This window comes from Hippopotamus amphibius, chromosome 4 (assembly GCF_030028045.1).
Source record: "Hippopotamus amphibius kiboko isolate mHipAmp2 chromosome 4, mHipAmp2.hap2, whole genome shotgun sequence".
NCBI lineage: Eukaryota > Metazoa > Chordata > Mammalia > Artiodactyla > Hippopotamidae > Hippopotamus > Hippopotamus amphibius.
The window spans coordinates 25,257,925-25,330,013 of record NC_080189.1 but is presented as its reverse complement, the minus strand read 5'-3'; the positions used below and the strand labels follow the sequence as shown (position 1 = coordinate 25,330,013).

At 37.8% G+C, this 72,089-nt stretch overlaps 1 protein-coding gene across 9 annotated transcripts; it reads right to left on the bottom strand.

The window, feature by feature from the left end:
* Positions 1-20,113: 20,113 nt before the first annotated feature.
* Positions 20,114-65,895, bottom strand: ZNF800 (zinc finger protein 800). 9 transcript variants are annotated; one of them, XR_009053052.1, is made up of 8 exons: positions 65,233-65,895; positions 64,636-64,754; positions 59,503-59,598; positions 49,871-50,014; positions 45,619-47,311; positions 41,687-44,386; positions 37,324-37,401; positions 20,318-20,444 (listed from the first exon to the last, which is right to left on the bottom strand). XR_009053052.1 is itself a non-coding variant. In XM_057730387.1 (6 exons), the coding sequence occupies exons 2-6, from the start codon at positions 64,694-64,696 to the stop codon at positions 20,258-20,260; spliced, it is 2,181 nt and encodes a 726-aa protein (XP_057586370.1). In that variant the 5' UTR covers positions 64,697-64,754; positions 65,233-65,895; the 3' UTR covers positions 20,114-20,257. The 9 variants fall into 9 exon arrangements, 4 of the variants coding, with proteins under 4 accessions (XP_057586370.1, XP_057586371.1, XP_057586373.1 ...); XR_009053055.1 differs by having other exon boundaries at positions 44,297-44,386; XR_009053051.1 differs by having other exon boundaries at positions 20,304-37,401.
* Positions 65,896-72,089: the final 6,194 nt, after the last annotated feature.

The window sequence follows — 72,089 nt, the reverse complement described above, 5'->3', positions numbered from 1 at the left end:
ACTCTATCTTGAATCTTTTATAAAAGAAAAAAACTCATATTTGTTACTTTTATAAATCTATATAAGTTATACGTATGTCAGCCTCCTCAGAAAACATGCTTGTGTTTCCAATCTGATGACCTAGCAATAGTAGTAACATACCAGGTAACATACTGGGCCCTTTTTAGCCTTATAACACTGACTGAAGAATGCTTCCTCAGACTGATCGTCAGAGAAGTTGTTCCGTTTCTTCTAGGCTCTTCTTGGGGTCCCTTTTAGAATACCGCCACCATTGCTCTCAAGTTCCCGGGGAGCCGCAAAAATTTTAAAAAAAGGCAAAGAGTTTGCTGGAGTGGAATTGCCCCTGCTTCACTTTCTCTGTTACGCCTTTCCAAGCAGATTCACTGAGGCTTCACCTGTAAGCTCAGGAAGTGTGCAGAACTGTGTTAATAATAGTGTTAGTGGCAACCTTTCTCCCTCACTGGGCCATGGGGTTAGGTCTCACTCAGGATCCAGCAGCCTAGCTACAGCTACAGGGCTCTTGGGTACCATCTTTATCTCCACACCCTACCCCATGTTTCCTTTACTCCCAATTGGATCTAGTGAGCTGGGGAAAACTTGGGGTCTGGGTATCTCCCAAGTTGAAATGCAACCTCCCTCCTAGCCAGGGAACTTCTATGCAAGCCCGACAAGGCCTAGTGAGGGGCCCAGGGGCTGGCTTGCTCTAACCAGCCTTCCCTTGCTATTTTGGTGAGGCCTGAGACTTAGAAATGAGCTTAAGAGAAGTAGTCTTTCAGCCTGCTTGGTACTAGATGCACAGCTGCCTCTTGTGGCAGACAAAGGAATCCTGCACTCCAAGGTTTTACATTAGAGTTTGGCATCAAAGTTGCTACAAGTATACATTTGCAGACTTCTGTCTTCTGTGCCGGTATTTCCCACAAGTTCCTTGAAGAGAGAGCAGATTGCTTCAAGACAAAGATTATATATCATGGACCTCTGATTAAATATTACTATCTGATTTTCACTCATTATTCTAGGTCCCTAGCTTTCTGGAAAAATTATTATTTATGTTATAAATATAACTCATCTTTTGGGTTAAGTGTACTCTCTGGCTTCTAAAAGTTCTAGTTACATGTTTCTAATTAGTATAGAATATTGGATAGCTAAAAGCAGTTTAAGCCTTATGCTAGAATTATTTTTTAATTGCATTTATCTAACTAGATTAATATTCTCACTTGTTATTGTTTTCTAAGAGTGAAAAGTAAAAGGCAGAGAGATCCCAAGAGCTGAGGCTATCGGCACTTGCCTGTGTTTCTGTGGATCGATTCCGGTGGGAACAGATGTTCAGCAGCACAGCCTGGGGTGATGGTTTAGTTTACAGTGAGGCGCTCACGACATCTGATATCTCCGATGGTCCCATTGATCTGCTCACGCCATCCTCAGACGATTCTTTACTTCTTAATAATAGCTCTTTTTCTCTTTTCTTAGGAAGAATCGATTTTTCCATTTAGTCTTTATGATTCGGAGAAGAAAGAATATGAAGATTTTTGCCTTTAGAAGAGAAAAGATCAGGAAGAGAATGTAGAATTAAAACGGATCCTTATTTTTGATAAGATACTCTTTCTGAAAAGTCAAATGACTAAAAAATAAAAGGGCACACCCCCTAAAGTTACTGCAAATATACCCAGAAAATTTAAATCAGAGAGAAAATATTTAAGCTAACTTTGTTGAAAAAAATAATAAAATTCTAAGAGAGAAAAACATGAAGACTTTTTGGAGGACTTTTACAGCTAAATATATTTGTGGTAACTTTCCAGTCCACGCCAGTGGTAGAGGAGGAGGAGGGGCGGTAGAGGAAGTAACAGTCGTAGTGACAGTGGTAGCAGCTGACATTGGACTGCTTGCTGTGTGCTGACACCTGTGCAAGGTCTCTATATGCTTTACTTAACTTACTCCTTAAGGAAGTCTCTAAGAGATACATAACTGTTGTTATTATTATTCCCATTTTGCAGATAAGAAAACTAAAGTTTCAAAAAATATAAGTAACTTGCCTAAGGTTACATAATTAATAAGTGGCAAGGCAGGATTTGAGCCCAGTCATTGATCTAAATACATGGACTCGGAATTTTAGCACTGAAGCAATCTTTACACTCTGTCTAATCCAATCCCTCATTTTCTGAATTAAGGGGCTGAGGCTGAGAGTGGTTCATTTAGAGTTGTATGGGCAGAGGTAGAGGAAGGAAAAGCAGGGCAAGAAGTCAGGTCACCTCCCTTCCAGATCAGTGTTCTTTATACTATACAAAGCCAATATAGCAGCCCAGCCCCTACCCCTTGTCAGCTAGATCTCATATTCTAATTCCTAGAGTAAAAAGAGAGATGCTACCATGTATAATAGCATCAAGCACTCACTTTCCCATATTCATTTAGAAGGGCATTGACTATACTAAGCAACCAGGGAGTACTGGGTTCTCCCCTCTCCCTGCCCTTTTAGGTGATGTCTGTGGGCAGTGGAGGCAGAGCCATCCATGCAGGGCATCTCTGGGAGAAGCCAGGAGACTCAAGGAAACACAGGTGAGATCAACTGAGGGCAGGAATTTAAGTGACTCAAAGAGCTGCTATCAGTTCCTGAGAAGCCAAGAGGCCAAACCATCCAGAGCCTTCCAGTGCTGTAGAGTGCTTAGGAAATACTGGAAAAAAAACCCTGAAGGCAGAGAACCGGGAGTAGAATAGAACTTCGCGGGAAGAAGGAAAATGGGAGGGTTTGCAGGCCTAACTGGAAGATGAATGCCCTGATCTCTCAACTCCAGGGAGAGGAACAACCTTAAATATGCCATAGTTTCCTATCATTTTATTACAAAACTTTTCAAACATACAGAAAAGAATAATTGTACAATATACACCTGTATACTCCCACCTAAATTTGACAATTAATGTTTTACTACATTTGCATTATAACATATCAATCCACCTCTCCATCCTTCTATCCATCCATCAGTCTGTCTTATTTTTGATGCATTTCAAAGTACGTTGCAGATATCAGTACACTTCATTCACTCCTAAACACATCGGTATGTATACCATCAACTAGAGTTCAATACTTACAGTTCTTTCCTCTTTTTGACATAAAGTTGACATTCAGTGAAATGCACAAATTATAATTCATTTATTGTATGTTGACAAATGCACACACCTGTCTAACCCAAACCCCTATCAGGGTACAGAACACTACCATCATCCCAGAACGTTCCCTCAAGCTACCCACCAGTCAAAACCCATCCCCCACACCAGAGACAACCACTATTCTGATTTTTTTCACCGTAGATCAGTTCTGCTTGTTCTTAAACTTTTAAAAAATGGAATCATACTTTATGTATTCTTTCACTTAAGCCTTCTTCTTTTACTCAGTGTAGTGTTTCTGAGGTTCGTGCCTGTTTTTGTGAGTACCAGAAGTTCAGTCCTTTATATTGTGGAGTAATATCCCATCATATGTTATATATCACAGTTCATCCACTCTCCTCTTAAAGAACACTTCAGATGTTTCCAGTATTTAGCTATTATGCATAAAGCTATTATGAAAATACTTGCAATATATCTATCCAATGATATATGTTGTTGGATAGATATATTAATTTCCCTTAGGTAAATACCTAGGAATGAAATTTCTGGGTCATTGGGTAGATGTATGTTTAATTTTTATAAGAAACTGACAGATTTTTTTTTCCAAAGTAATTGAACCACTTTATACTCCCATCAACAATGAACATAAGAGAGTTCTGGTTGCTCCGTATACTTGCCGACTTTTGGTCTTGCCAGTTTAGCCATTCTGGTGACTAAAATTTATTTACATCATTTTCCATTCTGGTGACTAAAATTTATTCACATCATTTTCCATCCATTTTCCCCTCCTATAATTTAGAGGGGGAAACAGTTATTCTGTCTTTATGTTAATGCTCATAATAGTATTATTCACTGGACACTTATTCTGTGCCAGCTGCTGTGCTAAGCACATGACCCCACTGTATAGGAACTCCTTTATTATCATCATTTTATAGATGAAGCTACTGAGTCTTAGACGGTAACTCCATCAAGGCCACACACCAAGTCATCATACTTGCTTGACTTTATGCCTATGGTTTTAAGCTTTCTGCTGTACCACATCCCAAGGCGGGTGTTAGGACAGAAAAAGATTTCACATTTGGAGCTACTGCCTCTCCTTTCTTCTGCATAACTAAGTCTCCTCCTATGAGACACACAAGTCGTCTTAGGTTAGTATGTGAAATAATTAGAGCAAATTCAAACCTTAATAGGCATCCATAGAGGCACAGGGAACCCACTTGTGTGCCCATGAGCAATGCGTCCAGTTCCAGGGGTCACTGCACCATTCATTCTCCCAGCCAGTCAATAGCCTCTTACTGGGCACCCCTGGGTGCCTGATAGTGTACTAGACTCAGGATTCCAGAAAAACAAGCACATTTCACAAAACCTATGATGCCACTCTTTTATATATTACTAAAAAATAAATAACACTGATTTCTTATCTTTTTGGAATTTTTATCTTATTTAAAGAATTATTTGTATACTTAGAGGCAGGTGTCAAATAAGCTGTGGTCACTGGATCTTGATATTTTATAGCACCTTTGCACTGACAGTGTAATTTTGAGATGGGTCAAAGAACACCTGGATTTTATTAGCATTGCACTTTGACTAAACTCATAGTTTGATTTTCTCCCTCAACAAAAATCACGTTGCTGGAAGTTGAGTTTCTATTCAAAGGTAGCTAGAAGTTTCTGATAAATTTATTTTTGATGCCTTAATGATAGGCCTGCACCAGGCATGATTGACCCCACCAGCTTTTCTCATTGTTTTAAAATTCTATCATTCATCTAAGGGATGTGATTCTTCTGCCTCCAGTGGTTTTGCTTGGCCTGCAATACAGTCCTTCTGCACATATCTGAGGAAGAAACATACCATAGCTTTGTCTGTTTGTGGGAACTTCCTCTCTTAGGTACCAAAGAGCACTTGGTTTTGCTTTGTAAGAAAGTATGCAATTGCAGTTATTTCTCCAACAATGAATACCTGATTCATTAATATCAGATGTATGTCCTATTGCTCTGTTTCGGTGCCTTTCTTTGAACTTAGTGACTTTTCAATGCTGAATTGGAGAGTAACATTTTTTTTTCTTGATCAGTAAATGTATTGTCTTAACCAAAAAAAATTTCACGGAGAATCAAGAGTGTATTGTTCAGTTTAGGCCTATTCCTGAGCCCCGAGGAAGCTGGCCACCTTCTGAGCAACCTCATCTTTCTTCCAGATAAGACAGATTTTAGGACAATCCTACCTTTTCTTTCAAACTCTGTCAAATTTCTTTCTGGATTCTCTTTGTAGTAGCATGAGCTTTCCAATATATCTCTTCTATAGGGCCTGGAGTTATATTTTTCTTTATTAAAACAGTTACTTCTTATAAGCATCCAACCCATACGGTGTTGATCATGTACTTCCACATGAATTGCTTTCTGAATCATAACCAGGGAATCCTTTGGTACCTGGAGGGATAGAACACCCCACCCCCTCAGCTCCCTCGGAGCTGCATAAACTTTGTTCCCAAAGGAGTCTGGAGAGGCCCACACATGAAGGCGACAGGCTGACCACCAGTGCTTTCCACATTCCATTCCTCTCCACTCACCTGCACCTCACTGGGCCTTCACAGAACTTGTCCCCATCAGTGAACTCAGCCACAATGTTGCTTGGAAACCAACCTTCCCGAGCATGGGAGTTCATCAGCAGAAGCTGCATAGACGAACATATCCTCCTTTACTCAGGTATGAGCGATCTGGCAGAGCAAGCCTCTGATGGAGACACAAATGCCTTTGGGTGAGGTGTACTTGTTTTTAGCCTGGACTACCAAGTGCTCCAAGCATGGAAATCATACCTTTCCCTTCCTCTTCCTTCCAAATTTCATGTTGTATCTCTTCACAACTGTAATAAGCCTATCCATCCATATTCATGGCTTGATACAGACTGGAAGGCTTTGCAATGCTACAAAGGACAAGGTTTTTGAAGATAATTTTGACTGTCTTTTGTTTAAACTCAACATGTATTGCCAACCATGTACATCACATGATTGATGAGGGGACTATATGAAAAGCAGTGATCACGTGTGTGCTTCAAAGCCAAGGACACTACATCACCACTGCCACCAATGTCAGGGTGTAAAATGTAAAATAAACTAACAAAAATGGAACAACTCATCTAGAAATGAATGAACTATGGAAGGAACAGCCTTCATTTCAGGAAATACCAGGGCTCATCTCCTCTGGGTCTATATACTCTCTGAAAAGAGCAGATCCAGCTGTCATTTCAGGCGTCATTTTTACAAATAAGTGAAAATTATCTTTAAAATTTTCTCTTTCCTATTATACAGCTAAAATGGGAATAAATTTAATGTGTAGGTTGAAGTTTAAAAACTAATACCAATGTACATTGCTGGAAATAACAGTGGGCCTTAATTAGAGTTATGTTGATTCTTCTAATGAAAAAAAGGATTTTTTTTTTAATTTAAGAGATAACTTAAAATATGGTTTCTGGTGGCAGCCTAGAAATGTATTAATGACTTGCATTTCTGCAATGAAATGATGTGCAATACACGGTTTCCCTGGTGGCACAGTGGTTAAGAATCCACCTGCCAATGCAGGGGTCATGGGTTTGAGCCCTGGTCCAGAAAGATCCCACATGCTGCAGAGCAACTAAGCCCATGTGCCACAACTACTGAGCCTGTGCTCTAGAGCCCGCGAACCACAACTATTGAGTCCATGTGCCACAACTACTGAAGCCCGCATGCCTAGAGCCTGTGCTCCACAACAAGAGAAGCCACTGTGCTGAGAAGCCCATTCACCACAACGAAGAGTAGCTTCCACTGTCCACAACTAGAGAAAGTCTGCGCACAGCAACGAAGACCCAACGCAGCCAATAAATAAATAAATAAATTAATTAATTTTTTAAAAAAGATGTGAAATACAAATATTTGGATATGTTACCAATTACTCCAAGTTTCCAAGTAACTAAAGGAAAAATCTTACCTAAATCAAATGAAAGATTAGTCTTGAAAATAGGAGTATAAACAGTACCCTAACTGATGAATTCAAGGTTTCATTTTGTTTTCCCAATTGTCAACATTAGCCTTCTTCAACCATAATACATATTGTAGTTGGACTTTCTATGCCTCATTATGTTATGAGTGTTTCACTTTTATTTACTTATTCCAAGAACAATGAGTTAAATAAGTTCCACGGATTCCACTTTATTTATAATCAAGAAGTCAGCATTAAAAGATAAAATTAGTGTCAGTGGCCAAAAACTATTAGGTATCCAATCCATGTCCCCAGTCTTTTGCTTATCCTATTAAACCACACTCTCTTTCCATTTGTACTTCAATTCAGTTCTTTTCATTCATTTCTGTTAACTTATTCAATCAAAATGAGCTGAGTTTCTTTGATGGGGGCCCCAGAACAGTGACAGCTCAAAAGCAAACCATTTCTCTTCTTTGAGTTCCTTTATTATCTTTTCAACTTACATGAGAACCCAGAGGACTAAATGAAAAAATTTTAAAGAAAGCGTGACATTTTTATTAAGTTTGACTATTCTAAACCACTTGCTTCAGCCAGAAAATCAGTCCTTTCATCATGGGTTTTCTCAGGTTACATATCTCTCATTCTTCCTTTGTTTTCTTTGATTTTATGATTTTATGTGTATGATATGGTGCTGATGTGGACAACTACTGGGAATAGTTATATTCAAGGGGATGATTACCCAATTACTTAGAGATAGTTCCTGGGCAATTAATCAAGAGAAATAATTGCTGGTATTCCATGGAATTCAATGTGCCGTCTTACATTTTAAGTAGTGAGCAAATATCTACCTTATAAAGGATGAATAGGAACATCTGAGGGCTGTGAACTTTGTCTTGCCCTCACTGTCCTTTCTTTCTGAACCTTCTTCATTAAATAACAGAGCTTCTACTGACAAAAAAAAAAAAAAAAAAAAAAACAGGACCATACAATAGATGAAGTAGTTTCAGAAGATTAACATTAGGCCATGGTGTCTGATTTATTATTCACAATGATACACAAGCATATGCCACAGGATAAAGTCAGGTAAGTAAAACAATAGCAAACTGCTCTTACGTGTTGTTTTATCTTAAGAAACTTGGGTTTGCATATATCATTTTCAGATTTCTGCTAACATTACAAGCAAAAGCCTCCAAAGAAGGACTAATTATATACTATTTGTATGAAGTCTAATTTCTACAAAGCACTTTACAGTATTTGGATGAAAGAAAAGTGTCAGAGAAAATTATCGAAGCAATTAAATAAATTAAATTGCTAATTGCACATCCCTTTTAGTTAGAAATAATTCACTCTGTTAAAGAATGGCATAGAAGTAAAATTACAAAATTTAAGGTTTGTAATCTTTCATTCAGCTCAAAATTGATAAACTGGTCACTAAGCCCTGCTGTTAAAGTTGAGGCTTTAGTCCTTCCCCTGCCCCCTAAACAAGCAATGAAGCTGCTTAAAAAGGGGGAGTTATGCCAAGCACCATGCTGTTTAAAAAGTGAAACTGAAATCTGACTTATGACACGTCAAAGTAGAGGGACTTTAAAGAGAGCACGCGGTGATTATGTGTCTCCAAGTTTCTGGCTACTGTGAGCTGGGGTCTGACTCTTGCTTGTATTAGTTTGCAGTGCTGCTGTAACAAATCATCACAAATATAGTGGCTTAAAACAGCACAAATTTATAACCTTACCCTTCTGGAGGTAAGACGTCTCCGTAGGCTAAAATCAAGGTGTCAGCAGGACTGTGTTCCTTCTGGAGACCCTAAAGGAGAACCAACTTCCTTGCCTGCTGCAGCTTCTAGAGGATTCCCATGTTCTTCGGTGCTTCACTCCAACCTCCGGCTCTGTCATCACACCTTCTCTGGCTCTCCTGTCTCCTCTTTTATTTATAAGGACCCCTCTGATTACATTGGGCCCACCCAGAGAATGCAAGAGACCCTCTCCATGTGAAGATCCTTAACTTAATCGCTTCCCTTCCTCACAGTCCTGTTTGCCATTAACACAATTATATTCATAAATTCCGGGGATTAGGCATGGATATGTTGCAGGGGGTTGGGGATGGAGGGCTCTTAATTCTGTCAGTCCCACCTGGGGAGTACCTGCGGGCTAGTGGCTGGGAGGTGAGGCAGAAGAGGCAGCCCCACTGGGCAACCTGTGCTCCAAGACCAAGTCAGAGCAAAGGATGCCTAGATGCTGTGGGCAATGCGAGTGAGAGAGAAAGGATGTCCAGGCAGTGTAAGGGGAGACAGATCTCAGAAGAAAGAAGCCAAATATCACCATCTCCCAGGCATTAAGAGAAGGAGCAAGTGATGAGCTAGACCGGTGCTCTTCTGTCTGAGGACTGGTGTTAGTGCACAGACTGTGACCAGTCTACAATGTTGAAAAAGGACAGAAATTGAAAGGAAGCCTTAGGAAAATTTTACAGCAGTTTGACAGAGCAATTTTCTGTTGTTGAATGTGATTATTTAAAATGCAGTTTATATTTGTATGTCCTTTTTTTTTTCATTTCACTTTACTAGCAATTCATTTTTATTGTATATTTTCGAAACTATTGGTCCACGCCAGATTGGAAATAATTGCAGACTATTGTTCCTGTCCTCTTTGTTTTTCTTTCACACCCACACACAAATCCTGGTTCTTCACCACAGATGATTTTTCAAGAAGCCCTGAGCTAGAGAAAAGTGCACGACTTACAGAAGGGAATTCCAGGTGAGAGGTCCCCTGGAAATCGCCAAGGAACTAGAATCAGCTGTAAACACTTGCCAGGCACTCCAGTGAGTTCCACACCAACTCACAACACTATCAGTTCACTAAGAATCGTCCCAGCCCTGTTCGCCTTTCTCCACCCCATGCTCCCACCCCAAGGTTGGACAAGCTAGGAGGGATGTAGGACCATGACCAGGAAGAGGGACAGAAGCTTGCCACTCCCTCATCCTCTTAAATTAAGCTTGGAGTTTTGATTATTTCAAGGGACTAGACATTTTAAATTACTGAATTGAGAATGTACTCTGTGGTTTGAAACGAATGAAGGACGTTTTTCATTGTATAACAGCAACCAGAAAATTCACAAGATCGGCCCAAGTTTTTATCCAAGGCCAGGGTCAGAACAAGCCCCACACCAATTTTAAAGGAAAAGTTGACAAGAATAGAAGTCACTTTATGGTTTCATCCCTCAGGTCACGATTGTTCAATCTAATAATTATGTAACTCAGAGATAGGGCAAGTCTTAATATAGAGCCACTCCTGTCATGGTTTAAGGCAGGGCTTCTCAACCCTAGCAATATTGCCTATTGAGCTGGATAATCTTTTGTTTTAGGGGAGAGGTGGGAAACTGTCCTGTGCATTATAGGATGTTTAGCAGCATCTACACCTCATCTCTAACCCCTAGCACTCCCACCCCAAGTTGTGATAAGCAAAAATGTCTCCAGACACAGCCAAATGTCTGCTGAGAGGGCAAAACTGCCCCTAGTTGAGAACCACTGATGTAAGAGAAGCAATGAGATTCTTTTTTCTTTTCCCACCCAGTAAATACCTCCCTACCAAGATCCAAAGCATCAAAGTTCCATCATTCCACATTCATTGCCCATTCCCGGCATGTTCTCTTTTTTTTTTTATTGGAGTATGATTGATTTACAATGTTGTGTTAGTTTCAGGTGTACAGCAAAGTGATTCAGTTATACATACACATATATTCATTATTCACTCTTTTTCAGACTTTTTTTTTTTTTTTTTTTTTTTTTTGCCACTCTGAGAGGCTTGTGGGATCTCAGTTCCCCAACCAGGGATTGAACCCGGCCTTGGCAATGAAAGCACCAGATCCTAACCACTAGACCACCAGGGAACTCGCAGACATATCATTTTAAACTCAAAGTCCTCTGAGAAAGGACATCTAGCTGTTACCAGTCATTGATACATTACTATAATTGGGTCATTAGCTTCCTTTCTTTCACAGATTGGCCCTTTTTTTAATGTACTGGTTGTCTGAAGCCAAGGTGAGAGTAAGGCACAAAGATCTGGGAAAACCAGTTGGTTCCTTCCTTTCCAAAACATCCCTTGATCTTCTCCCCACCCCTACTACAATTCTCTCTTTCAGGAACTCCACTTTTCATCTGTATTATGGCAATAAATTTTTACCATGTCCTTCTGCACCAGTTTCATGTCCCTCAAACTCATCCTCCACGTTGTCCTTGGACTAATCTTTCCAATCATGCCGTGTCCTAACTCATAAGTCTCTAAAGACTTGCCATCGTCCAGAGGAAAACATCCAAGCTCTTAACAAGGCATGCACCCTAATTCCACCCATATGATTGATTTCTAACCCCCATGTCTTTGCCCTTGCTGTTCCCTTTCTTTCACATTTCTTTGTTTACTGGAAAACTCCCACGCGAACTTTCAGTTTCAACTTAAGCACTCAAGTCCTTGAAAAATCCTTCTCTGATTCACTCCGCAATAATTAAGCTGCTTCTTTTCCCAGGATCCCAGATAACAGTGAGCATATCTTTAGTGTAGCACTTACTTCTTTGTGTTTAATTATTGTTTTACTAGACTTTTTTCTCCACTAGACCCTGAGTTCATTGAGGGTAAAAACCATGGTCTGTTGTTTTCCTGAAGTTCACGACATGGTTTACAGAGCCCTTGTGTGATCAGGACTCTGCATTGCTCTCCCGTCTTATCTGACCACACTGACCATTTTTTCTTTCAACTCCCACACCACACAGACCTTTATCAGTTCTGATTCATCATGTTCTCCCCTACTTGCAGCCTCCCCATACAGTCTTCCCTCCTGTTTGCAATGCCCTTTTCTCCCTCCCTTGGATGCTATCCCTGAAACTTCTGCTCATCGTCCACCTCTCAGCTAAATGTTGCTTCTTCCAAGAACTTAATCTGAACTTCCAGACCAAGGGAGGTCCCTCTGTTTTACTCTTCCAAGACACTCTGTGCTTCTTTCTGCACCATTTTGCACTTATTACAATAGTGTGACTCATACCACCACACTCAGGTATAAGAGATATGCTATTACTTCAACTTTCTAAGTAAAATTAAATCTGATTCTGAACTTCCCATTCGCCAGCGTGTGGGGGAAAAAATATCAAAGTCAGTCATGTTTTTGCAAGGCTGTTAAGAGTATAAAATTCTGGAGGCTTCTGGAAGGCCTAGGACTTGGAGTAAGGGACTCTAGCCTTCAACCCACTGTGACCCATGGTCACTGCTGAGATACTCATCATCCAGTTTGTGGTTCATTTAAATACAGAAGGCTCTGGTGCCCCATGCCAAGCTTTAGGGCTCTGTGAGGCTCTAGGGTTCATTCTATCTATTATCTATCTATCTATATCTATCTATCTATCTCATGCCACCCAGGGCTCTATCACCCAAGTGGGCCCCTGCAGCCAGTTTCCTCTAAGGCGTCAAGACTTTCCAATGTGCCACTGCCCCCAGGATTGTAACTTTTGCTTCTAGCCCTCTGAGCACCAATCTCAGCCCTAATATTTACAGGGGCCAGAATAAGAGAAAAGTAGAGGCTTATGCATCATACATCCAAATATTTTCAAAATTACAAACCAAGCCAACAAACTATTAAATGAGTTCTATTGTTCTACGCTAACATATACACCTTCAAAATTTCCTGGAAGGCCACATTCAAGTTAAGAATACTTGGATTCCTCAATGTCCCATACTGGAACATGGTGGCCCAATCATAATTGGTCCTTATCCCATACCGCCAGCTGCATCCCACACTGTGAGGGGCCTCATGCACCTGTGTGGACTCCCCAGCCTGCAAAACCAAGCTGTCACCATAGCCATCTTTGGCCACACTTCAGGTCTAAGAGTACTCAACTGGCACAATAGGATGGACCAGAAGAAGCTCCAGAAGATAAGGCTCTTTGGATTGAGAATTCTGGGTCCCAGGCGCCCAGCATGCAGTCTAAAGGAGACTGCTCAGGGTCCAGGTGGGCATATTCCACAGACTCTTCAAGAGTGACCGAAAGAGGGCCAGAGCAGGATCCTATAAAGCGTGGGGGCCAAAGCAAGGTCTCTCTTACCTGGGTCTGAGGGCAATCCTGAGATAGATCCTTAGGCCTTGCTGGGACTAACTTCTCAGTACACAAGAAGAGGCACCAGAAAATAAACTTATTCGATATGCTAAATCAACTGACAGTTATATTATCAGTATTAATTCAACTAATATTGATGCATGGAAACCAAGAGAAAGGGCCATCAAGCTGTTGCTAAGCTAATAAACAAAATCAGTGTTTCCTGAAGTTTTATTAAAAAAATATTACCAGTTCTGGGGTCTTCCCTGGTGGTCCAGTGGCTAAGATTCCATGCTCCCGATGCAGGGGACCAAGGTTTGAATCCTGGTCAGGGAATTAGATCCCACTTGCCACAACTAAGAGTTTTCATGACACAACTAAAGATCCCACATGCTGCAATTGAAAAAAAAACAATCCCACATGCCACAACAAAGATCCCGCATGAGGCAACGAATATTCCACATTCCACAGCTAAGACCCAGTGCAGCCAAATAAGTAAATAAATAAATAATTTTAAAATATATTACCACTTCTACTAGAAAAAAAGTACAGTATTCTGTAATGAAATGTTTGAAATACATATTTTTAAAGCAAATTTTTTATTTAATGCAGAACTTCTTAGAGCCTTTAATATAAGAATGTGGTCTGTGACTCTCCTAATAGATAAAGTAGGTAATATTTTCCAGACTTGTACAGGTGTGTGTGTGCTCACACACACACCTGTACACACATGCATAATATATCTCTTGACACTAGAATTCTGAAAATGCTATGAATCAAATAAAACAAAATCACTATATCAGAGTTCTTGAGTGCAAGTGACAGAAATAGAAGAATTAAATCGAAGATTATCAGGAGAGTCTCCAAGAACCAGGCTTGGAAAGCAAGTAGTCTGGGTAGTAGAAACCACAGCAGGAAGAGCCCAATCCTTATGCTACTAATACTGAAATAAATTAATTCCCAACCATCTCCAATTCTGTATGTCACAGGGAAATGCTCACAAATAATAAGTGAAAAACAAAACCAGGATGCAAAAGAATACAAGGCCAATTCTATTTAAAAAAAAAAAAAAAAAAAAAGGAAAGAAAGAGAGAATGAATGAGCAAACAGAAAGAGTCCTAGAAGGAAATACAACAAAATGTTAACAGTGCTTTTTTACTGGGTAATAGGGTTATAGGTAATTTTTATTTTATTTATGTAGATGAATTACATTTTTAAGTATAAAAACAAATATTTTTAAAGTTCATCTTTCCAAATCTAAAAGAAAAATTGTTCCAATGACAAAATTTTGTGGCAAAATCCCTGTTCACAATTTTTTCAAATCCTTCCTGATTTCACAAACTTTGATAATGAGTTTTTCTAATTAGTAGATGATCATTTAAGTCCCATATTACCTGAGGATTTTTGAAGCAATAAACATTTTTAAAGCTATTTTTGGCCTTTTTACTAGAATACAATATAGAAATCACAATTCCAGGAAATTATTGATACTAATGGTATGCCAAATCCCTGTTGTCAGTAACTAGTATAGTCACTACTAGTCAGTGCTATTGGTAGGATCTCATAATGAGGAACTCTAGAAAATGCTTGCATATAACTTCAGATAATTCAACTTCACAGATAATTTCACTTTTTCCAAACAAAATTACCTCTTTATTTAAAATAGCAATGTAAATATTAATACATTTATTCTTTATTAAAAAGAAATCAAGATTAACAATAACAAAAACCTCACAACACTATCCTAAATAAAACTAGTCAAAAACAGCAATTATAATCCATAATTTTTAAGACACAACAATTAAGAGACTACATACCAAAACATTTGAGATGCAGTCAAAGCTGTGCTCAGAGGTAAATGTATGTATCCTATTATTAAATAAGAAAGAAATAAAAATCAATGAACTAAGTCATTAATCACAAAGAAACATTCAGAAAACAACAAAATAAACAAGAAAAGAATAAAGAAGGAATTTTAAAAGATTAAAAGTTACATTAATGATGTAGAAAATAGAAAAAATAGTTAAATGTTGGTTCCTGTAAAAGACTGGCAAGTCTAATAAAAGAAAGAAAAATGCAACTAAAAAAATTAGGAATGAGAAAAGAGCTATACCTATAAATATAGAGAAAAATATTTTTAATTGTAAGATTACACGTAGAAGACTGCTAACAAATTTTAAATTCTATGAAAATGCATAATGTTCTTTAAAAATGTTATTTTTTAATTGATACTCGAGAAATAGTAGTTAACCTAAGCCAAAACCATAGAAGAAAATTTTAATTTTTTCAGAGAATTATCTTCTACTCACCCTGAAAAATGCTTAGGGCTGAAACAGTGCTATCTATGGGTGAGTTCCTCCAAACCTTCAAAAGAATAGGCAATTTCTATACTCTATACTAATCTAGAGCATGGAACAAGATCTTTTTGAAGCTGTTTAAGATAGAACTAAAAAAATGTAAAACTGTAGTCCAATTTTATTCATGAATATAAATGCAATTAGCATAAATAAAATGGAAGGAGCTGAATTCAACATTATTATACTGAAAGAGGAATAAAAAACCCCACCATGATGAAATAAGATACATCTCATGCAGAAATAATCCAAAATTGAGAACTCTATTAATAAAATTTATTATAACAATAGGCCACATGATCATATCTAGTTGCCCAGAATATGTAAAATATAATTCAACAACAACTTCCAGTAAAATGCTTAGTATACTTGAACCAGGAAACCACTTCTTTAGCCTGGTAAAGACCTCTATTTCAATCAAACAGTTAACATTAAAAGCTGGTGAAATATTACTGGTATTCCTAAAAAGTCAGCAATAATAGAGAAATTAATACCATCATATATTTAATATATGAGGTATTAATATTGTAAAGGAAGAGAGAAAATTACTATTAATTATACTTCATATGATTGTCTACTTAGAAGAGAATCAACTAGAAGAATTAATGAAAGAGTTCAGAAAAGTTACCAAATACAGAAATTGATAGCTTGACCCAACAAGAAGCAACTAGTTATAAAACATAACAAGAAAATGATCCCAATAAAGATATAAAATATCTAATAATATAATTAACAAAAAATGTGCAGGACCTACAAAATTACTGAAAAATACACAGGAAGTCTTCAATAACCTTGACATTAGACAAGTTTCTGAATGGGAAAATTATTATTACAAAGATGGCAATTTTCCCCCAATTAATCTATAATGTTAAAGCAACTCTAAACAAAATGCCAATTTCTTTTGGAAACTGACCACACTATAACTAAAATTTATCTGAAAGAATAAATGCACAAATATAGCTGAAAATATCTTGAAAAAAAGAATATTTATCCCATTAAATAGTTAATCACACAATAAAGCGAATTATAAAATGACAATAATTAAAAAAGCATGGTTCGGGAATAGAGAAGAATACCAAAAAAAAAAAAAAAATACAAAAACCCCACAAATAAATAAATAATAAATCCAGAAACCACTCCAAGTATATGTAAGAATTTAATTTTTGATAAATGTGAAATTTTCAAAACAGTGGAAGAGGGAGTTTTCAGTAAGTGATGATTCAACAACTAAATAAATATTTAGAGCTTTAATCACATCTATATCAAAAACAAGTTCCATTTGGATTAAAGATTTAAATCTAAAACATTAAAAGAAAAAAAATAGACAAATATTTATATAACATTGAGCTGGAAGGAGACTTTTTCAAACACATCACCAAAAGCAGAAATCATGAAAGAAAAGATAGATTTATCTAAATAAAAAGTGTAATATTTCTGTAAATCAAAGACATCATGAATTAAATTGGTACATATATGACGAGAGGCAAAATATCTGCAGCATGTGGAATAAACAAATGGTTAGTGGTTTTAATATACAAAAAGCTCTTACAAATCAATAAAAAGTGAACACCCAACAGAAAAATTAGCAAATGTGTTCATTTATTCCTTCAACAGATGTTTATTGTTTACCTATTATGTGTCAGGTATTGTGCTAGGGGCTAGGAATACAATGTTGAAGAATCTAGACACCCAGACACAGTCTCTTCTTTCATTCATTCCAGTATGGGAAACACAGACACAAAAAAGCAAATAAACAAATAAATAACTTTTCAAATTGAGATAAGGAATTCAAAGAAACAAAGTGAGATAGTAAATGGGAGGAGAGAGGCGAGGACTATTTGCAAACAATGCTCTGGGCAGGCCTTTTTTTAAGATGCTCTATTTAAGCAGTTATCTAAAGGGTTGTGGTTGGGGAGAGGATAGCCAAGGAAAGCAGCTTAAGCAGAGATAACAGTATTTACTAAGCCCCTGAGGTGCAGAAAAGATCTTGGCGTGTTGGAGGAACCAGTGTGGCTACATCATGGTGGGCAATAAAGAGAGGAGCATAGGAATGGTTGGAGTCATAGGCAGGGGTCAGAATGTGCAGGACTCTGTGAGTCAGGGCAAAGGGCTTAGATTTTATCCTACAATTAACTCAATTTAGGAGGTCATTGTTGCCACTCTATGAAGCATGTATTGAAGTGGGTCCATGCATGGATCAAGAGTGGAAGCAGAGAGAACAGTAGTCTGGCTGTCACAACAATCAGGTGAGAAAAAGCGGTGACCAGAATTAAGCAATGGCATTGAAAATGGAAAGAGGCAGACAGATTAAAGATATATTGGGGGGATAAAATGGATATATTTTGCCAGTCTATTTGATGTAGGGGAGAGGTGAAAAGAATCAAGGCTGATGCACAGGTTTCTGGCTTGAGCAATTGGTTGTATGGTGGTGCTCTTTACTGTAGTAGGGAAGATGGAGGAAACAGGTTTGGGGTGAGGATGAGAATTACATTTTGGGCATATTAAATATGAAAGATCTGAGTCATCCAAAGGAAGATATTAAGCAAGCAATTAGACATGTGAGTCTAAAACTTAAAAGAAAGGTCAAAGTGGGAAACATAAATTTGTAATTTATTAGCACAGAGCCAGTGCTTAAATCCACGGAACTTGAAAAGATCCTCCTGGGAAAGAACATAGAAAGAAAAGAGGGACGCGGTGGAGGTGAAAAGTCTCAACTTTTCAAAGTTAGGCAGGAGATAGAACATAACGCTAGGAGTGAACAGGGAAGCTGGAAGAAAACCAGGACAGAATAGTGCCTTGGATATGAAGAGAGAAACTTTAAAGAAGCAGGGAGTGACCAAGGTGAAGACAAGAGAGTATCCCTTTGAATAGGGTAACACTGAAGTGACTGGTGACTTTAAAAATGGCACTTTCAGGAATGGTGATGGAGAAGTCACATTGTGAATTGAAAAGTGACTAAAAGATTAGAAAATGAAAATCTATAAGGATAACTCCGTAAAGAAGTTTAGTTATGAAGGACAGCTGAGAATTGGCTAATAGATGGCAAAGACGTGCACAAGGGAAGGTTTGGTTAAGATGGAGGACACTGGAGCACGTCCGCAAGCTGATGAGAATGATCCATTCAAGGCAGAGATTAATAATGCATAAGAAAAGGGAAAACCTAGGGAGAAAAGTCCCTGAAAAGGTAGGAAGGGTTGAGGTCCAGAGCACAAGAGGAGGGGCTGGCCTTTGAAACTTTCACAGAAAGGAACTTGGTGGTTACCAAGGTAACTGGGTTGGGGGTGGAGGGGTCTTGTGCCGGGAAGATGAAGTTTGTATTTAACATCTATTTTCCGAGGGAAATTTAAAGTAAACAAAGAGGAGGGGACCAGAAATCTTGAGGAGAAATGAAAAGGTATAAACAAACATTTTAGAAGTGGGAAACTGAGACGACAGTAGGAACAAGAGCAGCGATTTGAGGTCTGAGATAATGGATTCAAAGTAAAACTACTTGGCTGTGTTGTGTGATTTTCTTAAAGAACATGACTGATTGTCCCAGTCAGGCCAATGGAAGGCAAATGGTAAGGTTCATCCGGAGTGTGGATGTTACCAGGTAAGTAAACTGAAAGAAAGTGAATTTCAAGACTGCTGAGAGCACTGTATTTCAAGGAGGATGATAATAGCGATGGATCATGGGATCTAGGCTAGACAAGGAAGGAAGTGAATCCAAAAAGTGGGCTGATAAATAGTGGGAAAATTAGGTTAATGAATTAGCTGTCAGTGAACAAGGGATCCAGGAGGATAGGAAGATGGTGATCAGAGTGGAGTGTCTGATAATGTGTTAGCTCAGGTCCTCCTAGAAGCAGACACCAAGTCAGGGTTCAACTTAAAGGAGTTTTATTGAGGGAACATCTGTGAAGGATAAAGGGAAGGAATCAGGAGCAGGGCGGGGTCTTCATACCATAATGCAAGTCTGACACCTAGAAAAGGAGAGGGAGATTGGGCAAGAAGAGCCTTAGACTGCATGCAGCACGATTCTAAGAAAGTCTCAGCCAGGCTGCTGCGGAGTCCCCACGCCAGTCGCTCGTTAGAGGAGTCCGGCGTCTCACTAGTACCCCGACTGTGCTCCGTCACGGATTAAGGGTAGCGGAGGAGACGCCCCGGCCTCAGTGCAAACCCAGTAGAGGATGCCCTGCGACGGCAGTCTAGAACGTGAGAGCAGGGGCTGATTCTGAAGGGGAGAAATGGTCACTGGGGATGAAGTTACAAGGAGGGGACTGGAGGTTGGAGTTCAAGTTTAACCACAGTTACGCATCACACGACTCCAGATAGTGCGGGTCACCAGCTTGTTGATGATGGGACTTGAGGCGAAGAAGAGTCAGGTGGGAGCTAGTCTTTGAGGAACTAATCCTGAAAGAAAATGACTAGGAACTTGACAAATGACGAGGGGAAGGGAAAGAGGATGGTATTGTCCGGTGGCCAGATTCTCAAAGCAGCCGGGATTGCGGCAGACAGACGGGTTGAGGAAGCACTGCTCTGCGAGCAGCAACGACTCGCAGGGAGGCCTTCCCCCCCACCCGCCGGCCCTAAGGCACACGGGCCTCCTGCGGGGCTGCATGGGACAGAGTCCGGGAAAGCGCGGGGTGGCGGCGGGTCTGCGATAGCTGACGGCCCCGCAGCGGGGCCGCCGCGCGGCTGGACTTGGAGAGCTCCGGCGGGTGCGGCGGGTCCGGCGGGGAGGAGGCGCGACGGGCGAGGCCTGAGGTACTGGGCGGTGCCGGGCGCGGCGGCGGCGGCGGCGGCGCTCACGGGGCCGCGGGCTTCCCGAGGCCGCGGGCGGCGTGCTGGCGCTCCCGAGCGGCGCCGCCGCGGAGCTTGGCGCGGCAGCTGGCGGCGGCCTGGCGCGTGGTGACGGCGCCCGCGGGCGGGCCGCGGCTCCCCGCGGCGGCCGGGCGCAGGGCGGCGGCGCTGCGGGGCGACGGCTTCCCGAGGCTTCGGCCCGCACGGGCGGCAGCGGTCCCCAGGGAGAGAGACAAAGACACGGCGGTTAGAAACGGGCCGAACGCGCCCGCGCCTCCCAGCTAATCAGGGAGCCGCCAACCCAAACTCAGCGCGATGCCATTTCCGCCCAACAGGTTGTCTGTCACGTGGACACAGGAGATAAACCTGTGTTGATCACAGGCAAACAGCATCCAATTGAAGTGTCATTAAACATGTTTTTAGCAATTTAGGAAAATGTATCAAAATTTTTCAATACTCTCTGACCCAGAAATTCTAGTTTTAGAGTTTTCCCTTAAGGAATAATTATAAATACATGCAAAAATTTCATACGGGGTATTCAGTGCAGTATCTAGAACAGCAAAAAAAACAAGCAAAGAAAATGAAAAAAAATTTTTCAAGAAAAACTGGGACTATCCTATACCCAACAATAAGATTAGTCTTTCTCTTACAGTTGATACTAACCTGCTATTAAAATAATGCTGCGATATAATATCTATTCATGTGGAAAGGTATACTAGATAGAATGAAAAAAATTAGTTTCCTCCCCATGTGTAGTGTGTGGGAATGTGTGTATACTTACATGCATACATGTGTATACACACACAACACACCACACATGTATAAAATAATGAAACAGTCCAAAATGTTAAGTGGTTATCTTCAGGTGATGAGGCTGCAGGTAACCTTTATTTATGTTTCCCAAATTGTATACAATAGCATATCTTTATAATTAAAAATTCAAGTAACTTAACAAGGCATTTTAGTCCATTCTCATGAACCCATTCTAACTTCCTATCAATTCAAAATTATATTTCATATTGTGTAGCAAGGTGGATATGAAAAGATTTTAAGAATGAATGAATGGTCCACAAAAGTTATCTTCCTCAAAAGTTCTGAGTAAACCACAGTATTTCAGAGCAGTTGATGCCTTAAACATTATAGTTAATCAAAACCACTGTCTTCTGTGAAAGTTATACCCTGTTTTATTCTATTAAACATTTCTACTTCAGGGGGAAAAAAAAAACTTTCTGGGCTTCTAACGAACCTAATTTGATTTGTAACTTCCACAGACTTGGGAACAGAGTTTGCCAAAAAAAATTACCATACTTTTGAACAAATGTTTTAGATAATACCAGTGTTTTAACAGTGTGTTCAATAATTTGCTCTTAAACTTGAAAGAACTTAGTGGGAGCAAAGCTAAAATATTAAAATAAACTAGAGTCTAAACTTTATATCTTGGTCTTTCAGTCATAACAAATTTAAATTTTTAGCACTATTAATACCGAGGAAATCTGTTTTGCTAAACCTTGTTCCAGAAAAAATGTGTAAGGATGGCAATAAAATTATACTAATATAACATAGGGATGGGATTCCAGGGCTTTGTTATTAAACTGATAGAAGACCCATTTAATACATAAGTTCCAATGATATTTTAAGCCAAAGTGACCTCAGAGTTGTCAGACTGATTTTCCTTAATTTTGAGTAAATCCAAGCTTAGATGTTTATTGGAATGTTGCTTAAATAGATGATGACCCAAATCAACCACACCATCCTGCAAGTTTCCTTCCCTCTGTACGTACTGGATAAAATGATCATGTCTAGAGACATACCTTTAGTAACAAAATTATCATAAATAAAATATACAAAAAGAACAAACCCCAAGAGGCCAAAGTTTCTGTTAACCAACTGCTCAAACAAAAATGGTGTATGAGCTTTTTATAAAGCATTGTCTCTCCAAAACCCTTATTTTACACCAAGTGATTTAACATAACAGGATTAAATGCAGATAAGACAGAAGAGCATTTATTTTTGGTGTGCTATCATCCAACTTTCATTTGGTGTATCATGTCCATACAGAAATTTCAATTTAACTCAATATTTTGGAATGCCTATTATGTCTCGGGCACTGTGCTCAGACACTAGAAACCAAAAACAGATAACATGAGATTCTTTCCTTTGAGAAGCTCTATCTAAAAACTACCTTCAGATTATTCAGATAACTCCAACCCTAAGGCTAACCTGAATCCCTAAATCACCCTGCAGTCCTGCCAAAGCTTTCCTCCTCATATTCTTCAGATGAGATTTCTAATTTCCTGTCATTCCTTTGTTCAGATTCATCCAGAGCATCCCATTGTCTCCACACTAGCAACTTTATTAGTTCTTAACCTTTTAAGGGAATGACTAGTCTGAGATTCTGATTAGACATGGACTTTGTCCTCCAGAAGCATGCACATAAACGTATACACCATATACTCTGTTTCACTGCACTAGAAACTAATTTCCTGAACATAAACAATATACAGAAAACAATATTTACAAAGAAAGTAATCCCTCCCTCATAGTGTTATTTTTCATGAAAGAAAAACAGTGACTTCCTGAAATTTTTAAATTCTAACTGCTCAGTAATAAATCTCAGTGAGATTTGACTTGAGTTGAAATTGTAATATGGTTTTTGACATAGCAACACATACATAATCTTTGATAATCATTTGTAACTTTTTTCTCCATGGCAACAAGTGTTGAAATCCTTGACTCCAAAGGTACACAGAACCAAAGCAGAATTCCATAGAATGCTTTCTCAGTTTAAGGTAGCCTGTGTACCAGAACACTAAATTCCTCCAAGACTTTCAAGTCCAAGTCAAGTCACATTATTTCCTCTGCCTTCAATTTCAATTAAGACCTCTGGAAAGGCAGCAAATTTCTGTCTAGTAGAGAAAAACATCATATTCTGTTCCTATTTCTTGGCAATACCTCTTGGAAAGGTGGTGACAGCTGCTGACATGGAAAGTAATGAGGCACAGTAACATGTGGTTATACCTTCCTCATCAGCGCAGGAAAACCATGATGTATGCCTGACATCACAGGTGCACATCTAACCTCAGAGTGCTATCATTTTTTTCCTGCCATTTGAATAATTATCAGAGAGAGAGGGAGCGAGATTATTTTAAAGATATTGACAGCCTTTCCAGTTTCCAAAGAGTCCTAAAATGAAATTCTCTGTTGATGACATTAGAGAGCACATGAAAACGTGAAGCTTGATGCACTGAGAGGCATCAATAGTTTTATCCAGTTGCATGATAAATGGAAATGGCATGGTGCCCATTTTTTTCCAACTCTAGAATGAATGATATCATGTGACAAGCACTGCCTGAATTCTCTTTCATGGACCATATTTAAGAAACTTTGCACCAAACTACTTGACTCTCCACTCCCCTAACATACACTATTATTTCCCACCTCTATGCTTTTGTTCTTGGCATTTCATCCATCAAAAAATGTCTTCTCCCTCCTCTTGTATTCAAATGCTGCCCATCCCTCAAGATGCTCAGCCATTCTAATAAGCTTTCCCTGATTACTGCAGTCTGAAATAATCTATCCATTTTCATGAACTCCCACAATGTTTACTATCTATGACTGGCCTCAAAGCGTGGTTATGAGACCACCAGTTTCAAAAATGCACCATAATCTGTATTTTTTACAAACATCAGAAAGAGCTGTGGCAATTTCTCCACTGTTTTCCTAAAGCTATTTTGTCATTCTTAAAAGAATAACTTCTCTCCAGATGGATGAAGAGAAGAAGGCTGACAACAATGTTTATTGTTGCCAGAGTGACAGATCGACTCAATTTTTCCTTTCTGTACTCATTTTCACACACAAAGTTTGATTTGTCGCGAGTGTATTTGCCAGATCGGTAACGTTACTGCTTACTGCTGTGACATTACCCTCATCATACCTCTACCCCTGGACTGTTCAATCACTGCCTCCCAATTCCATGGTCATCCTACTAGTCTAAGGATTCAGACCATTTTCAAAATAACTTTACACTATGTGAAAGAATTTAAGCAGATCTGAAATGAAGGTAAACTGATTAGATGGAAAGGCCTACAACTGACATCATCTACTCAAATAAGATATAAAATTATCTATATCCTAGAGCTGAGCAGTAACTTGAAGATTATCTCTTCCAACAGATTCACATTACAGATGGAGGAAATGTGGGGAATGGGGTATTTTGGCACAAGAAATTTAAAATTTTAAAAATACCAAAAATCTCAGCAACAAAATGTTAACAAAATCATGCATAGGCAAAAGGGGTTGTCCTAATTAGCTCATGAATTCAACATCAATGATAAATGCAATTGAGTTAAAAGAATAAGGAATTAAACAATGAAAATAACTCAAAATGTGAAAGATGAGATTGATAAGTCATCTAAAGAAATGACCCCAAAGATTGTCTTTGACATTACAAGTACCAAGGTAACCTGAACTTAACACCAGTTCAACTTATTAATATTAGTTATCATTTATTTAGTGTTTGCCAGGTATTAGGCTAAGTGTTTTACATACATTAGTGCAATTTTATTAAACTCTAATGGGAAGAAAAATGTGTTAAAGGAGATAATCTACAGTACCTGTAAGAAATCAAGAAAGCAAAAGCTGGCTATCTGTCTGCATCCTGGTCTACTAGAAAGGATGCTCTGAAAATTGATAAATACCTCACCTGAGTGGCCAGTATATTCCTGTGGGAAAGATGACTGTATTGTACTACCAGAGTTTGCTGATACTGGTCGCTAAGAGCTGATTCAACGCTCATCAAGAAACCTTCTGATTATACTTTAGTATATTTGCCTACTGGGAGAAAATATACTAAACCATAAACATGAGAAGCCAGTGTCCCTGAAACATCTCATGACAAATTTAAAACTTAGTACTGTGTTATTTATACACCAGTATCTATGAGGCTGGTTAGAGTAACACAGTCCTCAAGCACCTAGCCACCTTGCTAGATGAACCATAATGGACCTAGATGAACCAAAAGGACCAGCCTTAGAAAGTAGTGACCATGTCAAAGTGAGGCCTAGCAGGGAGGCTAGCCTGCCCTGTCTTGCTGTTCACCATCTTCAAACTACAAAACCATGTAATTTCAAACACATGCACGCAAGGAAGAACCATTTAATTCGAAATGGGAATACTGGAAAAAGGAGGAACAAAATATAGCATTGTTTCTCCATGTTCCAGAGCACTACCTTGTGTATTCAGAGCTTAGTCTCTACAGCAGAGAAGGCTGAAGCTTTGGGGTTTTTTGTTTGTTTGTTTGTTTCTGGCACCAATAAGTAATTGTTTCATTTATTAAAAAGAATTAGTCACCTAAGCAAAAAGGAAAAAGTTGGACATAAGAACTTTTACCAAAGAATAAATATTAAAACATTTCTCATCTCCACAAATATATACAATACACAGTTACTTAGGGGTTTTGTTTCTGTTTGGGGTGTTTTGTTTGTCAGTTTTTCTGATGACATCTCTATAAGGAGAGAGATCTATATAAATACAGTAAGGTCCTAACATGACTTGTCACAATTCTTGATAAGACTTGAGTTCATGATGTCACATCAAGAATTCCAAAGTCAGAATGCAGTAAGAACCACTAAGACCCTGTCTTCAGTGTCAAGAATAACACACATAAAAGTTGCAATGATGCTATGAACCTCAAGGATACAATTTTACTTGTTCTACTACTGAATTTTAACTATTGTGATATTATTATGAAAATATACTTTGTCTGATTAACTTTTTTCCAATCAATAATGGAGTTATAATTAATACTATTTTCAAACAGAATTACTCGGTAAATGATGCATGGAGAAGCACTGCCATCTTTAGGGAGAATGCAGGATTACTAATTATCTAAAGTAAAATTCAAATGTAAGTACTTGGCCTCTATGAATTCTATCATGGACGTTTGGTATGGTACACATTTTTTTTTTTTTAACGGATTTGTCTTTTGTGATACAGTTTGGTTCAAAATATTTAAAATCAAGCAGTTGTAATAGGCCCCATTAATCTCTGAAAAATAAAGCAATAATTTCATTGACAGATAAGCTATCCAAAATAAAGCCTGAATGATCAAAATTAAGGGTATATTTTTATACAGATGACCATGAGTCATCTCAAGAAGATTAAAACATATAAACTGTTTTGAAAAACAAATGAAAAATTATTTCTGTGAACTGTATATGAGGTTGGAGATTTTTAAATTTAGAAAATAAACATTTGCGGTTTTATATTTATAACATCACTGCTTATCACTGGCACTAAGATATTAAATGGTTTTGCACATACCATACAGGTTTCTACACAAGTTTAAAAGTAAATGATTTCCCTGAAAATTTCACCTGCAATTTCTTTCTCATATATTAAAGAAAATATCCTAATCAGCTATTTTGGTAACCAGCAGTAATAATTATTATGTACATTTCACTTATTTTTTTAACTTTAACATTTATCATAAAATAAATCAATGACCATGATCTCTCTCTTTCTGAAAGAAATTTGAAATACTACATTATGCTGCACAAGGTACTCAATATGATTATGCTAGAAGCAAAGAATAATTTAACACTTTGTTCACATTAACAAAAACTGGTTGTCTAAATGATAGACAATATAGTAAAGTTCATGGATGGACCAAGGGACAAAAATGCCTGGGTTCTACAATTTTCAGACATATTAAAAACTGAAAAAAACCAAGGTACAGAAAAGTGTGTATAGTATGCTATCATTTGCATGAATGGGAATATATACATTTATATGATTATATATACATAAAACAGATCTCAAAAGCCCAAGAAACTGGAAACTAACTTCTTAACTCTGGGGACGGGAATGAGAGAACCAAGAGATAGGGCAGAAAGAAAACTTACCTTTCTTAGTACATCTTTTTGTACTGTTTAATTTTGTAAACACGTACACGTTATTACCTCCTAAAATAATCTTTAAGAGATAGCTGGTCTCTATTCCTATCTTCTTCATTGACCTTGTGCAATCACTTACCTCAATTTTCTCCATTTTAAAATGAGGTTATACTACATCTCTAGAGTTCCCATCTACAATTTGACAGAATTTTGGCTCAAAAGAAGGTATCTACAAAATGCATATAACACATGGCTAAAGAAAATAACTATAAGCCTTACTTTGCAGTGACTTACATACATGATGATATAATTATTTACACTCTGCCTGCTCTGTTCCCATCAGGCTACAAAAGCAGCATAGTAAGCAAAAGAGTCTGGGAAGAAAATTCATATTTGTGAACTTGATAATGTTTCTCTACTTTCTTTTTATTCTGTATCAAAAGTAAAAATCTGGTTAGTCCTGGGTGTTCCCTGATAGCCTAGTGATTAGGATTCCAGGCTTTCACTGCTGAGGCCCGGGTTCAATCTCTGGTTGGGGAATTGAGATTTCACAAGCCACACCCAATAAGTAAAAAAAATAAATAATCTGGCTAGTCCTACTTTTACATACACACACACACACACTATTGCTTCTAAGATACAGACTCTCAAGACATATTTTGATACATGAGTAAATATGAAAAATAATTATAAAGAGGTAGAATCTTCATGGTAGAGTTTAAAAACAGATCCTGAGACAGGAAAAAGCTGAAAAATCACCTCTGTATTCCCCTAAAATTAGCCCAAGAACTTCCTAAAAATCATCTATAATCTTCATAAACACAAAATACTCAGACCCAGGGTAGCCAACTGTAGAGCAACAGAAAGTTTAGACCAGTAAAATAGGACATGAAGAGGACAATGACATCTGGAGAACAGAAAATGGGGACGGGCCTGATGACCCATTCACTCAAGGCCTTACATGCTCTAGAGCAAAACTGTTAGTCCTGAGTGTCAGAGGGCTTACCATCTAATCACGGGACACTGTAATTAAATAACAATGCACTAATAACACAAAGGATGACAGTGGGAAAAAAAATGGTAAGTGTTGTGAGTTCAAAAGAGGAAGAAGTCACCATGGGTTGGAGCTGCCAAGAACAGATCCATAGAAGAAATGAGACTTTAACTCTGTGTGATAAGCAAAACGATGATGGACAAAATAAAGTAAGCAAGGGGAGTCAGTGCTGGTGATAGGATGATAGACTTAGTTTTAGTCACAGTTTGATTTTAAATAGTAACTTGGCCAAAGAAATGTTAGAAATTATTTTTCAAATATTGGGTTGCCAAATTTTCTTGATAGACTACTTCACTGGAGTGATGACATGCTAGAGATGTATCAAAAGTGACTGAACAGGCTCAATTATAAGATTAATATGCATCTAGATACAACTTTTAATAGGACAGGGCTCTGAAGTATGAGAAAATTACATCTATACAAGATGTTTGGCAACCCTCTTCCAGTATTTTCTTGCAAGTACCTAGTATCATTTCCTATCACAACCTTCATACTCAAGAGTCAGCTCCACCAAAATACACAAAACAAGGAATCTAGGGGCGCCAGTTCTACTCTTCCATTGATTAAGACTGTGAGTTGGGTCTGGTTGATGAAAGAGTACTGTGCATTTCACTACGTGAAAAAATATCAGAACAAAACAAAAAAAAACTATCTTCTCTCTCAGAGATCTAGAAATCTTGTGAAGCTAAAGGAATAATATAGAACCACGTAATAACTTTTGGCAAGATATGTAATACAAATTCAAGGTATTATGAATAAAGAGTGTGTGTGTATGTGTATGAGTGAATGAGTGTGTGTGTGTGTGTGTTGTTATTGGTAACATACTGATAAATCTTGTAAGAAATATCTAAACAAAATTTATCTCTAAAATGTTGGCATAGGGCAAGAAAGAATATCAACAAATATAAAGAAGGTTATTAAACAAATGAAGTCCTCAATGCAGAAAGTATAAATTCTAAAATTCTATTCCACTATTCGTTTTTGTTACAATCCTTCAGACACCTAAATAATACATTTTTTCAATAATCTCTTAGTGATTTACTGAGGTGAGAATGAGTATACAGAGGCTTGCAGGGGATGGGGGGGAGGAATCAATGTTTAGAAACAAATTTATTTAAAAAGGAAGATCTGAAACAGGTATTACTTAAAAAGTTTATGATTTAAAATAATTCTGTGCTATAGCAATGCACCTTCAATTTTAAGGTTCATAACTCATCCAGCCTCCTGGAAATTCCTCCCTTTAAAGGCAGATTTTAAAAGTTAATCAAAAGTTGTATAGCTTAAATGCTATACAGACCTACACTTTCGGTATGAAATCACTGGTTTCGATCCCAAGCAAGACTGACTTTTAAAAAGTCATTCTGCATACCCTCCTAAGTTTTCCAGTGACCTGGGCAGGGTAAACAGGCTGCTTCATTTCAGTTCAGAGAAGACAAAAATCTCCACTTGAACTCTAGTGGTTATCTAGATAACAAGATCTAAAGTTTTATTGTTAGGTTCTCCCTTCAGAAAGAAGGTAAAAAGAAAGAGAGAGAAACCAGTGAGGACCACAGGAACATACACGACAATGCACGGCCTAGTTTTCATTAATTGTTATTTTAAATATTCACCAGTCTAAACAGTGCAGCTTGGCAAAGTAAAAGTACTATAATTTACTTCAATAATCTGTTCAATGTTTAATAGCATATTTTTGCCCTCAGAATCTGGCTATGGATACTACATTACTTAAGTTTATCATGTGGATTATGTCAGATTCTATTAGTTTACCCAGATGGCTTCCTCCCAGTTTTCAGAAATAGTTTCTGCCTTGGTCTGAGGCAGGGACTAAGTCACAAACAACTCCTGGGTAGACCAAAGCCGTGGGAGTCAACAAACACATCTTCTTCAGTCCAAGAACACTAATAGATTGTTTTATTTTTAAAAATAAGATACTTCCTTTTTAAAGAAATAATCGTTTAAAATAGGTCTTACACATTTTTGAAAAAGCACTCTAAATACAACACAGTTTAGTTCACATTGCCTAATACTATTACAATTTAATTATCCAGCACTTCTTAGAATAGTATCAAATACATGCTGTATTATAGATAGTTCATATTTGGCAATGGGGGTGGGGAGTGGCGGCTGGGAGGAGATACAACCAGTGCTAGCCAAACATCATTTCCCAAACGAAAAACTGAAATAGGAAGGCACTGACCTAAATTGTAAAATAAAGCAACAGAATGTGAGAATTAGTATATGTTGACTCTTTTTTCTTGCCAGTAATCACTACATTTTCAACATAGGTACATGAATGACTCCTAAATCTCCAGCTCCTGAGCAATCTCTCTCTGACCTCTAGTCTGTATATTATACTAAGCATCTCCAATGAGATGGCCCACAAGCACCTCAAACTCAACATGTCTAAACTTTAATTCAACATTTCCCCCTAGAAAAGTGTTCCTCCCCCTGTATTCCCTACCTTGAAGATGGTACCACCCACCTGCCCAACCAGACTGCCCAAACTAGACCCCATCTTCAGCTCCACCCAGAAATTCCACTTCTGAAATAATTATAGTATCTGTATCCATCTCCATAGTTTCAGTGTCATTACCTAAATTTAGGTCCCTATCACTTCTCACTTAAACTTCTTAAACTGGCTTCTATTTGATTTCCCCACCACAAACCTTACCCTTATCCCGTCTCCAGTTCAGTCTCCTCAATGCTATCCAATGCCCCTGGCTTAAAATCATTCAACAGCTACCCCTAATTTTGAAAATATGATTCAAACTACTCACTTGGTATATAAGACCTTTCTTGATTTGGCCATAATTCCTTCCCTTGGTCTACATGTGGTCCTCATGTCCTCTGTACCTACCTGGAAAGTTTGTCCGCCTTGCTAACTCATTCAAAACTCAACTTAAAATGAATGAATGAACTATGAAAAGCCTTCACCAATCCCTCAGTGTGACTTAATATTCCACTTCTGTGTATCCTTATAATGTGTTCTTCTTTCACAGTACTTGAGGAAAGGAACTGTATTTCTCATCTCTGTAACCCTAGCACCTAACTCAGTGCCTCACACAAAGCAGGAGCTCAAAATGTCTACTGAATGGATGAAGTGAGTCAACCAAAGACAGTAAAATCTGAAGAATACTCATGAAATTCTTTGACTTTTGAAACCTGAGCAGGTTCCACGGGGAAGGGGAGTTTAATTTGCTTATTACTCACTAACCTGTTTCTAAATAATATTTTTAAGTAATTTTTTTCATTTTCCACTCAATAGAAAGTTTGCTAAATTAAAATATTTAATCTTTAAAAGGCAAATAAATACCTCATGTCAAACACAACTAGTCCTACAAGTAATAAACACTTTAATTAACATGTGGTACAAAGGCCTGCATCACTCAAGAGGCTAAACAGCAGTCTTGGTTAACTCAACTTAGCAAATACCAGTTTGCCTGCATGGCTAGGGTACCACTTATGCATTAATAACAGGTAAACAATTCTAGCTGCCATCACCTACAGCCCCCAAATCAACTATAGTCACATCAGCATTAATGTGAGTGCAGGGTAATATAACTGTTGACTCCCATCCTTAGGGAAACAAATGCAAACAGCAGAAGGGAGAAGCCCATTACTATTTCAGAAAGGCCAGATACAGACCAAGGTCCATGAGAATGCAGGAAGATTCTAGGACCCTGTAACTTTTCTGCTTTGCTATCTCCTGTTTTCCTAGATTGATAACTATCTATTATCCATCCACTCATTCGACAAATATTTTTTAAGGATTACTACGTCCCAAGCATTGTGCTAGGCACAGGGTCTACATAACTCTCCCCAGTCTCTCACATAAATCTCTCCAGTAGGAAGACAAACATTAAACAAATCAATACACAAATACAAACATAACTAAAAACCATATTAGATGACAATATGGAAAGGAAAATGAAACAGAACTATAAGGGAGAATATTTTAAACTGTCTTTATTTAGAAGTGACATTTAAGCTAAGACCTGACAAGGAGTAAGTTAGTCAAGCAATGCACATACAGTAACAACACATCTGTGTTTCAGGAAGATAGTTCTGACAGCAGCATGGAAGACAGATTAGAGAGGAGGTCAGTTAGGAGATTATTGCAATAGTGTAGCTAAGAGATAAGAGTCCTAACTAAACTACTAAAGGTGGAGATGGCAAGGAGGACCCAAATGGGAGAAACATTCAAAGGCAAAATGGACAGGCATTGATCACTGATTAGTAAAAAGTGTAAGAGAGAGAAAGAAGGCAAGGTATTTCTTAGGATTCTAATTAGCCTAGGTAACAAGAAAGCCTAGATGTGAATAATTGAAACAGGGAACACATAAAGGAGGAGTAAGTTTAAAAAGAAGATATTAAGTTTGGTTTACTGAGTTTCTGTTGTTTTTAAAATATGGAGAAATATCCACGTGGAGATGTCTGACATGTAACTTTGAAAATATATGGTCCAATAATCAGAATCGCCAGGCTAGAAAACAGATCTGGAGTCATCTTCACAGAAGTAATAAGTGATGCTTTAGAAGTGAAGGAATCGGGATTTCCCTGGTGAGCAGTGGTTAAGAATCTGCCTGCCAATTCAGGGGACGTGGGTTCGATTCCTGGTCCAGGAAGATCCCACATGCCATAAAGCAAATAGGCCTGTGTGCCACAGCTACTGGGTCTGTGCTCTGGAGCTCATGAGCCACAACTACTGAGCCCAAGTGCCACAACTATTGGAGCCCACATCTCTAGCACCCATGCTCCACAACGGGGGAGGCCCACGCACTGTAGGGAAGAGTGGTCCCTGCTCGCCACAACTGGAGGGAGTCTGCATGCAGCAGCCAACACCCAATGCAGCCAATAAATAAATTAATTGATTGATTTTAAAAAAAAGAGTGGAGTATTAAAAAAAAGAGTAAGAGTATTAAAAAAAAAGAAATGGGAGTAAGGAAACTCTATCATAAAGGCCTAGAAACAAAATAAAAGTCAGTGGCAAAAGAGGAAGGATCAGAGTTCATAAGAAAATCAGCTGAGTAAGTATTTATCAACATCCACCATGTTCCCGGTATCATGCTAGATGCTAAGGGTATAAAGAAAAGATGGGCGTCCTTAAGATGCTTATAGACTAGGCGAGATACACAAATAGATAATTCCAATATAGTTATAGATGGGGCACTACAGAAACACACAAGGGAGAAACCCAGCCAAACCTAGCTCAGGAAATACTCACCAATGAAGACAGTACCTGACCTAAGGCTTTAAAATTAAGTAAAATCATGAAAAGAAAATTGCTAAGGACAAACCAGATGAAATCAAGAGAATGCTCCTAGACTTCTGGAATGCCGAACAGGATAATGGGTTATACAAAAGAACTGGAAGAAGCAGAGAGGCTAAAGTGATTTAAATTGGAAAGAAGAGTTATTCTTATAGAAAATAAGAGAACCAGAAAGATGAAAAAAGTGGACAAGAGGTTTTCGTAGGAAGGTTGTAGAAGATTTTGGGGGAAATGTTACAGAAGGGAGATTGACAGAAGCTACCAATCCATATGAGGATTTGGGAAGAGATGGGTAAAGAGAACTTGCATGAAGTTTTCTGAGCTTAACATACTTGTATCTTTCTATCTCCTTAGAAGATTTCTATAAAATAGTAAAAGGTTCATTATTTTTCAAAGATTTGGAAGCTTGTCTGTTTCTTTTGGATGCAATACCATGCTGAGACCAGCCTGAAGTGACCCAGTTATAAGTGACCATGAAAATCTTGGAAAGGTAATTTTTGTAAGCATTAATGGTCGTAGAGAGGTCAAGCATGATGGGAAGCAAGAAAGCACTAGATTTAGCATTTATGTGGTCACTGATGCCCTTCAAGTGAACTTTCAATAGAAATGTAGGGGAAGGAAAAAACTACAGATGGTTACACGTGAATGGTATAGGTATGGCTCAATATTGTTTATTCATTCAACAAATATTTACTGAATGCCTACTATGTACCAGCAACTACCTTAGGCCCCAGGGAATCAATGGTGACCAAGGCACAGGTCTCTTAAGAGCTTAATGGAGAAGGGAGACAACAAAATAGACAATTACAGCATAGTGAAATTAGTGCTAAAGCAGGGTATTATGAGAGCATGTGGAAATCTGACAGTGAAAGGAAGGAAGAATAGATGACAGTAACTAGACTGAAGGTAGTCTGGAGCGGAAGTTTACTTTTAGGCTGAAAGGAATTTGAGCATATTCACAGGCTGAGGGGGAGAAGTTTGTGGAAAGGGAGACAGAGATGGGGAGGAGGAAGGAGAGGAAGGCTGCTAGAGAAAGGTCTGAGAAAGAAGACTGGCAAGGGTAGAAATGTTGGACTTGGACAAGAACACTTCTTCCTTCAAAGAACCAAAGAAGGAACAGAACACAAAAAATAATTGTGTAGAAATGGAGAATAAAGAAATGTTCTCTACCATTTGCCATGATATAGGCAAGGATGCCTCTTATCAAGGAAGCAAAATAGGGCTGGAGGCTTTCTGGGCAGTGTAAAAGTTTTAAAGTAGCAATGTGAGAACTGGATAAATGAAATAGCTGATTCCAATTCCTAAGATCACACAACTGACAGAAGAGGCAATCAACAATTGTATGCTTAGTTTGTTTAGATCTGGAAGTGGAATATGAAAGTGAACTGTGAGATGAATTTCATACAATTGAATAGGAATGAATTAAACATAAGTATATCTTAGGGATGGGACTTCCCTGGCAGTCCAGTGGTTGGGACTTCACCTTCCAGTACGAGGGGTGCAGGTTCAATCCCTGGCTGGGGAGCTGAGATCCCACATGACTTGGGGCCAAGGAATCAAAACATAGAACAGAAGAAATGTAACAAATTCAATAAAAGACTTTAAAATGGTCCGTGTCAAAAAAATCTTTAAAACAAAAAATAAAAGGTAAATCTTAAAAAATTATCAAAAAAATCACTAAATGTATACCCATACAGTGTGTAACTGATTATGGATTATTTAATCAGGGTATACAGTCAGTACAGCACTCCCATGAATTTCAAACTGTCACCATTACTTAGTAGCAATGGCAGAAGCTAGGAGGCTCAAATTAAAAAGTCAGGAAACAGAAGCCATCAGCAATAGGAATGAAGGTGAATTCACAGGCAGAGAAGCTATACAGATTAGATGAGGTAGTGGGAAAGGAAGCTTAAAAGCAAAGACATATTGTGGACTAACACAGGCCAGAAGATAACTGATGTAATGTGCCTGCTTCCCTTCTTTCCTTCCTTCAACATTCTTCTAACACCTGTTATATGCCAGGTACACTGTGAGGCATTAGTGATACAAAGAGAAGACATAATTCTTGCTTGTAAACTCAGAATGAGTTCTTGTACCCATAACCTAATGTTCACAAAAAATAATCATAATAAAATTGAAAGCTGTGCTGAGTTTTGCTCCTCAAAACTATGCATTTTTCTATAAGACAATGATCACAAAGCAAAATTGTATCATAAAGTTCAACAAATTCTTGAATTTGTTGCCACCAAAAATGGCAGATTAAATAAGCATGCATAAAATGTTCTAAGTTAATAAACTGCTGTTCATCTTGGCTTTATCACAGATGTTACATCTGACTTTTCCTTGAACGGCTGGATTAATACCAACAAAAAGGCAACTAACATCAAATGGCAAAGCAAGATAACCAGAAACTATTTGGCAAGTTCCAGAAAGTATTTTGGCAGCAAACTGATAGCAAAGTATCACATCATACCTATCATTAAACTTCTATAAATTCCCAAAACAAACCTACGAGTACCGCATTTTCTAATACTGTCATTTTACAGACAAGAAACTTGAAGCTTAGAAAAACTAAGTAACTTGCCCAACCTACACAGTAAAGGAACCAGGACTTGAACTCAGGTATGCATGATTCTTAAAAATCCACACTTTGACCATTGTGTGATTCTGTTTTCCCAGAAGAAGGGAATGGTGCCAAACACATGATGAACACTCAATAGTGCCTGTCGTTGGAGGAATGAATGAGAGGATGTAAAGCAACTATTGCAGAGTAAGCCCAAATGTGGAAAATACAAGAAGAGCAGACACAATACTTTTAAGAATTCACTAAATCACCAACTCAAATTGTGCAGCATAATTGTGGGTGTCTGGAAAATTGTAGCAACTGACAGAATGGCCTAATATGCTGTTACATGAAATGTAATGGCTCTTTTTGAGTGAAAACGTCAGGCTGTCTATGAATCTACAAAGCCAAAGATGGAAACAGCACTAGGCAGTTCAGAAAAGGAACTGCAGATTCTGATGAAAACTCTTCCTCACATTTTCTCAGTATGGGAAGGATCGTTGGTGCTGCACTGACGAACAGTCAAGCCCACAGGTTACCTTCATTCTATCACCTTTAAGATGAAAGAAAATCATGTACTGTAAAGATTATTACACTCTAGAACTATCTAGATTTCTCTTTTAAAAGACTGGCACCAAAAGATTCCTTTTATTGGGTCCACGGCCATGTTTTATGGCACTGACTCTGCTACCATGATCACCAACAGGACCAACAGAGAGCACCTGTTCCAAGAACATCCAACCTGTGAAGAGCAATCTATGGCCAGCAACCTACAAAGAGGCCTGGCATGGGAGATTTGCCTAAGAATGCACCAAATTGAACCAATCAGATTTTCTCTTACAGGAGTCTAGATTCAAGCTATATAGAGAGGGAAGGTAGCTGAAAGACACACAGGAGGCAAGCAGCGGAAGTAATGAGGCAGTTATATAACCACATTGAGATGGTATCAAATCAGGTAATTAGTGTTTTTTGTTGGTTTTTTTTTTTTAAGTAAAAGCAGAATCTCAGAAGGGCTAATAGCAGCAGAAAAGCCATACTCCTGCTGCCAAGAGGGCAACACCCAGTCAACAGAGTTGCATTATTTTTTTCCAGTTTCTTTAACACCTAGTTGAAATCTATATGGTGAAGCCAGTTTGTACAACCACTTCTAGATTCCCTCAAGGCCTGGCCACTTCCATCTCTCTTATTTCCCCACACAATACTCACAAACCTCCCTTTACCAGCTACAGACCAACTAAAACCCTGTGCTTGCAACAACAACAAAAAGGGTACATACACATGCACTCACACACCTGCAATTAGATGACATGGCAAATTGGGTGGTGGCTGGTATTCCAAGTATTGTGGCTCTTACTTCCATCTTGTAGAATCTGTGGTTTGAAGACATTGTGTTCTTTAGCTCTAGTTAACTGTTTTAGAAGGAAATGACCTTCAAAGAAGTATCTTAAACCTTAAAAATTAACAATTCATATATATCATTACAATTATACACTTAGAAATTGAAAAGAGATCCAGGGCAGTTACAGGCAACAAAACCATTTCCTTCTTCCTCTGGTGTGTGTTTGCATCTGAATTTCATGGTAAGTAAGTGATTTGGCTCACTTACAAATCATAAGAAACTACTGGTTGGCTAGTCAAGACAGGCAGGCAAAGAGAGGGCAAATTGGCAAATCATGAAAAAGTTTTGAGGACAGTTTAGCTTGAAGATAAATATTGAAGACGATTCACAAATTTCACTAAGTGTATTCTTCTCTATCTTTATGACAGCCCCATGAGCCTATCTTTATGTCCTCAAATCCTGCCCATTCAAAGGAAAGGAGAATAAAGCTCAGAAAATCTCAAACATCTACAAATGTCCAGCATGTTGGATTCCAAGGAACTCTATCTAATGAGTAAAAGGCATGAAAATGGCATGGCCAACCTCCTATAGAAGCTTATATAGAACGACCCTAACAACTTACAGGTCAAAAACCCAAGACTGCATAAAAATCTTTTCCCTAAAAGTTAACTTTTTTTTCATATAATACAATCACTTGTGCACACACTGTTCCTAGCACTTGGGCATTTTTTTCTTAGAAGAAAAGTATTCCTCACTTTTTCTTCCCACCCAAATAAAAACTACCAGACACAACCAGGTACTTTGGGGTTTAGGTCTACCAAAGCATCAATTTAGCCAAGAAGAGTCTCAACTTTTTAAAAAATATATTTTTGCGCAGCTTAGAAAGAAAGTCTGACTAAAAGCCACAGTTCTATTTCTCAGAGCTAATTTATTTTCAGGATAATTCCACAGGTAGAAGGAATTAAAAACTAATATTCAAAACCTGAGTTGTAAAGAGAGTTCTATGCATTTAAGGTTCATTTTGGTGTAATAATTTCTCCTCTGAACATAACTCTTGCACTGAAAGTGTTACCAGATTATACAGAACAGGACACCCAGATAGGTTGCAAGTCATTACTGCTCAAGCACCCAAAGTAGTTTTTTTTGTTTTGGTTTGGCTATTTTTTTTGTTTTGGTTTGGCTATTTTTTTCAACCACATCATCCTATTGTCTAAACATTACAGTGTTTTGTGTGCCAGTAATATGCTCAGATACCTGACGTATGTATTTCAGTATGAGAATCATTAAGAAACCACACAACCCAGGTTCTGGAACCCCAGCACTTAATCTGCAGTTCAAGATATGAAAGTTCAACCAAACCTAGGGACAAAGGTTCTCTGGTATTATAAATTATCCCTAGACACAAAAATTTCTAAAATTGTCGTCTTATGGTTTAAATAAATAAGGTCAAGAACAGGGAGGTATGCAGGTAAACCCTCTCAGCAGATAATTCAACAGTACGTGGGCCTCAGCTGAGATGTGGCGTACCGCCACTAATTACTACCATTGGCAAGACTTTTGAAAAGTACCATTTCTTCTTATCTCTTCATGACACATTCACCAAAGAAATTCCTGGCTTAGCCCAATGCTCTCCTGAAAAATCCACCCTTTCCACAACTGAATGCTTGCTTTCAAATAGTACTGAGTACCTAGTTTCACAGAAATATTTCAACTATGTTACTCAATTAATATTTGCTTCATGTCAATATCTTACACATGACCAAATGAGAATTTTAAGACAGATGGGTTGTTCTAAGGAGTAATAAAAACAAAGTCCAACTTACAATGAATGTGCTTAAAACTACCTAATACCTTTTCAAGATTAAATGAAAAACTTGAGTAGGAATGATAAACTAATAACATCTGATTAGAAGAAAACTGGTAGCAAATAATAATACAGTTGGTTGTCTTCATTTCCCAATTAAACACAAAAGCAGCAGTCAAGAGTGGATGGATAGCAATAAAGTCTTCTAACGCACACATTTCCATTTTATCTTAACTTTACGAGGTAATTAAAAAATTGCACATTTATACTGTGAAGATCACTTATAGTAATCATATCTAACATTTATTATAACATGACAAGGACCACCCTAAGTGTTTTACATGTACTTTTCATATTCTCCTCAGAACAATCCTAGCAGGTAAGAAATATTATTCTCATTTTATAAATGAGGTTAACTAGCATACAGAATATTGCTGTATTACACCAACCTGCCAACAAGTAATGTAGTGACTGTGCTTTGCAAATGGTAAAATCTGCAAATATAAGGTGCACTGATTAAGGGAACATGCTTTGCAGTCACAGTGTCAAGTTTCAATTCTGTCACTTACCAGCTATGTGAACAAGAGTAAACCACTGAGCTTCCCTAACCTTCGATTTTTCTATTCTGTAAAGTGGGGATAATGAAGGAACAGTTCTTACTTCCTAGGGTTGTTGGTGGATTAGGGGCACCATGCATGCAAAGGATCAGCAAAGTGCTTGGTATACAGTAAGCACTCCATGAATGTCAATTACTATCAGCTAATACTAAAAATTCTCTTTATTATCATAAACTCTCATTTTAGTACTCATTTTCTAAAATAAATTAAACCTATCAATATTAAGATAATAAGAGTTTAGGAAATTAAGACCCAAAGCCTCAAAGTATATGATAGCACAATTTAAATGGAAAAGGCTACTACTTACTTTAACACCATTATCAAACGTGCCTGGGTATACATGAAAATGTGCTAGGCACTAAACAAAATTATCAAGACATAGTCCCTGACTTCGAAAATACACAATCAAGCAAATTACTTCTGCTGAGTGGGCACAAACAGCAAAACCTCCAACTCCAGGCTTTTTCTGAACCAGATGCACCTATGGTGTTCATTAAGTTCCCCTCTGTTTGAGGTATGATAGTGGTGAACATATGTAGAGAGAGAAGCTTGAAGATAAATAATAAACCTGACAAGATAAGTGTAGAATGATAAAGATTCAGGAAGAAATGAGCTGTCTTTCCACCCTCTTACCTTTCCAAAAAATGTTTTAGCTGTCTTGGTATTAATGATTTCTGTTAATTAACCAGAAGAGAAAAAAGAAAAGATAAGAGACAGAAGCTCAGAATAGAGGTCAAAGAAAAGAGGTGCAGAAACAAATTATAAGAGAGAAGAGGAATGAATTTGGAAAGTTAGAAAAGCCAAAATAATTATAGGTGACTTTAAGTGAAACACGTTTTATTCTACATTCTATCATGTGCCTAATGCCTTAGAAACCAAACAACTGATAGCCGTTAAGACTGCAGATCTTTACTCCTTTTCAATCTTGAGGTTTCAGTTAGCTCTTAAAGTCAGAGAAGAGAGAAAGAATAGCATAGAATACAGAAGGATTCTGTCTAACAGCACAGCCAACGTCATGCTGCCCATATTTCAGAGCTCAGCCACAGATCAACTTACGAGACCGTGTCTGAATCATAATCCTGGTAATCTAAGGATTCTATTAGAAAAGTAAATTCTAAAACTCCTAAGGATCTAGAATATTTCCATAGGCCACTACAAGAAACCTGGAGACCTAATTTCAGAAGCATTTCAAATCTCATTTTCAGTGGTCATGCTATTCGAAGAGATCTTTTGCAACTTCACAGCAGGAAATGATATTCACTTGTGCCTCTATCTCCACACCTACTTGCCGTAACACCTACCTGGGAAACTCCTCTTTCTATACCTGCAGTCTTAAACCGTAGCAAACACACAAACTCCCCACTACTGCATCCACAGGCTCTTTAAAGCAAACTGAGCAGAACAGCCTACTGACCATAAAGTAATGTAACAAATACACTTGCCTAAAAAATGTGAAGGTACTTTTTCAACAATACAAGCAATCTGTATCAACTGAAAATCTGGCTCATATATATATAAAACTAGGCTAAAAAATTAAGGATGGGTAATTTACATATTCTTCAAGAATGTATACATTCTTTAAGGTTTTCTTCTTGAAGCAGGAAGTAAAGAGGTGGGGGAAAGAGACATGAACCCCCAAAATGGTTACTGAGCATTCGAGGTATATCTGCATGTTATAATCAAAACCTGCTTAGGGAATTTCCTCGCGGCCCAGTGGGCAGAACTCTGCGCCCTCACTACTGAGGGCCTGGGTTCGATCCCTGGTCGGGAAACTAAAATCCCACAAGCTGCACGGCATGGCCAAAAAAACACCACCACCTGCTTAATATCAGCCATACTTCATCCAGCTCTCACTTGCACTATATAAACCTATGAAGTTGAAGTGCAAGCCATACCTTTTATTGTTTCTCGTCTTCCACCACATTTAGGAGCAAAAGGTATCTTCATGAAGGAAGATGAGTTGAATTCTATAGAAAAACTCTCAACTGATCAAATAGCAGCAAAGGTGGATATAATCTGTAGCCAGAGACAGGTCTAAATATAAAATGAGAAGTTTCTAATGGTTCTTTACCTGTTTAACTACTCTCCGCCTACAATAACAAAAAGTGCTATAAATACCTGATTATACAGCCTACTTGCTTATACAGCTTCTCGCACAAATTTCTTAGGCCTCTTCTCAAGAGCCAGGAGCCTGATCCTCTGAGATGACAAAGCTCAAGAGTCAAAATAAAACCGGAAAGTAAGGATGAAGACCACAAAGGAATAGGAAGAACAAAGAATTTCTAATCACTTCTTACCTGTTCATTCTACTTTTCTTAACTGGTCCTAGGTTAGTCTCTAACTCCTATGTCTCCCATGATCCATTAATTTGGCTATTATGATAAACTATTTTTAATCTCTCTAGGCCCTTTTAATTTAGACAAGTCATGACACAATGCTTTTTTTTTCTCTATGACCCGGATGAAATATTTTTATAGTCCTTGGCCCTGATGCCCCCTCCTAAATTTCTGGTCTGTGGCCCTAAAGTTACGACAGCAGAGACAAACCATATGTGAATGGTCCTGTGGAAACAGGTGAGTGGGATAAGGGAACTGCAGCAACTGGGCTCTCCTTTACCAACATCTCTTTCTTCCCTACAGTATTTAACAAGCAAAGCAGAAAGGAAAAGCTGGCATACACATGAGAAGCTGCAGCAAAGAGCTACCCCAAGCTTTTCAGGAATCCTCATATCTTTCCACTTGTTATAGGTACTTAAGTCTGGAAAATATCTTTGGAATATGTCTTGTGTGTAGGAATGCATAAAAGATAACACCTTGCAAAAGTCAAACATACAGGTTTAATAATGTGCAACTAATGAAGATGGTTTATAAATGAAATAACACCTACACATTTAGTTCCCTAAATATATTATGCCATTAATCATTAAAGTTAGACCTATAAGAACAAGTTTTCCATATATGGAAAGTAAATCTGTTTTTAAATTAAAGAGAAATTATCACTCTAATTCTTAAAAATAAAACTATCAGGATAAACTTCAAGTGTAGCTGCTCATAGTCACTGAATAAATTTAAATTTGATAATAAAACATTTAAGTTTCAACCAATGCACCTTCGCTGAAGCACATTTAGCTGAAATAACTTTGAGTCTGGTTTATTTCCATCACATATAGTACATTTTTCCAACAAGAGCATGTACATTCAATATAGAACATTTCCAGCAACAGTTACAGTCTTTCTAGTTTCCTTTCACAGTATATTTTAGTGCAAAGCACTGGGAAGGGTAAATGTCTTTCTAGCTATAAAAGTATTTTATTATGACCTCTGTGGATCTTCAACATTTTAAAATTTTATACAAAAAGTATATAGATGGAAAGGGTCCCTCCTAAGTACAGGTATGAACCTACATAAAAACATGGTATATCCTCTGTTGTACCTTTTAAAATTAAAATTTGACAAAAATTACTAAAAAAGAAAATACTCCCTAAAAAGTACAAAATATTGATACACAAAAACCTGCCCAATATTTCTTTAAAGACAGATGTACTTTTGTTTTCCCTAAAATCTTGATTATAAAAATGGACAAAAATTCATTATTTTCTAAAATTTACCTTAGGAATCAAATATTATCTAAAGTGGTCATTTAAGATTTTACTTGGGAGAGACAAAGAATCAGGGTTCACACCCCAATCTTCCTTTTTTAGCAATATTTAAAGAAATAAACTAGTATTATAATAAGTGGTTGTGCAGGGATTGTCTGCATCCATAAAATATCAGTAAGCTATTGACTACCTTCATATTAACATTAGTAAATGTGTGATCTTAAAAAAAAAATGAAAAATTAAGTTGCATCTATCAGTAAAGTGCTTTATACGAAATTCAAAGAAAAATAAGGGAATGTTTAATTTTCCTAAAAACCTCAGATGTTTACAAATGAAGAATGTGATGATCCACGGATGAAAATGAACTGGAACTTCCTGGAGTATATATCTTAGAATGAAACTTTCAAACATTTAAGTACTGTAGAACAAGTTAGAAAAAAATGGATGTAAAAATAATTACAAATATTTAGTAAGCTAAATATTTATAATGTATTGAGATTGATCTTTTGGTCCTAACATACACTCACTAGAAAATTATATACCTGTACAATCCAGATAAAAATCCTGCCAAATAAAGTGGAACAAAACTAAAATCGCTAAGATATAAAGTCTTTGTTAATCAAAAATTACCAGTGGTAATATTTTCTTCAGGTTGTTGATCATTTTAATCAACAAACTGTTGGAAAACAAAATTTGCAACATTTCTGTAGAAACTGTAGACCAAATGCACAAGGGTAGTTAGCTGATGAACTGTGATGACAATATGTAATGTCACAGCTACTTGAAAGTGCCAGAAGAGGCAGTGCCTTAGAAACAAGTGGTTAGATGGTTATTATTTTAGTCAGAAAACAGCAGTTACAGTCATATATTTATCAAAACTTTTTCTCTTTTTTTTTCCTCATAGTACCATTTGAAGATGTTTAGTGGTTCTAACACCAATTTAAAGTCTTTCCACAAAAATGAACTCCAAACCTTTTCGTACATCACTTGAAGTTATCTGAGGAGAAATGGGAATAAATGAACACTTTTGAGTTTACCAATAAAACCTTATTTTTAAAATTATACAATAGTTAATGACTTCTAAAGGATGGTTTCATCTCAAGTTTTCCACACAAATAAAAAAATGTGTGAAAATCAAACCACACCATTTAACCTACTCAGCACTCTAAGTATACTGCTTTAGAATCTGAATCCAAAACTAATTTAATACTAATTAAATATATTAAATTCCTTAACACAAGGGACACAGATACTGAAGGTAAACTTTAAAAATATAGAGAGACTTGTAAAAACAAGTACAGGGAGTCTACTCCTTATTTTTATATTGCATTTTAAAAATCTACATTTGTTCCAAAACCCTCTAAAAAAGTAGTATTTTTTTCTTTCTTCCCAATAGGGATTTTACTTTTCTTGCAACACACAACCACAGGAAAAAAAAAAAAAAAAAGAAAGAAACCCTACTTAATATTAACTATGTTGAAATGATCACCAAAAGTTTATTTAAACAAAAAGGTAAAAATAAGAGGATCTAGGACCTAAACAATCACTTTTTCCATAGATCAAAACTAAAGAACAGTAACTAACACATACTCCCAAGGAGAAGGTAAAAAAAATTCAAACTTTTGTTTATCAACTTTCCCCCTTTGCCTGGAAGCACTATGTTAAACGTAAATAATAAACGCTAATTGTTCTAAATTCAATTTGGGGATTGTTTTTTCTGCGTACAGCACTTTATTTAGCCATCACAGATTAATTTTTACAATAATTACAGTGCCTCAAAAGACTTTTTTCCTATAATTATCGCCTTCACAAATTCATTCTAATATACTTAACTTTCCTACAATGTATTAATTACTAGACTAAGTCACTGAATCAAATTAAACCTGTGCAAAGTTAGTTAAACAGAAGACTTCTATTGTAAACATAAGCCAATATAAATGTATATATTTTACAACATGGAGAGGAAATCACTGACCCTGTGCCATCTACCTGTAACTATACCGCATTGTCCTGTGGAAGATAAGTTCTGAAGTTAACTTTTGTTCCCAAGCCACTGGAATAAAGGTCACTGAAGAGGTAAATGCAATATGCACATTACTCTTGCAGTTCCCATTGCCATAAGATACATGGAAGCAAACGTGTTAAAATGGAACCAGCTATAAATTATGGTCAAATGATTTTTTTAGTTCGATGGGGGGAAAAAAGCAAAACTCTGTAACTGTTCCTCACCAGACAAGAGCCTTAGATCTTGTACTTCGGCCTTTGGTTTTGTTTCCTTCAGGTGAATTGGAAGCATTTGCCTTATGAGTTTTCTTATGATGTTCAAGATAAGTCTTTTTGGCAAATGCCTTTCCACATTTATTGCATCTGTGAAGAGAAAAGTTTTTTGTGACTTTTACTTCAATACCAACATCAGCTACTTCATACTTTTTACTAGGAGAGTTAGAAGTGCCATCATGTTTTGAATCACTATGTTTTGCTTCGTCTCTCGAAGGGCCTCTTTTTGCCACTTTATTTAGAACAAAATCAATGGGCTTTTTTATAGCTCTGATCTCTAAACTGGCTGTTATTTTCCCAAGATAACGGGATGACTTTTTATGAACCACAGTTATATGTCGTATCACATCACGCTTCCGACGAGTTTCATAAGTGCAAAGAGGACACTTGTAGAATTTAACATAAATGTTATTCCCATCTGTGTGCAATTCAATGTGTTTAGTCAAGTTCTGTTTGGAAGTAAACTGACGTTTACAAAGTTTACAGTAAAGTTGCTTAAAGTCAAAGCCAGCTGAAAGTTTTGGTTTCCTGGTTTTTTGCTGGCCACCTGCAGCAGACGGACTAGTTGATTTAGGGCTTTCAGAGTCTTGTTTAACTCTATTTTTCTGTGCTGCCGGTGTGTTCTTTTTTTCATTTGAATGATTTGTTCCCTTTAATTCATTCTGTGGAGAATGGGTAATGGAAGGGGGTGAAGATTCCACAGAATCTGCTGGTTCAACTTTAACTTTTATTTCTGAACTGTTGGCAGTATTATTGGGGCCTTTCTCTCTTTTAGAGTTTGTTCCAGAAAGAGTTATCTTGTGGACAATTTGCATATGTCTTTTAAGCATTATTTGTGAACTATATTTCCTCTTGCAAAGGAGGCATTTGCATGCAGTTAAATTGTATTCAGCCTTTGAAGACGACTTTTGTTTTCGAGTCTTAAAAGATTTTTTAGGAGAAACAGAATCCAGGAACAAAGGTTGCCCAGGCTTTGTTGCTATATCAGGAGTAATTGAATCCCTCCTCAGTCCTCTATGAACTTCATCAAAATGCCTCCTTACATTCGCTTTTGTAGCAAATGATTTACAGCATACCGGACAACTCCTACTTAATGGAACTAGAACATTCTTACTGCGTCCTTTAGAGGATTGGTTTGGATTCTTTCGTGTTTCAATGTACTTTTTTAGTTCTTCCATCTTTTTCTTGTGTACTTTTCGAATGTGACGACGAACACCCCGTCTGGAATTGAATTCTTTTCTACAAAGACAACATATCAACTGGTGACCAAAATCAGAATTGTCAGAAGTTTCCAAGTCAGCCTGTGATTCCTGCGGTTGTTCATCAGATGTAGGTGCAACTTCATCTGCAACAATTTCAACAGGAGGGGGCTCTACAGTTTCCACCTCTGTGTCTGTAACTGGAACTGTTTTAGACTGTTCAGTACTAGCTTCCTGTATTTGAACTTCAGGCTGTTCAGGAGTACTGCTTGACTCTGTGACTTCAGTAGGATTATCAGTCCTTGAAATATACTGAAACACTGCATTTTGATTAGTTTCTATGGGTTCTAGCTTAATAATGTATTCTCGCTTGTCCACACTTGGATATATGGCTTCTAGGAGATCGCTTATGGCTTGGCTTTGCTTATCATTTACATCAGGAAGGTCTGTTAAGGAAAAACAACATTTTAATCTGAAATAATTAGTCAGCTCCAGCCCTCTAATATTTTTAAATGTATCACAAATCTCTATCTTAAAATTTATTATATTACTGGTTTGTATTTATTTTTACAAGAGCATTATCTACTTTTCAGTATTTTATGAGGATAAAAACTAGTATTAAATTAAAATTTGCTGTACTTTAAAATCTCATCAAGGTACACAAATGTTAAGCAATACACGCACTCTGAAGAGCTACTTCTAATAAGGGCCCTTAATATAAAATATTTAAGCACATGGGCATCCTAAACAATAAAAATAAGATTTCATATTTTTAGGCTAGCAAAGGCAAATCAAAGTTCTCATAACCCAAGATGGATAAAACACCATGAAGAATATTACTATATATAAAAATAATTTTTTTAAGAAAACATAACAGCATTCCTATTAAGTTAATCCATAATAAATAATCTAGTTTAATTGTATAGGGACATGTGAACATCTTACAGAAAATGAAAAAGATTTATAGGAAAATATATAAACATGAATGACGATGCATACAAGTATTTGCTAAATTCAGTCCTATTACATGTCTTCTTAACATGGCACAATCCTATTAATAAAATGATAAAAACTACAGCTTAATTCCAAAAACAGAGCTAGTTTTATTTTTTTAACTTATTAATTATTGTGCAATAATTACACCATCTGTAGGCAACCTAATATTCCTATTGTAACAGAGTTGTCTAACACTGGTTATGTTTCTACATACAATGCTATGATCTAGCTACAAATACAGCATCAAATCTGATATCTACTAATAAATCAAGAAATGACTCAGGGCTTCCTAGGTGGCGCAGTGGTTAAGAATCCACCTGCCAATGCAGGGGACACGGGTTAGACCCCTGCTCCAGGAAGATCCCACATGCCGCAGAGCGACTAAGCCCATGCACCACAACTACTGAGCCTGCACTTTAGAGCCCGTGAGCCACAACTATTGAGCCATGTGCTGCAACTACTGAAGCCCACGCATCTAGAGCCTGTGCTCCTCAACAAGAGAAGCCACGGCAATGAGGAGCCCACGCACCACAACGAAGAGTAGTCTCCACTCACCGCAACTAAAAGAAAGCCCGCGCACAGCAAAAAAGACCCAACACAGCCAATAAAATAAATAAATAAATAAATAAATTTTTTAAAAAAAGAAAAAAGAAATTACTCATCATAGCTCTTCTAGTCTGCTAGTCTTTCTTTTTAAAATGGATAAAGTAGTGTCTGTAAGAAGACTTCCACAGAAGTACTTCTAGAATAAGTACTGCGGAAGAGTGCACAGTAAGCCAGCCAATCCATTTACTATTTCCCTCTAAAACTCAACTCAACTCTAGTTCACACGCAAAAATAACAAATAACTACCAGAAAGTTAATTAAATTCCTACTAGTTCTTTAATTAAAAGATTGGATTTTAAACTAATCTCTATAGATTGATTGCCTTTTCATTTACATTTCAAGGATAAAAAGAACAGTAAGATCTAACAGTGGGAGGAAAAGTTTCCAGACAAATATGAAATTTTGTTTCATCTACATCCTATAATATACTTTAAATCAGCTTCATGCTAATAATTAAAGCAGTACTTTTGATATTTGGAGTTTTGCCTTCCATTTCCATCCCAAAAAGGTTAAGTTGAAAAATGCACAAAATCCATAATGCAACTGTAATACCAAACTGACAAAATAAGTTCCATATTTTGTAAATCCACAACAGTTAAACTTCTGAACAAGAAATAATGAAAGCAACCTATTACTTAGTAAAATATTTTAAGGAATTTACATTATTCTTTAAAGAAAATAATACCATTACATGTACTGCAACTTAATCATACAGATACAATATGCTTAATTCAACAAACATTGGTTCCAGAAAGACTTTGTTAGCCTACTACCTGCCTTTACCTCATAAAGCTATCTCAGATCTCAGGTTAGCCCATAACACAATCTAATTTCTGATAAAATGACTTATCTAAAAAATTTCACTGAGAATAAAACTTATCTTCAAATCAAGACCCAGTAAACACTAGAAAGATTAATAAATATTTTTAATGCTCTCCACAATTCCCCAAAAAGCAACTCATTTACTCATTCTTTGCTTTATTTCCAACCTTCTCATTTACTTAAGGAGGATCTAAGTAAATAATGAGTCATATCTGGTAACAAGTTGTTAAGAAGTAAGGAGGAAAAATACCAATACCCCTATCAAACATTAATATTTTAACTTACAAAAATCCTGATTATAATCTATACAGTCCATATAAACACTCAAAAACAATACCCAATACTTTAATACAAATATACTGAAAAATCTAATCTGATATACCTTTAGCAAAATCCAAATGAAAAACACTGATATGAAAGTATCTAAGGAACTGAATATAACACTGAGTCAAGTATTTTATTTTATTCTCCATCACTAAATTACCTGTAACTAGATATCCATACCATTCTAACATAAATGCATGGTTGTAGTATAAGAATACAGAGCAAAATGCATAATTGAATATATGAATAAAACTTACTGTCATCCATCTGGAGACTTGGTGGGCAGTAGAATTTCTTATGGGTAATTAAATTTGGTAATCCTCTGAAGAGACTGCGGCATAATTTACATTCAAAAATAGTGTCCACATCTTTCAATAAAATATGCTTAAGTTGTTTAGTTCCTGAGGGGAAAAAAGAAAAGAAAACTTAACACAAAAGCTAACTTTAACATGCAGTTTTAAACTGAGCAACCACTGCTGACAATGCAATAGTACAGTTTTACTCTTTAAAAACAAAATATAGGCATTGCCAATTTCTGTCACAACTAAGTTATAAACTAAATTCTAAGCAAAATTCTACTATCATTTGGATATTAGGACAGCTGAAATTGATGATCTTTTTCTATTCCAGCAGCCAGTTAATTCCTGGGATATCTTAACAGTAGTTCCAACATCTGGTTGATCATCAAATGATCTAGGAATAAAGATGTACATGGCCCACTCCTGGAGAGTCTGATTCAACAGACCTGGAGTGGGACAAGAAGAATTAAATGCCATCCCAACCCAAGTTTCTGGCTGGTTCTTCCAGCTCTCTTTCACACTAAGAACTAAACATGAAGTAATACGTTTTCCCCTGATTCCTTAAAGAAGGTCAAAACTGTGTCACAGAATTGTCTGTGACTTTCTTTTTAAATTCAGCTCAAATTACTTCAGGTTCCAGGCCAACATGGGATTATGGCCATTTAGTGTGAGAGTAAAGAGTCCTTGTCCATGGTTTTGAATTTTACTTAGGTCTCTTAATACCGCTAGAAATTTATTCAAAGCCTTTCTCCCTCAAAAACTCACCCTAATTGAAATTAATTAAATATTGATATAATTACTAGTTTAAAGCCTGTCTTCTCCACTAGATTATAAATTCCAAAGTAGCCAAGACCAACCCTGTCTTATTTACTGCTACAAAGTACTCAGCTCTAACAATGCTCAATAAATATTTGTTGAAGAAATGCCACTGGTCTACGGAATCTAAGCATTATTGTGATGGAAGAGCAAAAGGCAGAGAAATAATAAACAGCAACAAGCACTCTTTGTATCTTTAAAATAAAACAAAAATAGAAGCTCTTTTGTCACTCTTCTTACAGGTCTTTAACACAGGTAAATTGACAGAACTGATCTGCAGTGTTCACTAATGAGTCTTCATAGTTTCCTCAAAAAAAAAAAATTGATAATAATATTGACTTAAATTAAAGAGAAAAAAAAAGTATCCTGAAAAATACCTTTAAGACTATCTAGGTACAAAGTGTTCCATCATTCAACAAGCACTTGACTATTAAGCTCTGAGACTACTAGAGAATAAACACCATCTCAGTAGCACAATTAATACTGTAGGATCCATAAAAGTTAAGCATTTCTGACAATCTTTTGCAATCTGTTTACATTTAATTTTTGTATTAATCATCATGTTGCATTTTATCATTCTAAAGGCAAGTCAGTCCTCAAATTTCTACTGCAAAAAGATTACATTATCAGAACTTTACTAAGTCTTTAGAGATTCCAATTCTGATATCATCTAGTTGTGTGACCTTAAAGGGCTATATAATCTTTGCACCTTGGTTTATTCATCTTATAAAACAAACAAAACCTATCTTGGAGAATTATGAAAGAAAATATGAACCTAGGGCTTTCTAGGTGGCGCAGTGGTTAAGAATCCACCTGCCAATGCAGGGGAAACAGGTTCGATCCCTGGTCTGGGAAGATCCCACATGCCACGGAGCAACTAAGCCCGTGTCACAACTATTGAGCCTGAGCTTTAGAGCCCATGAACCACAACTACTGGGCCCATGTGCTGCAACTACTGAAGCCCAGGCGCCTAGAGCCCATGCTCCACAACAAGAGAAGCCACAGCAATGAGGAGCCTGCACACCACAATGAAGAGTAGCCCCTGCTCGCCACAACTAGAGAAAGCCCTCACACAGCAGCAAAGACCCAACACAGCCAATAAATTAATTAATTAATTAATTAAAGAAAAAAGAAAATATGAACCTAAGTTCAGGAAGAATTAAGTTATAAATCCAGGTTTCTACTGAGAAAAAATATATATACATATATAAAATAATTTCCACCATTTCCCAAATCCAACTCAAAGTTGACTCCACTAGACCATATTACTGCAAAATCAGAAAACATACATTTTTAAAGATTCAGAGGATAGCTTGGGTATTATTCTTTGTATAATAGTAAGTTCACATTCAGACACACACACACACTTCTCTAGTCTATTTCACCTTACAAAATATTGGCAATAAACTGCTAATATATTTAATTCACAGTTAACCTCATAAGTGACTGACAAACTATGAGAGGTAGGCTGATGATAAAAAACATTATAGAAAAAAAAAAAACACTATAGATAAACCTCTCTAATTGATCTACACATAGTCCTTAGTAAGTGTAGGTGAGTGTAATACCAGATGGAAGAAAACGCGGGAAAATTTTGCACTTTAATTCTAAATTAGAAGGCCAGCTAGATGCATACTACAAATTCAATTCTGCCTTGAAAGACAGTTTAAAAGGATTGAAGAGGGACACAGAAATTATCTGAACTAGGTTTAGCTTAAGAATTCTACTGAAGATCTAATTAGAAAGTACATGAAGTCACACATAAAAAAAGTTATTTGTAAAAATTTAAGACTGCATCCCTAAATCAGGCATATCTATCAGGTTATCTCAGTCAACCATAAAAGAACAAAAACAGTATCAATTTCTTCTTCAGTCCCCTAGTTACAGTTAGTTATATTCAGTAGAGAGTGTATATTTATTCCCAATAAGCATCCAAAAAAAAAAAAAAAGAAAGAAAGAAAAGGTATTTGGCTCTAACCTTGACTCATCAACCTTAATTATCAATCACAAATGCTCCACCACCCTCACACCACCTACGCACATGCACACTTACAAACACAGTTGTGTCGATCCAGGCATACCAAATTTCTTCCAGGTCCTTGGATTCAGCAAATTGTCTCTCTCACTTACTTTTCAGGACATCACCGAAGTTTTTTTCTCCCTGCCTATAACATTCTCCCATTTCCCTGGACTGGCTCACTTCTACGAATCCTTCAGATTCCAGGTTAGATGTCACTTCCTCCAGGAAGCCTTCTTGGATCCCTCAGTTTTTGTTAAGAATTTTTCCCCTATGGGACTTCCCTGGACTCTGTGCTCCCAATGCAGGGGGGCCAGGATTCGACCTCTGGCCAGGGAACTAGACTCCACTTGCAGGCCGCAACTAAGAGTTTGCATGCCACAAGTAAGGAACCTGCCTGCTGCAACTAAGACCCAGAGCAACCAAATAAATAAATATTAAAAAGGGAAGAAAGAAAGGAAGGAAGGGGGAGATGCTACTGGAAAAGAGGGGGAAAGCAGCAAGCAAAGCCCTCGGGCTTGTTCAGAAACTCTACAAAGAATAAAACCTTTAAAAAAAATTCTTCCTCTATATTCCCAGAGCACCCTATACATCTATACTATATTATCCTGCTATCTTGTAATTAGTTACTTTTCTGTATCCTCATTAAATTGGAAGCTCTAAGAGGACAGAGAAGATATCTTTTGATGCTCACCATTGTATTCCCAAGCTTTCAGGACCATGCCTGATGGGATTTGTTAAATGACATATTGGAGAGCCCTCTTTATGTTTAAGAAAACCTTCCCTATAAATAAGATTTTTTTTAAAGTCTAGGTAAAGTTGACTAGAAAGTCAAAAAAGGGACCTGAATGACCTTCCAATTCTGCTTACATATTTTACAAATGAGAAATATAAGATGTGCCCTCATTCCATAAACAGAGGCAAAAGTTATTCCCTAAGTTAGTTTCAGTTGCCTTTTAAGGTTTCGTTGGTTTCCCATGGGGACATAATGGCTTTATTCTAATCAGCTGCCATTTTCTGATTGCTTTGCTCACTGACAATTAGACACAGCCAACCAACTGTGCCTCTGTCAATAGTTAAAACTTTCTATAACCTGAAACAAGGAACAAGGACAGCAACAAAAGTTCATCTCAACAGAAACAAAAGTTCTTTCACAACTCTTAACCCTGAGAGAAAGCGAGCCACGCTGCCTTACTCCTAATTATTCCTTTTCCTATATTTAATAACTCTCTTTCTTGCCCCAGGTTTTTAAATTATCTTAGAAGTCACTACGTACTACTTATACACTGCTTACATAAATCATCAATCAGTATCTTTCAAAAAACCAGCCTGCCTAAGGGAAGGCTTTTGATGCCTAGAAATTAATTAACTTTTAATTAAATTAATAATTTATGAATATTTCAGATTCTCACATACAATGGGTGCTCAATAAAGTGTAGTTAAACCTCATCAAGGGTTTATCCTGTGCTATCAATGCCAAACACATTGTATATACTGATAAAAACGTTTAAAAGATTTCTTTCAAAAGGAATCACTATTCAATTTTACATTAGGCTGGATCTCAGTAACTTGATATGACATAATGTTAATTCTAACTCCTCTGTGCTAGACAAAGATAAGCCTTCCTTTTCTCCCCTAATATACTGATATGTTGGTCAATGACCCTTTTAAGTTGTGCCAATAATGATTTTATTTATTTATTTATTTATTTATTTATGGCTGCGTTGGGTTTTCATTGCTGCGCACAGGCTTTCTCGTTGTGGGGGGGGCCTACTCATTGCGGAGAGCCGGGGCTACTCATTGCAGTGCGCAGGCTTCTCATTGTGGTGGCTTCTCTTGTTGCGGAGCATGGGCTCTAGTCTTGCAGGCTTCAGTAGTTGTGGTATATGGGCTCAGTAGTTGTGGCTCACGGGCTCTACAGCGCAGGCTCAGTAGTTGTGGGGCATAGGCTTAGTTGCTCTGTGGTATGTGGGATCTTCCCAGACCAGGGCTCAAACCTGTGTGCCTTGCATTGGCAGGCAGATTCCTAACCACTGCGCAACCAGGGAAGTCTGTGGCAATAATGATTTTTAAATAGTATACTGCATGCTTTATTGTTGACTCACACATGAGCTCAGTTTCTTTAGGATGACTGTTTAACCACAATACTATCCCAACACTGCAAGCAAATCTATAACTTGTGTCACACCTCCTGAGTTCTAAGACCAGTATGAAGGGAATTTCTAACTAATCATCCTTAACGTAAGAAAACTTGAGAAAAATAAAATTGTTATCTTAAAACCACCACTTACAAGGGTTGGTTAAAAAAAAATTACTAGATTAATTATGGAACACTGCCACATACTACCATAAATTTATAAGTAGAATAAAACTATTAGTGCCTATTTGGTGAATCTTTCATTTAGTCTAACACACATTTACCGAACACCTATTAAATACTAGGTACAATGTTATTCACTGAAGACATGAAAGTGAAGGATATGATCTGCACCCCTAAGAAATTCCCAGACTAATATAAAATATCAACCAAAAAAAAAATCCATCATATAATATGGCGCTCTCTTAAGTACCTGTGATAAATCGTACTTCCATCCCAAGCTTCTACTTACAGAGTCAGAACTGAGGCACCACCATCCAGTCATAGATTACACTAACAGCAAGAAATGTTGCTTTAAGTAGTAAAAAAAAAAAAATAAAAACTCTTCTAGGAAATTAAATGACCAAACTTAAATTTAGTTAGATAATGACAATAGCAAACATCCATCACACAAAGCCAATTCTCATTTTTTACTACAAATTATTCCTCCCTAAGATTAAAAAAAGATCCTGTTACTTTCACACAGTAACAGTATATTCTTTACGCAGAACTTTTTTTCTATAACACAGCTGCTCCTTGAGCAAATGCGGGGGTTAGGGATGCCAACCCTCTGCGCAGTCAAAAGTCCGCATATTAAAAAAAAAATCCGCATATAACTTACAGTCCTCCTTATACTCCCTTCCACCATACCCTTGGATTCAGTCGACCAAGGATAGTCTGATACTGTAATATCTACTACCGAAAAAATCCACAAAGAATGGACCTGTGCAGTTCACACCCGTGTTGTTCAAGAGTCTACTGTATAATATTCTAAAAGGAGATATATATTTCAAGAATTCAAAACAAGATGTCAACTCTATATGAATACTGGACAAAATGATCTATCCTTCCCTTTTCCCACTTTTCTGTTTCTAACCTTAGGCATTCCACAGCTTCTCTGCCTCTACCAGAAGACTAAGAGACTAAGGAAGATTATTAAGCTCAATTAAATCAATTTTTATAAATATCTCATGGAAGCACACCTTTTTTTTTGTTGTTTAAAATTTTCTTTCTATTTGGGTAGGGTTGGATTATGAGTTTGGGACCAGCAGATACAAACTATCATATATAGGATAGATAAACAACAAGGCCCTATTGTATAGCACAGGGAATTCTATTCAATATCCCTAAATAAAACAAAATGGAAAAGAATATGAAAAAGAATGAATATATACATGTATATAACCGAATCACTTTGCTGTACACCAGAAACCAAAACAACATTGTAAATCACCTATACTTCAACTTTTTAAAAGTTAATGGAAAGGAGGGAAATTTGAAGACAAAAAGTCACAGACATGATTCTAGAAGGACTGACGCAACTAAGGAAAGGCTCGAGCAAAGGGCAGCGCCCAGTCAAGAGTACCTGAAGCCAGGACTCAGAGCAAACAGCATGTCTCAAGTCACCCAACCAACAGGGATTTTAGAGTAGAAAATCTGTAGGTAGAGGCAAAACAGGCAGCCTTCTAAAAAAAAAATGAGGTATCTATCTATGGACAGATGTCAAACAACAGTGGAATGTACTGTTAAAAAACCAAAGATACCTAACTACGTAGAGCCAGCTACTATTTGTATTAGGAAGAAAGTGAGGGATACATGTTCATATATGTGTAGAAGGTCTCTGGAAGAAGACACAAACCATGTAGCAGTGCTGTCTGAGCAAGACACATTTTATTTCTTGTATACCCTTTTATACCTCTTTATTATTTTTTAAACCACTTATTCTAGAAAGAAAAGTCTATAAGATTAATTTATAAGTCAAGCAGATAGAAATAAAGAGAGATTAGAGGTCAAGAAGTATTTGTAATTTAAACCTAGGAAAACAGTCCAAAGCAAAAGCTGACGTGTAAAGCAAAGAAAAGGAGTCAAAACTGATCAAGCAGTCAGTACAGCACACGTGAGGTTGGTGGACCTAAAAAATGAGTCAACTCCTTCCTCGACCTTTTATGAACTTCCAGCTTGGGTAGGAATTAACACCAGGTCATAGAGAGCCCAATATAGGCAGGAAACCGTGAATCCCTTAAACAGAGCTGATATAGGAGCTGAAGATAACTATCTGAGCTTGAAGATAAAGGCAGGTATCCTGACACATTACTACTGCCCAACCCAGCTTAGCCTCTGAAAGTTAACAAAAGCGAAAGCATGGACTTCAAAGTTCCATCTTCAAATATCTGTCAGATATAAAACGCCACCAGGATAGCTCTTTAAATGCAATGTGTGTGACCCAGCTGTCATGGAAAGAGCCTAGAAAGAGATGAGTCATTGAGGGGCTCCTCGGGAGCAGAGTGAGACTGGGAGAAACTTACAGGAGTCTCAGGATGAGAAGGGATCTTAGACCCTAAGTCATGTGGCCCAAACTTCCAGCTGACATCCTCTCAAGGTTTTAGTCAGCCAAGGCTTAAATAACCTCAGTGCTAAAGAAGAACTGCCTTAGAAGATATGAGATTATACAGATATGTAAGAGATTACTATCCTGAGAAAATTAGAATTACTTAGCTATGAGATACACTAATGAAGTAAAATAATTCCTTTATTAATCCAAAATTAGTTTCTTTGTCCCATTCAGCATATTTCTAAACCATCTCTAATTTAAATGACTGGGTACTTAGAGAATTTAAGTTGTAGTATTTTCAAAATCTGCTTTTAAAAAAATAACTCAGAAGACAAATTTGCCAGGGACATTTAACAAAGAACATATTACCCGTTTCATAGTCCCTTTCCTTTAGCTCAGTAAAGAAATGGCAAACACAGAAAACAGATACAACCACAGTGCAATGAGAAAACACATAATTTCATTTTTAAATATTCACCTGCCAAAGTTAAAAAAACAGTATAGATTTTGGGTACAGGATCTTGTTGAAAAGGTATATTTTACAAGACAAAGCACAAATAAATGAAACAATTCTAACTTCTTAATCAAATAACACTATAATAAATTAAGCAGTATAAAATAACTTCATTAATTCCAAATTATGAATTTTTAAAAAAGAAACCTATAGCAAGGAATATGACTAAGCGTGAAGCTAGTACCTTCATTTCCATGATATGAGAAATAACAAAAAGAATTTTTATCTCTAGACTAAAAGCAGCCAACAGAAACTCTTACTACAAATAAAAACTAATCATTCTTCTGTAATGCCAGAAACATATTTAAATACTGCCTCTAATTAGTAAAATTTTAATTGTATTTACCACAGGAGAATTTGACCTATTAGTTATTTCTGTTAACCAAGGGCAATTATCAAAAGTAAAAAACAACAAAAAACACAGTAAAATACATTACACCACTAACCAACATGAGCGTAGGCATATGGTATACATGAAATACTTACTGATTTAAACATACATAAGAGCAATGTCATGAGGACATTTGAAAAGCGTAAGAAATGAATCAGCGTCAGAATTAACTTTATTTTAGATTAAAGAACAATCTATTTCTTAAAATCCTAAAGTAATTCAAATATACACTATTTCCCTTTAAAATGATTTAAAAACAAGCACCACAAAAAATTTCTCATCAATACAAAACAAGTGGTTTCATATAAATTATCTTTTTCTTTGAATCTCAGAAATTTTTCATTAAGATATAAGCTTTAAAATAATAAAAGATATTTTAATCCTTCAACTGCCCACCACTTAGGTGTCCATCAGTCGTGTGTGTTTGCTTGTTCATATTTCATTTAACAGCCTGTAATGTCAGAGAAGCCAAATCTACAAGAGGCGGACAAGTGGATCCTAAGAATCATAGCAACCTAAGATCTTGCTGATAACACAAGAGTTCTAACAGTTCTGAACCATTTATACTTAGTAACACCTACTTTAGAGCACTGGATTGTAACTGCACTGATGTACTTATTATATATCCATTATTATAGTAATCTAATAGAAAGAAAAGCTAAACAAATACATCTGAAGATACCAGGGCTGGAATAAGTCTTTCTTCTATCTTGTGCTCTACTAAAGATAGTGAAACTCCAGGCTTAGGTAGGAGATGGTGAGTCACATAAACAGAAATGACAGGGACATCTCAGACATTCTGAGTAAATAATCTACTCTGCCAAAGTTCATAAAGACCCTGTATAATTTACTACCATTCTTTGAGAGTTTATAAAGAACATGCAAAAAAATAACAATGAATCTTTGAGACACTTTATCAGCAAATATACCACATATTTCTTTAAACCATACTAAATACTTTTTAAATTAGTATATAATATATAGTACTGAAAAAGAATCTCTAATCAAGTCAATATTTACTCACCCACTTTTTAAAAATGACAAAAGTATTTTATAAAGAAAACCAATGTATACATTTTATTTTTAAAAAATTATTTCTAAGGATTTCTAGGTAGTTTTTAGCTACTATGTGAAGATTAAAAATACATCCTAAAACATTCATACCTGATCGAAAGCACTCAATTATTTGCTGAATACCAGATTTGGATGTCTGTAGTGGTTGCTGTAACAAAGGAGCATCTCCAGGTTCCAGGATATAAACTACATGGAAGACAAACACCCACCCCAATCCCCATAAAAAAGGGTTATTTAAATCATTTACTATTGAAGTAAAACAATGGTTTGCTATAATCATGTTAATGACAATCACACTTTTTTGTATATATTTCACCATTAGCTCTGTAAGGCAAAATGTAATAATGGGAAAAATATAACTAAAATTTTTCTCAATTCAAGGCAAAATTAAGGCTACTGATGCTATGCATTAAGTTCAAATGCAAAGATCTTACTATTTTGGTATTATTTAGTACACATTAATCATGTTTGCCTTTTTATTCCCCTTGAAGAGGAACCACTACGTTTAACCAAAATTCTAGGGCAATGATAGCCTAGCCACACCTCATAAACCATTCCACAACTCTCTAGACAATCTAGTACAGCTATCTGGGTAATTAAGAGAGCAAAACTCAAAACCCACTGCCTAGGGAAAGAACTGGTCAAGTGCACAATGACAGATGTACAAGAATGTCCACTGCAGTACTCTACAGCACTGTAAATAATTGAGGAAGATTTCAAACAACTTAGAAGTCTCTCAAAAGGAACCAGACTAAAATAAACTATGAAATAGCCGTACAACGGAATCTCTCACGGCTGTTACACAGCATGAGCTAGATCTACATGTACTGACAACAAAGGATGTCAATAATACATCGTTAAGCAACAAAAACAGGTTATAGAATATGATTTCAATTATATTAATATATATTTCTCTAGCTATAGAAAGAAAGAAACAATGTATATGTGTGTCTATATATAAATGCTAATATAAACACAAAAAGTCTGGTGGGATACCAACAAAACTTAACAAAGGTTCTTTCTATCACGGTGGGTTTATAGGGGTGATTTTCACTTTCTGCCTCATGCTTCATAAGCCTGGGCTTTTGGAAGTGTGCATTTTAGAAGGAACACATTTTTGTAATAAGTAAAAATAACATTCCCATTATAAAAATAAAAATTTTCATATACAGAGATCTACATCACCCCTGCTTTCCAAAATTCCCAGATTAGCAATATAAATATATAATAAATAAGCTTACGGTAATAAGAAACAAGACAACTGCGAAGGAAAACTGAGTTTTCCATCAGATATCAGATAAAGAGATAGTTGTGGGGGAGAAAAACCATCCATTTTAATTACCTCTTTTTTTGATATGTTATAATGTTTTACCATCTTAACCTAGATGACGTTTTACCATTTTACCATCATCTGCTCAATGTGAGAAGATAAGGAGGGTTACTTAAGTAATGTGTGCTGCTACTGCTTCAGGGCCTGGGCTTGGACAGCATTTAGCTGTCTGATAAGAGGGATAAAGCCTGCTATGCTATGTGTATAGACACAGCCTTAGATTCTCTTTTAGGCTTCAACTCTTAAGTTCAGTGTACACAAATGGGAGGAACTATGTCTCAAGACCAAATCATTCCATTAAGCAAAACTTTCCCAATTTTAAGAGACACTCTGGGGTATTTTAAAGAACACACAAACAAATACAACTCATTTTGAGAACATCTGACATTGGCACTAACTGCAGTGGTTGAGAACAGAAGACTCCAGACCTGGACCGAGCTGAAACGCTTTTTCTGACATTTACTGGATACCACTAAGGCAAATCACATTCTGATCTCTCTGTTCTCATCTCTAAAATACGCATAATAAAAGTACCTAAATCTTAGGCTTGTGTGAGGATTAAATTAGCTAATACAGGTTAAATCAGAGCCTGGAATACACAGTAAAGGCTCAATAACTGTTCTATCACCATCACCATCATCATCATCTACAAATCAACTGCTTTCCTGACACAAAAAACTGAAAAATCTTTTCCAAAATCTAACAGAAGTAGAATGTGTTGTTTCCCTTAGAGAAACAACAGCAGAAGTTTGTAAACAATTGATGACATCATTTATTTGGATTAGATGGATCTCTTTCCAGTGTTTGTACATTGTAACAACCGATAACTGATTACAAAAAATAACTTAAAAAAATAGGGTGGAAAGTATACAATTTTAAAGAACTAAAAAATTCCAAGATCTGGCTCTCTAAGAGGCAAGAATTCTACAAAGGAAGAATGAAAAAAGAGTAATGAATAAGGGAGAAATATGGGGGAAAAAAATGGAAACTTCTCCTTAGATCCCCTTTTCCTCATTTAGGTACATGCTCCAGAAAACTTCCTAAAATACACTAACTTCCACATCCACATGACAATACCTGATTTTAAAGCTAGAGCAAAATATTGTCACCTATCACCATCACTAGTACCACTAGAATACATACACATCCTGAGACACCATTCAAAATAACCCCAGGGTTAGTTTAGTTATGAGTGGATACATTCACCTGGTATACACATCTGTATAGATCCCATTGTAAGAAACTATTCTTGCTTCATTTGAAAACATACTCTCAACCCTAAAAAACCTCTGTATGTTAATATATTTTATAAAATTTCCCCTTACATATCCTATCATCCCTTCCAAGATCAGGTTACATGACCACTTAGGAAAAAAACAGCATCTCCCTCCAGCCACAAAACACAATGCTCAGAAGTTAACATCTTTCTTTACATCCTTCCAAGAACATACTTCCCAGAATAAAATACTTACTTTTGTAAGTCTCTCCTCCCTTAAAACAAGCCCCTTAAAATATCCTTCTGCCTAGGATGTCTGAGATTTGCTTACAAATAATGGAGAATGGGGGAGCATTTGGAGGATGGAGAAGGGAATTGTGGGGAGAGGAGAATATAGATCAAAACAGACTGATAACTGATAGAGTTGTGTGATGGTTACATCAGATTCCTTATACCATTCTCTCTACTTTTGAATGTTTCAAAATTTCTCTAACAAAAAACCTTCCTATAACTAAGAATATACTTTATATACACTGATAGGCTTATACCACCACCACTCACTACAAACTGATTCATCCTATCAAGACCTCCTCAGGAACACACTATTCTCATTTAGGAACCCACCTACTGTTCATAATCCAAAGGAGGACAGACCTCTCAGGAGAGCCCATCTCAAACATCATGTCATCTTCTTCCATCTGAGGGCATCTTCTTTTTAAAACCATCATAACATATTCCTCTCAATACTGGAAACACCTTTCCACTTGGCCCATACCTTCCTCTGAAATAATGACAATTAACTACCACATAAGTTAAACTTCTAGCTTGCCACTGAAATAAATCCTCAGAAAACATTTACTTCTAAGAAAGTGAAGAAACACCAACTACTTTTGACCTAACAGTCTGAAAAATAAACTGCATGGGAAAAGTTTCTGGCAAAATAAAGTTGAAATTTTGAAATTAACGCAACTTCTCTGACTTTGTGTTAATGAGGGAGAAAAAGAAGCAGAAAAGTTCCAACGCATATTTAAAAGTTAACTCTGGAAAACCTCTTTAAAAAGACATTAAAGTATCTAGAAAACTTTAATTACCAGGTATGGTCACAAATTATCTTATTTGTTTACTTACTTATGTCTATCTTTTCCCACTCAAACGTTCCCTGAGAGAGTGAGCATATCTGTTTTGTTCACCACTTATATCCCCATTGCCTTGAACAGTGCCTAGCACCTAATCCGTGCTCAATAAAGATTTGTCAGAGAAATAAAGAAATGAACAACTAAATAAATTTCTTCCTAAACAAGTTTTAATATGATGACTTAACAAACCAATTCAACTTAAATGACTTCTCAGGAAAAAAAATGGAATAAAGACAGTGGAACACAAGTTTAAGAAGTCATTCGCAGCCTTCTACTTCAAAACTAACAAAATCCGTTCAACATTTGGTAAAACATAAGTGATATATCTTTACTTCAAATATACAAAATATGCAGCAGAAAGGATGGTGAAAGGTAGGCAGATCAGGGAGCAGTTGAATAAACACTGGATTCTGTCCTGGGACTGCCTGTTTTATCATCAGAGCAAATTTATTATTTTCAGCAAATCAGTGGGGACAGGGTCATAGTACAACTTTTATTCTCATGTGTACCAAAGTTTTTTGAAAACAGAAGTTCTTCCCCTTTATCCCTGACATTTTTTCCCATCAATCAAAAAAGTACTCTAAATAAATTGACAAAACCAAGCACATTAGTGCAAATAAAATACTCCAACAAAAAACAAGCAAAAGTATCAAAAAGTCCTAATAACTTTTAGATCAAAAATAATGATAACTGCCATTGAACTATAACAGAATAGCCTTTAGTTGATTTAGTGACAGTGTGTATTTAAGGATTCTCTTTTAAGCTGTACCTCGAAATGTTAATGACAAAGAATGTCATACTTCTAATAAGCAGAAAAACTATTAATAATTTATATATCACATTTATTGAAGTGTTCTAATGCTCTTCATGAGACTCCAAAAAGCAACTTTTTCATTTCATAAATTCAACTAAAATAAGTTCCAATGAACAAACTATCCTAAAAATATTTATGTATTCTACCTAAATAATCAGATTTTGCAATAGCATGTTCTGTCCAAGGTATTTCTTTAAGAGGTTGCACTTAACAAAACCTGATTCTCCCAACAAGCTGAGTTCAACAAACTTTTCTCAGTCCAAACTAAACCCATTTTTAGGTTTAAGCATTATTCTCTCTTTAAGTACTATTTAAGCACAAGAAACTTTTAGTTTTTAAAAGTTTAAATGAAGCAGCTTCCACGAAAATAAATGCTAGTATTTTACCACCCATTTTTTCCTTTCTCTTCAGTTTTAACCATTCACAGAGCATGACGGTATACTACTAACTGCAGGTTGCCTTGAAAGAGAAGGAAAAGGGACTGAATAACTGATCTTGCGGAAAAGATTTACGGTGACACTTGTAGTACTTTTTTTAAGGGATCAAGCAGGGGAGACCTCTTGTATGTACAAGCTTTTAGTTTCATAACTGGTTTTATGCTGGGGAAATTATAGCCTGCTTAGTTAGGAATGACTTCTTGGGCAGGAGGAAACGAAAACTAGAAGAAAACAGAAGGCAAGAGCGGCTCTGATGGAGGGCAAAGTCACTGGAGAAGAAAGAGGTATACCTGGTTCACAGCATCCGTGATGATGGTGGTCAGTCTGACAGTATTTGTCCCTTAAAGGCATTTTCAGTGGGCGCGACCTACTTTCCTTTCACTGTAAGAAGCTCTTCATTGCGGCTTGGCTGTTAAGAGAAGCACAAACCCGTCACTCGCCCTGAACTTCCTGGGGGGCCTCTGGCTGCTTTTTCCAGAAACGTTCCCCTCGCCCGCCCTCCGCTTTCCCTCCACAGCCCCGCACCTTCCTCTCAAACTGAAGAAGAAAAACGCACGGAGGCTTCTTCAACCCGAACTCCCCCACAGGTTCACCGCCCTACCCGGAAACGCAGCCCCGGGAGCGCAGCGCAGGGCCAGGGCCTCGCCGGCTGCGCAGGCGGCGGCGGCGGCCTCGCCTTCCCGGGCGGGCGCGCGCAGGGACGGAGGCGCGGAGCGCAGCGGGCACGGTCGGCGCCGGGGCCCGTGGGGCGGGGGGCGCGGCGGCCGGGGGGCCGAGGTGCAGCTCCCGCCGGCGGCCGGCCCACGTCGCGCCCTCCCGCCACGCACGTGCGCCGGGGTCTCCCCGGCTAGAGCCCCCGTCCCCCCAACCAAGTGCGCCCAACTTACTGAACTCCTAGGGCGGGCCGGCGGGCGGGCGGAAGGAAGGAAGGCAGGCCGGGCGGCCGCGGGGACAGGCTGGCGTGGGAGACGGCTCCGGGCCCCACCTGGCGCAGCCTCGGCGGACCGCGCGAAGGGACCGGGGTTCGGGCCCCACGCGCTCCCAAAGAGTCCCCGCCGGCGCTGAGGCGGAAGCGCCACAGCTCACCACGTCCCTCCGCGGCGCGAGGCGACGGCAACGGCGGCTCACGGCGTCCCTCCGCGCTGTGGAGCTGGGCGGGCGGGCGGCGCGCGGGCGCAGGCAGTTGACAGGAGGAACCGCCCCGCAGCCGCTGCCGCTGCCGCCGCCACCGCAGGAGCCGGAACCGGAGCGAGCGGGCAGGACCCGAGGCCCCCCCGCCTGGCCGGGGCAACGGCTGCCGCCGGAGCCCGGCTCCCCCCAGCGCCGCTCCACCTGCAACGGTCCCTCAGGCTTTTGGAGAGGGGCGGGGAAGGATGGGGGTTTCCCCCCACCGTGGGCCCTTTTTGGTAGTAGTTGCTGTTTCAGGAAACTTTATTAAGTCAGTCTCTCTCTTCTCTTTCTCTGTCTCCCCCTCCCCGAAGAGCCTAAGCTACCGCCGCGGAGCGGGTAGGAAGGGGGAAGCAGAGACTCTCCGGCTGCGACAGGGAGCGACTGACTGACCCCGGACGGAGATGGGGCGAGGGCAGGAAGTGACAAGCTCTCGGAGTGGGTGGGGGGAGTGTGGCCGGCACGCCCGGGAGCGCCGCGCGCATGCGCCCGGCCCGGCGCCCCCGCCGGTGGGGCGGCTACGCGCCGCGGCCGGCCGCGCGGACGGAGCCAGGGCGGGTGGCGCGGGGCCCACGGCCGGGATCTCGAGCCGCCCTCCCGCGCGTCCCCAGCCGGCTAGGAGCCGAAGTCCTGGGCTTCGCCGGCCGAGAGGTGCGAGGCCCTCGGTGCGCTGATTGCGCCCGGGAGACGGGCTGCTGGGCAACCAAACTGTTGCTACCGCTTTTCTTCTTTCGGTGGAACCGAAACGGGAGGCTCGGAAAAGCAAGGGAGGGAACTGTAGGAAGAGGCTTGACAAACGCGTAAGCCGTAAATCGTGGTGATTCCGAAAAAGTTGTCAGCGCGTTTATAAATGGTATAAGTGGAACTTTAAAAAACAACAAAAAACAAAACCCAATAATTCCCGAAGTGTGTCTTTCAGAACTTGGGGTTTTTTTTTTTTAATCAGGTCCTTGGGAGGAAAACAATCTAGTTGGTGGAAGATCGGTATTGATTGCAGCTGCGCTCCGCTTTTGGACCCTGAAAGTGAAGTTGGGTCACGTGAGCTGCACGCACTTTTTCTCCTTTTCGGCGCTCCCATCCTGCCTGGAAAATCCCCCAAGATCACAGTGGTCCGTCACATTTAGCAAACCCGTGTCCCGCTGCCCGGGGGCAGGAGAGCCACCTCCCCCGCCTTCTCCCCGACTCCTGGAATTCTTGCTCCAGAAGCAAATACGGAATTTTTAAGGGAGAAAAAGCCCCTTTGCTTTATCTTCACCTCCCCCTCGCCCCCACCAAGATCCACTGGAAACCTTCGTAGTTAACGTGCCACTTTTCGGATCCCTGAAAAAGAAAGTTTAGTAGATAGGCTTTTGGAGGAACAAATGAGTGATTGAAGTCTATTTTCAGAATTCAAAGTTAAGTTTGTAGTAGGTCCAGTAATTGATAAATTTGTTACTGTAAAAATATTGAATGGAGCGTTTGCGTAGGTCCTGAGGGATTGTGGCAGCTTGATTACAGGGGTGACAGGAAAAGGATAGGAAAATGATCAACTTTTTAAAAGGAATCCCACGTACTGTACCTTCTACACACCAACTGGGCGCCTTAGTATGTTTGATCGTTTTATCCATTGTCAGGAAGCAACACAAAACATCAAACTAAAATGAAATGCCACAATTTATAAAGCAGTGTAAAATAAACTACGGCCACATGATGGTGTTTGTTATGCAGCCAATAAAAGTCACATTTTTATAATATTTGTGTGCAATATGCTTAAGCAAAAAAATATAAAAAGTTTTTTAAATGTGACCCTTAACAGTGGATTTTATTTAACACTGGAGATCTTTGGTAAAATGTGAGGTGAAATATTTTCTTCACTTTTGGAGGACATTTTCCTACTTTAACAAGCAAATTTATCATGGTTTAAAACATGAATATACAATTTTAAGTTTTCATAAACCTGAATAGGCATTGCTTCAGATATGTGAGAGTTATAAATGTTTGCTGACCAGGTGTAAGTAAAAAATGTTTAGTTTCCTGAGTAAATGCAGTGTCATTTATAATGTACTTCAAAGTGGTCATTACTAGAGGGTCCTCAAAATTGCTAATAGAATAAGTTTTAAACAATCTTCGAAAAATTAGAATTATAGACAAGATTGTAATGTGCATGTGGGTAGAACAAATATTGAACACTGAATCATAGAATTTTAAAGATGAAACCATGGAAGTTATCTAGAAAACCTTACTTTACAGACAGAAAACTGAAACCCAGAGAAGTTAACTGATTTGCTGAAGGTCACACAGTAACAGAACTGAGTCTAGCACCTAGATCATTCCCTACATAAAATAACAATACTAGTATCTGACATGTTTTGAGTAATTAGTATGTTTTAAGCTTAAGCATAACTCATTTAATCCTATTAACAATCCAATGAGATTTTGTTATCCTTCCATTCTTCAGGGGGAGAAACTGAGGCAAAGAATGGTTAGATTATCTCATCAAGGTTACAGCTGACAGGCAACTGAACCAGCGTTTGAACCCAAAACAGTATGGCTCTGGAACTCATGGCCTTAGCCGTTATGTTGGCTATACTGTGTTGCCTACACTACCATAGCTGTTTTGGATCACATTGTATGTGAAAGATGAACCAGTAGATCCTGTCATTTGTGAAAGGTATTAACATGCCATGTACAAGTTCATGAAGTGGGAATGGAGTTGCTAAAATCACAAGCATTTAATTGAATTTCACAGGGCTCTAGAATTTAAAGAGACTTTGAACATTGTCTAGAATTTTCACCCTACCTCTAAAAACACTGTGTACAAACCATCATAGAAAAATTGTCTTCCCTTTCGTTGTTCATTGTAACAACCTAGGTGACATATCATTACAGCTTTAAGGAACTTTAAGGAACTTTTTGATCCTTAAAGTCTGCAAGTGCATCCTAATGATTAACCTAAGATGCTCTTACAGTTTAAAAACATTCATCTTCAAGGCTAGAGAATATATATATATGTATACATACACCTACATATACACACATATTATTGCTGCATAGCAAACCACCCTAGAATCAGTGCCTTAAAGCCATTTTATGTGCTCTCTGGCCTTGTCTGGGATCATGCATGTAGCTGCTACAGTCATCTGGCATCTTGACTGGGGGCATTCATGACTAGCAGTTGGGTGTTGACTGGGCTGGACGTCTCTCTCCACTCGTAGCCTTTCATCCTCAGTATTATCCTGGGCTTCTTCATATCATGGCAGCATGCCAAGCAAATACAGAGTGGGAACTGCAAGACCTCTTGAAGCAGAACTTACTTGACATCACTTCCACCACATTCTGTTGGTCAAAGAAAGTCAAAAGGCCAGCACATATTCAAAAATTGGGGCGATAAGTTTTCCTTCTCTTTTAAGTTTGTTATTGAAGTATAGTTGATTTACAGTGTTGTACAAATCTCCGCTGTTCAGCAAAATAACACAGTTTTATACATATATATGTTCTTTTCTAAATATTCTTTTCCATTATGGTTTATCCCAGGAGATTGAATATAGGTCCCTGTGCTATACACTAGGACCTTGTTGTTTATCCATTCTAAATGTGATAGTTTGCATCTACCAACCCCAAATTCCCAGTCCACCCCTCTTCCTCCTTCCCTCCCCTTTGGCAACTACAACTCTGGACTCTATGTCCATGAGTCTGTCTCTGTTTTGTAGATAGGTTCATTTGTGCCATATTTTAAGTCTCCCTTCTCAATAGGAGGAGTAGCCAAGTCACATTTCAAAGGGATATGCATATAGGAATGGAAGAAATTATTGTGATGATCTTTGTATGCAGTCTATCACTATATATAATTATTTCAAGAATGATACTAGCTAATTAAAGCTGCTGGGTTGCTTTTCTTTTTTTTTAAATGCTTGATGTTGCCTTTAAGAACAGCAAAACAAGGAAACACTAGTCAGACCAATTTTTTTTTTTTAGACCAATTCTTTAAACTGATTAAGTGGACCAATTTGTTGGCCTTGTGTAGATAAACTTTGGTGAGTCCTTCACTTTTCTTATCGTTTTGTTGCTTTCTTTAAGATGTTTCCCATCTGTTCTAAACAGATCTCTCTGAAACACAGTATAAAAACCTAACAACAAGTAAGAGCAATTATAGTTCCTATAGGACCTATATATTCTAGTCCAGATTTTGCTAGCTTTGATTACAATGTGGCATTTTACAACACAAATAAATTCATAATTTACAAATCAAATTATAGGCCAAAATAGAGGCTGAAAGTTTAGAAAGGGTCATGGAAAAATTGATTTAGAAGGACAAATATCAAACTGTTGATCTATTATCAATTACAGAAGGTAACACCTAAGTATTGTGCAAGCAACATAATATGAAAAACAATGATAATGCTTTCCCTAGAATGTTTATTTTAAGGACAGTAGGGAGTAGTTTGTACCTGGGTTGCTGCCCTGGAGAGAAGTTTCCTACTAGGAACCCGTCGACATGGACTCATAGTTTCCATTCCTGGTGCTAAAAGCACACTTAAGTCTTGCCGGCCAGGTGACACGGTGCTTGTACCATGCTACCATGTGACATGGCACCAAACCATGCCTTGGGTCTTCCATTCAAATGCATTTCAGGTAGCATTTAAGTGAATTCCACTTCTAAAAAAATGTTTTTTGTTATAGTGGAGTATGTTCATAAGTAAGTCTGTATTAAAATCTAATAATAATAGCTAATGATAATTTTGTCACTTATTGAACTCAGTCAAGGTGCTAAGTGCATTCTGATTTTTCACTGAATCCTTACTAAAATCCTAGATATAATCCCATTTTACAAGTTAGGAAACAGATAATTTGTGTTTGAGCTAAGATTTAGACATAGGTCTGAGTCCAGGTCCTGTGCTTCAAGTAACATATGTTCCAATTATTCCTAAAATTTTATCTCCAGCTCAGACCTGTCCCTGAAGCCTCTGAGCTCTATTTCTGGCTACCCAAGAGGCAGACAATCTGAATTTCCCCAGGCATCTCAAAATTAGCAGGGCCCAAGCTGAACTAATCTTCTCACAAAACCTGTTCTTCCTCTTCCAAATTTTAATCAACAGTGTTGCTATCTATTTAGGCTATCAAGGTAGAGGCCTTGGAGTCAAAGAGAGGAGCATATGCAAAGATGCAAAGTAATGCAAGTTACCTGTGTACGAGGTTTCTCATCTCACTTATCCCCAGCGTCTAACCTAGCACAGTGAACAACTGGTTATACCTCAGAAAGGTCTAGGAAATAGTGTCCTCTCTCCATGGGCACCATCGATCTTCTAGTCCAAAACCTCACCTCTGAACCATTTCAATCACTACTTCCATGGTCTCCCTACCACCATATCTCCCTCTCTCCGTTATTCCACACTATCAACAGAATTGTAGTCCAAACAAAACTTCCCAATTTAAAATCTCTGGTTCACTGCTCATTTCCTGTATGAAGAAGTCAAATCTCAACAAAAACATTAGTAGAAAGAGCATGTGGGGAATTCCCTAGTGGTCCAGTGGTTAGGGCTGTGAGCTTCCACTGCAGGGGGCCGGGGTTTGATCCCTGGTTGGGGAACTAAGATCTCCAAATGCCAAGCTGGCAAGTAGAAAGAAAAAAAAAAAAGCACATATTTTGGAGCCAGAAGAGTCTGGGTATTAGTCCCATCTCCACAATTCATGAGTTTTGTGTCTCTAAGCAAGTGAGAACCTGTCCTGAACCTCAGTTTCCTCAACTGTATGCTCCTCCCATTGTTGCGGGAAATCAGTGAATGAATAAAGTGCCAAGCAGGGTGTGGGCCCCGGGAACAGGTATAACTAATAAATACTTAGTCTTAGACTGGTCCCTCCCACAACTTCACAACTTTATGCTCCAAACATGCTGGATTTCTCACCCTTTGCAGAAATCAACACAGCAAACAGTAGTTAAACTTGGTGGAGAGGGAGTATGGGAAATGAAAGAATTTTAGAGAGAGATGATGGAGGTGTAGGTTATGTGGCTGAATCCATTAGCTAAAGCAACTGTTAAATAATAAAACACTGGTTTGCTTAGAGGATTGGGAAGTGTATGGGGGGGTACCAATGTGGGGGTTACTGGCCATTTTATAGATTTTGACCTCATAATCATTACATGTATATTTGCTCTGTAATAATTTAGCAAGCTGATAGTTATGTTTTATGCACTTTTATGAACATGTGTAATATTTCACAATAAAAATTTTTTAAAGCAGTTGACCTAGTTTTAATGCCTCTGAACTACACCTGGCATAAATCAGAAATGAGTATTGAACTTTTCAAGGCTTTGTGCCTTTGCACATGCTACTCCTCATGCCTGGAAATAAATATTCTTTCCCTCCACCTGGAAAATTCCTATTCATCCTTCAAGACTCACTTCAGATGTTGCTTCTTCTGAGAATCTAGCTCCCACAAATACCTGCTCCGTTTTCCTGTTCCTGTAACAAATCATTCTGGTTAAATGGCTGACTCTCCCATTAGTCTGAATTTGTCAAAAAACACGTCATAACTTATTGCTCTTTGCTTTGCCATCACCTAGCCCACTACCTGGCACATGACAGGCAACCATTAAAAG

What these genes read in the sequence shown, in the direction of transcription:
- ZNF800 (XM_057730387.1), bottom strand. Translation starts at nt 64,696, where the DNA reads ATGCCTTTAAGGGACAAATACTGTCAGACTGACCACCATCATCACGGA. An exon ending in AAGTCTCCAGATGGATGACA is followed by an intron (nt 47,312 to 49,870) that starts GTAAGTTTTATT and finishes TTTCCTTAACAG; the next exon opens with ACCTTCCTGATGTAAATGAT. An exon ending in AGATCTAAGGCTCTTGTCTG is followed by an intron (nt 20,445 to 45,618) that starts GTGAGGAACAGT and finishes TGCGGGCCGAAG; the next exon opens with CCTCGGGAAGCCGTCGCCCC.